Source organism: Saccoglossus kowalevskii, chromosome 10 (assembly GCF_978046115.1).
Source record: "Saccoglossus kowalevskii chromosome 10, keSacKowa6.1, whole genome shotgun sequence".
Taxonomy (NCBI): domain Eukaryota; kingdom Metazoa; phylum Hemichordata; class Enteropneusta; family Harrimaniidae; genus Saccoglossus; species Saccoglossus kowalevskii.
The window spans coordinates 3,645,857-3,711,627 of record NC_140650.1 but is presented as its reverse complement, the minus strand read 5'-3'; the positions used below and the strand labels follow the sequence as shown (position 1 = coordinate 3,711,627).

Genomic DNA, 65,771 nt, shown 5'->3' with positions numbered 1-65,771 from the left:
AAACTATATGAGAATACCTTAATGACATTCAGGTAAATTGTACACTTCAAACAATCAAAACATACAAACTATATGAGAATACCTTGATGACATTCAGGTAAATTGTACACTTCAAACAATCAAAACATACAAACTATATGAGAATACCTTGATGACATTCAGGTAAATTGTACACTTCAAACAATCAAAACATACAAACTATATGAGAATACCTTGATGGCATTCAGGTAAATTGTACACTTCAAACAATCAAAACATACAAACTATATGAGAATACCTTGATGACATTCAGGTAAATTGTACACTTCAAACAATCAAAACATACAAACTATATGAGAATACCTTGATGACATTCAGGTAAACTGTACACTTCAAGCAATCCAAACATACAAACTATATGAGAATACCTTGATGACATTCAGGTAAATTGTACACTTCAAACAATCAAAACATACAAACTATATGAGAATACCTTGATGACATTCAGGTAAATTGTACACTTCAAACAATCAAAACATACAAACTATATGAGAATACCTTGATGGCATTCAGGTAAATTGTACACTTCAAACAATCAAAACATACAAACTATATGAGAATACCTTGATGACATTCAGGTAAATTGTACACTTCAAACAATCAAAACATACAAACTATATGAGAATACCTTGATGACATTCAGGTAAACTGTACACTTCAAGCAATCCAAACATACAAACTATATGAGAATACCTTGATGACATTCAGGTAAATTGTACACTTCAAACAATCCAAACATACAAACTATATGAGAATGCCTTGATGACATTCAGGTAAATCGTACACTTCAAACAATCCAAACATACAAACTATATGAGAATGCCTTGATGACATTCAGGTAAATTGTACACTTCAAACAATCCAAACATACAAACTATATGAGAATACCTTGATGACATTCAGGTAAATTGTACACTTCAAACAATCCAAACATACAAACTATATGAGAATACCTTGATGACATTCAGGTAAATTGTACACTTCAAACAATCCAAACATACAAACTATATGAGAATACCTTGATGACATTCAGGTAAATTGTACACTTCAAACAATCCAAACATACAAACTATATGAGAATACCTTGATGACATTCAGGTAAATTGTACACTTCAAACAATCAAAACATACAAACTATATGAGAATACCTTGATGGCATTCAGGTAAATTGTACACTTCAAACAATCCAAACATACAAACTATATGAGAATACCTTGATGACATTCAGGTAAATTGTACACTTCAAACAATCCAAACATACAAACTATATGAGAATACCTTGATGACATTCAGGTAAATAGCAGTTTATTAGACGAGGAAGAAGCTTAACTTGATTTACCAATCTCGTTAGACGAGTGTAAACAGACTATTTTTAAAATGAAAAAAGACAAATTCTAGCCTTTGTTTTAGCACACAGAATGAAGAAATTATCCATAAAATTATTAACCTGGATCAAACTGCATATATTCCTGGTCGGTTCATTAGACAAAACATTAGACTGATTTATGACATTATATAGCATACTGACATCGAAGATTTTCTAGGAATCATCCTTTTCTTAGATTTTAAAAAGGCGTTCGATACTGTAAAACTACTATTCTATTCAAGGCTCTTGAAAAAATCACTTTCGGCCACAGTTTTATTAATTATGTCAAAACTATGTACACACCCGTAAACTCAGTCATAATTAACAATGGTCATATATCTAGGAATTTCAAGCCCACTAGAGGTATCAAACAAGGCTGTCCTCTGTCAGCCCTACTTTTACTTTTAGTGGTTGAAATCCTAGCTATTACAATTAGAAATAATCCAAAAATCGAAGGGATTAATATCACCAATACCATTGTGGCAAGTCAAATTAAAATTAGCCATGTAGCTGATGACACCATCCTGTTTTTAGCAAATGAAAATGAGAGTTTTACTATTTTTTCTAATATGATTATACAGTATGTGATGCTCATCTCAGTTACTCCGACGAATTGGGCATTGTCAATATATCCAACACGCTTATATTTACCTCTAAAAATTATAAAATTAGTTGTCCCATTATTACTTGTTAATTTGTTACTGCGCATACCATTTATTTTACGTGGGAATTTTAATTTTTTTGATATCCAGGGACCCCATTTGGGTTTAACGTTTATAATATTTCTGTCCATGGTACCTGATGTCAGTGCTTATTCCACCTATAGCTTTCATCGTTGGGGACTTCAGAAATGATTGGGCGGGGCTTGGGAATTAGTAAAGTGATGCTGATGTTTAAAACTATCTTTTTAATATGATTTATATTTAACAAAGAGAAACAAAAAGAAAATTTATCTGAAATTTAAACAATTCAATGTGCTTAGTAAATTACTTGTTTAATTGTCTGTGACAGCATAAATTTTGAATGATCCAAACTTATTATTAAGCGAACACATATTAATGTTGGATATTATTATTATATTAATATTGGTGTGAAGTGACAATATTGGTGTGCAGTTATTATTTACAGCAAGCGTGAAATTTCATAATTTCATGTATAAACTGCACGTGTGTATAAAACAAAACAAGCGAATACAACTTTCAACATGTAACTAAGATATTTTGTGTGCCCAAAATGTAGGTATTACTCGGTAATTTGGCCTAACCGAGTTGGTATATACACACAATTTTAGAATGCAATTGTATACGTTGTTTTATTGCATACTATCCATTCATATTGTGTGTATAAATTGCTCATTTAGCGTCAGTTGCATAGTTAAACTTTATATACAGATCTAAATTATGAGGTGTGAACGAGGGTGGTTACCTGTTATGAAAACGAGGCAGTTGATAGAATGAAAACGTTGATAGAAATGACCAGGTGCAAGCGTCGAACTGTTTTTTGTGCTCGCTGGTGTTATGCCTAATCACAGTCCCTCAACTGGCCTAATAGACAATGTAGACTAATTAAATAACTCAGACTCACGCACTAAGTGTTACTAGGAGAACGCCATATTTATAACAAGTGCTCGTAAAGCATTGTGGGATAGATCCATGGTTAGATCGAGGTATGTAAATGTGTCGAAATGGGCGTAGTGCGAGTGGTTAGTGCTAGTAGCACTAATCCGAAAAAGTACTAGTTCTAGTGCTAAAATGGCACTAGATCTAGCGCTAAAATGGCACTAGATCTAGCGCTAAAATGGCACTAGATCTAGTGCTAAAATGTACATAGTGCGAGTGGCATTGATATCGCGTTGTCAACGACGTCGAGACATCCCATAATTGTCCGAAAATGAATTAATATTTACGTAAATTGTTGTATCTTTCATTCATTGGAAATGTGCTGCAGTGGGAAAATTGAGAATGTACATGAATGTCATTGTCCACGTTTGTCGTAATAGACCTTTGAAACAACGCGATCGGCCGGGAAACTAGCTCCACGGACAGTGAAACTGCAGGTCAAACTTCGCAATTTTTACAAATTGTGAATAGATACACTGTATGAAATGGTATTGTGTGGAAATTTGTGTTTTCAGCTGTGGTGTATATAAACTTGTAACTTGTATGTAAATGGTGGAATTCAGCGTTGACGCTGACGTGCCGTTTTATTTCTAGTCGGCGCCACACTTAATGAAAATAGATCTTCAATGAAATTATGATGCCATATATGAACTAAATAAAAAAATTGTATACTCCTAGTCTAAGTCCCGGGTCCCTGTAAAGCTCGGTGGATTTTTTGTGTACGGCACCCTGCGAATGGGCATGTTGCTCAGTACCGCTGGGAACCAGACAGAAAATGAACCGTTGTCTGGTTGTCATGACATTGACCTTTGCGGACATAATCAACCTTTGATAAAAGTGGATTCACGCAATCCTGTTGTTACATTGTACCATGGAGGTACTAACGGAAGGAGCCACAACGCCTCTCAAGTGGCCATTTAAGCCTCTTAACTGGCTTATTTCCTTTTGTTTTAACCCAAGTTAATCCTGATAAGGACACTGTCTAGTTCATCTTTGATGTCAATGATAGTTTGCGATTGCTTACACAAATAACCAGTTAGCGGAATATGATATAACCTGGCTGATTTTTTAACATGACCATATAATATATGTCTAGACACTTTCTCTGCAGTAATATTTTTTAGGAGTCCTTAGGATTATTTGTTCTAGACTCTCGAAATTTTGTTCTTGTTACAGTTGCTAATAATTAAAACATGTGAAATCTGTTGAATTTCCGGTTGTGAAATGCGTATTTTAACCCTTCACAGCTAAACAAACCCAGTGCGCATATGTGATGACCGTAGTTCATAATGCGTCGATTTTTCGGCGAGTTTGTAAAGTTTTTTTTTTTTTTAAATATTTTGGCGTAATTTTCAGACATTCCAATCTTTCCTGACGCCTAAAATAGTCTATTTAAGTTTTTATTCAAGAGCGTGTTTATTGTTACTAGCGTGAATGGGTAAGCTTTGTTTGGACAAAGAGCTGTTATCACTGTAAACTGTAAACTGTAAACAATATTAAAATTATTCTTCTAATGCTCAGTTCATCTTTTGAAAACAACTATTTTTTGATTTGAAAAAAAAAAATCATGCCATTTTCCCATCAAAATCCAAGCCAAAAGATTGTACTACAACATCGGCAAATCTCTTCCGCTTTGTGTTCAACATATTTAAATGAGCTATGGTGATTTGAACACGTTGGCATCCTCCAGCATTTTGATTGGTTAATTAGCGATTTGACCTTTTAGCTGAACTCATGCAAGAGAAACATGGCGGATACCCTACAGCATCGAGCGTTTTATGCGATCGGAATCATTTGCTTACGATGAAACTAAGTTGAATTTTATTTGAATTTCATAACAATTCAACGAATTTATTTTTTGTGCGTTATTATAATCACTACTGACTAATATTCAACAATTGTGAAACGCAGCATGACCGGATTGCGCAACCATGATCATTTGGGGCTACTACGCCAGTTGTGTTCGTTTTTCTTTGAAACTTCGTTGAGAATATACTTTCGTTATCAATAAAATAAAAACAAATGTATTTGAAAAATGACACTGGGCGACATTGTAATGAAATTTCAGGCAGTCTACTTTTTAATTCAGCAAGAATTATTAATTATTGTTAATTCTGCAATAGTTTCTTTCGTCTTGGGTGGCCCAACTGACGGTGTTGAAAGTCTGCATAGTTAGATACTTCAATGATGAAAATGGAAGTCCCCAAAAAATATTTGATGATTATTTTTTGAAATTTTGAGCCCAAAATAAGTGCCCACCAGCCGTGAAATCCCTAGGGCGATTTTTCGGATGGCGAATTTACGGCAGAATATAAAGAAAGTATTATTATGGACATCTGGCCTATATTGCCGATGTTTTATACTGTTTGTAGTTTGCATATGAAAGTGGATGCCCTCCTATTATTCGACGTCGTTGACAATGCGATAACAATGCCACTCGCACTGTGCACATTTTAGCGCTAGATCTAGTGGCATTTTAGCACTAGATCTAGTGCCATTTTAGCACTAGATCTAGTACTTTTTCGGATTAGTGCTAGTAGCACTAACCACTCGCACTACGCCCATTTCGACACATTTACATACATGTTAGATCAAGTGAACTTTGACATTAAGAATCCTAACAGCTGGATAGAGATGAGCTATATTGAATGTGTAACTTTGATGCAGCGACCGAATATCTAGGAAGGACTTGTGCTGCTGTGTTGCATTTCACGGACGAGTTGTCGCACAAAGTATTGTACATTATACCAGCGCCGTGAAGAGATCACAGTGACACGGAACCAGCGGTGAACTGTATTGACTGTGACCGGATTGATGCAAATCAGTAACTGATCGGGTAAGCGGTGAGTGATTCCTTGCTAAGTGAGGCTCAATGAACTTGATATACAGTAGCTCCCTCGCTAAGTTGCGGATGTCGAGTTCCAAGTAAAAACCGCGACTTGTCTGGGGTCGCGACTCATCGAGGGGCCTCGTGAGGGGGGGGGGGGGGTGCATTGAAAATATACAAAATGGTAACAAGAGAAGTCGGCCAGCAGGAGAAGTCGGCCAGCAAAACAACGGAGAAGTCGGCCAGTGCGAGAAGTCGGCCAGTGAACATCGGAGAAGTCGGCCAGTGGGGAAGTCGGCCGGTGAAACATCGGAGAAGTCGGTCATTACGTACATACTACGTTCAAACATATTTACATTTTTTTTCTCGAAAAGTCGATCATTACTGGACATGGTACACAGAATTGGGGGCATTTCGCCCAATTACCACTTCGCCCGAACGGTTTCGCCCGATTACCTGTTCGCCCGATTACCAGTTCGCCCGATTCCTCGTATGTTTGGTATTTACGTGTAGTCAAAACAAGATAACGTAGAAGTCGAAATTTGTTTTTATAAAGTGATGAACGTGAAGTTTACAACGGGGTTGTAACGGGGTTGTATTCACCTTTCAAAATCAAAACATTAAGTTTGGCGTTTTTGTAAGTGTCGCATTTTTTTATAAAAACACTTTTTTATTTTCTGTTTTGACTAGCACAAAAATATGTTCGAATTCATAATTTAATATAAACATATCAGTGCTACACTCAGCGGGCGTTGCAATTTTGACCTTTGCACTGGCGTGTATGACAAGCCGTTTTCGTTCTAATGATGGCGTTGGCGTAGCATGACATGTTTATCGAGAGGTCTCTGAATATTGAGTGTTTGGCCGTCTTCTTGCTGAATTTAATCCGAAGCTTTTACCAAAGAGACCAGTACTGCTTACTAATCGCATTGTGGTGTTTTCAGGTCAAGTTGAGGGTTTCAGTGTATTTTATTCATCCTCATCAATGGGTTGTACACGGTGATGTGTGTACCTTGCATGGTACACGTTTATTTTCTTGAGTTGGAATTTCTTAATCTCGAATTCTTGTTGAGTATGTTGTAAACTTCAAAAAATATTTGCGTTAGCTCTGACTACTCGGCGCTTGTTTCTGGAGTGTCGAGTTTGAGACAGAAATTATATTTCTAATGTCCGGCTGATATAAAGTTATATACGTTACCAAAGCAGTCATTTTAATAAAAAGGATTTAAAAATATAATGAAATAACAATGTGTTCTGTCATACGGATACATTGAAAGTGTATGAAAAAATGGGGTTCTTTATCACAAAGCCCCATTTTAGTTCAGTCATTCTAGCAAAAAAAGGGGGCCAACCCGTCACAAATTGCAACAGAATTAGATTAGATTAACCACTTTATTAATTTATTTAATGGATGTCGTATGCCATGGCAACGAAATGTAGTATGGTTAAAAGGGTTGGTACTTGGGGGCAAGCTGGTCGTCGGCAATCTGCGTGGTTTGATCAGGACTTCATGAAAAAGCAAAAATATGATTTGTTAATGCTCTTTCGTCGGAAGGGAAATTAATTATTCTGTGGGAGTATAAGGATTTGGGAAATCGCTTTAGGTCCCTATGCAGGAGTAATAAAAAACAGTTTTTGGACGTAGAAAGAGCCAGTTTGTTAAGGAATCTTGCAGATCCCAATTCTTTTTAGTCAACACTTAGATACAGCCTGACCAGTTATACAATATACAGCCTGACCAGTGGTTTAATTATTTTAGTGATTTTACACTAGTGGCACTGCTTACGATTTTCACTTAGCTGCCTAGTCAGAAACTATGTTGACTGAGGTGGATGATATTTTGCCAGATGTTGATTTTGAGCTTGGATTGATTAATTACCCAATTAGCACGGATGCTAGCTGATTCGTAAAACCGTACACACCGCTCAGTGTTTTTGATTTATTCTACTAATACTAAGAAAGTAAAGGTAAGGCGTGGTGTAATATAAAAGTGCTACTAATACTCTTTCAATAATTTAAATTTAGCCTTTCTTTTGTCTGTTTTTTGCAGTTTAAACAAATGTGGGATCGCTCTTAATTGTATAATTAAATAAATTATTACCTTTCTGGCACAGGACAAGTGTGTAAAATGTTGGTACAGCCGTTCACCACTCGCGTTACACTTTACAGCGTCGTTGAAATGACAACTTGTCATAGATTGACTGAGCAGTTAAGATCACGTGTTAAAGGTCAAGGAACAAATGGCAAATTTCGTTAAACCTTACGTAAAATTAAATTGAAAAAATGAAGTCATTTTCAAAAAGAAATTACAAAACTATTTTTTATAGTGAAGTGAAATACTGTAACAAATGTATAAATTTGCATTTCAATTTGAAATTTTCATTGTAACTTGTTCTTTTAAGTTTGATGTTAATTTTAATTGTGAAATCGAAACAGAAAATAAAGATCTTTATTATAAATACGTAAATACGAAAAAAAATGAAATACAAAAAAGCATGACCATGACCCTGCCGTATCAGATAATACACACAGCAGTCGACTTTATGTTGTAGTATGACATCAACATGATATTATGTCACCAGTCTGAGATGCACTTAAAAGTATATGAAAGTATTCCCTTTCGCTATATTGTGAGCAATCACAGAGTTGATTGCTGCCCACATTGCAACTTTACGAGTTAGGATAGTTAGTGGTTGAGTCAGAAGAGAGTTAGGAGATAGAATGCAGGGTAGCTGGTCAATGAGAGAGTTGGGTCGAAGACCAAGTGAATGACAGATCCGTTCAATACGACTCACCACTCTGCGTTGATGTACATTAAGGCCTTGAAACGTGCAACTCTGGGTGTGTGTTATATTATAAAGTGACATAAAATGACATAAGGTGACTTGTGTAAATATTGTTGAGCAGTTCAAATATCACCTATGCGATTTCCAGAAGGTACCCTCAAAGCCAAACAACATACCTAAATTCAACCCACAGAGCGACACTTATTTTCCCCGGACGACGAATCACAATCAACCCAAAACCAGAGAGCAGGCAGCTGCCCACAAACCCGATGACATCACTTATTAGTTAATTTTAAACAAATACAATTTCATTTTTTGCGACTGTTTCAGTACTACATTATACACTGATAGAAAATAATATATAAGTTATAACGTTACAGTAAAACCGCTCTTTTCAACAAATGTTATTATAACGTCAGTTTTTTAGACACTTATTTATAATGTCCGCAATGAAGGCATTTGCAACTGGAAACTTAATCAAATCATTATTTCAGTTATTTACTGTAAACACAGAGTTTGACCTTTATCTGATATTAAGTATTCCACATCACTATTTGTTTGCATCTTTATATGCATAGTAGACAAGATAAGGGAAGAATACAAAATGGTGGATGCTGAAACTATCGCCAACTCTAGGATCGACATTCAAGTTGACAAAATTAGAAGGTTTCAAGTGAGATCAGATGATATTTTTGTTATAACATATCCAAAGTCCGGTGAGTTATTGTTAGATATCATTCACATGCATACTACTAATATAGTAAACATATGTAAAAGACGTACCGCTTGCAATATGCAAACATAACCAATTATAACATTTCCTCTCACGTAGTCCAAATCATGAATATTGGCTTCTTTCGCAAAAATTCACTCACGCTTGCAATTTGCATATAAAAAAGTAAGGAGCCAACAGTGACATTCAATGTCAGAAACTGTTGCCTGGCACAAAAACATAAAAAATATATATCAGTAATCTTGTAGCCATGTAATCAGAATAAATTTTTGACATCATGACTACAATCTCAAGATATTCCAATCTCTTTGCCGTTTAAGACTACATTTCCTGGAGGAATGTTAGACATTATATTATTGCGAATATTTGTCTTATAACAGCATATACGTGAGGCAATTCTCAATGAGAACAATGACAACAATTAATGTCAAACGGTATTTAGTTTTGTGGTCTGTCATTTAGGATATTGTAAATTTTATTTATTGAATAACTTCAAAACAACTTGAATATGGGCGCTTTCTTTCTTCCTTTCTTTCACCCATATACGTCACAGAATAACTGTCGTCAGAGGGCAAAAAGCTACTATTACTACTATTACCTACGGTCTTTTATGAAATAGGGACAACATGGATGAAAGAACTCGTTCCATTGGTGTTAAACGGTGGTGACATAGAAGCCATTAAAGACAAAGCACCCGATGCTAGAATGCCTTACATAGACTTTGCTCTAACCAGTGACCTGCTTGTAAAGAATATGCTGTCTGATTTTGGTGTAAATGAGGATTTTGATTTAAATAAAAGGATGTCGCCAAGAACTATGGTTTCGCATTTGGAGGCGAAATATTTACCACAGCAAATTGAAGAAAAGAAATGTAAGGTAAAGTTATCATCCTAACTCACTCACCCACACAAACACTACTGCCATTCTATCTGCCAACATGCACGCAGGACCGAAACAACCCAAATCCATCCAACCAACTCAATCGTTTGACGTGCAGGTTGTAAAATACCATGAGAACCAAATGAGTCTGAAATCAACTCCTGATCCAACCAGAAGCTTCTGATTGCCTTTGTGAGGTGGTAAGTACAATGTGATAGGTAATTCCACTCATATTACGGGAATTATCAACTGCCAGGAATGTTCATGTGCTTTCTCATACCTAATATTTCCTACGTAAGCATTCTATATTACAGTTCCCATACTAAACTAACTGTCAAGGACTGCCAGAACGTATGTACTGCACAATGGCATGTACACCTGGCATTCTCCCACCTCCACTAACTAGTGGCCTACACAGAGTTGTAGTTCAATCACGTGCCTGATACATACGCTCGTAGCTTTCATTCAATCAGTGCTTCAACAGCATATATACTCGTGTTCATTTAATTAGGTCTCGTGTCAGACATGTTGATGTTGTCCTCTAAGCAATGTTTCAAGGGGCGGCAGTCGTTGTGCTGTGTCTCGTTTGATAAGTTCGACAATCACCCTTTAATGAAAATACCCATACAACATCCATATATATATTAATATATATATATATATTACATGTTTTTCGAATCCTTTTAACTAGATGCCATAGGTAAAGTATATGTCTGGTTTAAACCACTTCTTACCACTGACAACATCGCAGTGGCAGAATTACAATTAGGTAAACAATCCTCGACTTTCCAGCCTTGCAGTTAAGGCATTCAGCTTAACCTTCAAGACAATTTTTTTTCAAACCCATATTGTCCATGATGTTAGTTAATGTTGAAGTGATGTAGGTTTAGTGTCTGTTTACGCATGCGTCATATCAGATTTCAGCACAACAATGTAAGCATATAGATAAGCAGTTCATCATAATGCATATTTACATTGACTGTATTTAACCCTTGACACCGGTCCCCGCACACTCTTAACACATTGGCTACACTCTCCACGAACTACCTGCATACTCATTTATATATAATAAAATTATAGATATGAATCTTATTTCTACATGTAAATGGAGAATTCTTCACTACTTACATAGATTATGTTGAAATATTCCAAGTAGAGTAGTGATAGAGACAAATGAAACAGAAAGTAAAGGTTTTGAACACAAAACGTTTTAACTTAAAACTGATACAATATAAATGTAACAAACGAATTGCACTTCTGAAAAGACAATCACCGGCATAAGTGCTAATGCATTGCACTCCTGAAAAGACAATCACCAGCATAAGTGCTAATGCATTGCACTCCTGAAAAGACAATCACCGGCATAAGTGCCAATGCATTGCACTCCTGAAAAGACAATCACCGGCATAAGTGCCAATGCATTGCACTCCTGAAAAGACAATCACCAGCATAAGTGTCAATGCATTGCACTTCTGAAAAGACAATCACCAGCATAAGTGCCAATGCATTGCATTCCTGAAAAGACAATCACCAGCATAAGTGCCAATGCATTGCACTCCTGAAAAGACAATCACCAGCATAAGTGCCAATGCATTGCACTCCTGAAAAAACAATCACCAGCATAAGTGCCAATGCATTGCACTCCTGAAAAGACAATCACCAGCATAAGTGCCAATGCATTGCATTCCTGAAAAGACAATCACCAGCATAAGTGCCAATGCATTGCACTCCTGAAAAGACAATCACCAGCATAAGTGCCAATGCATTGCATTCCTGAAAAGACAGTCACCAGCATAAGTGCCAATGCATTGCACTCCTGAAAAGACAATCACCAGCATAAGTGCCAATGCATTGCACTCCTGAAAAGACAATCACCAGCATAAGTGCCAATGCATTGCACTCCTGAAAAGACAATCACCAGCATAAGTGCCAATGCATTGCACTCGTGAAAAGACAATCACCAGCATAAGTGCCAATGCATTGCACTCGTGAAAAGACAATCACCAGCATAAGTGCCAATGCGTTGCACTCCTGAAAAGACAATCACCAGCATAAGTGCCAATGCATTGCATTCCTGAAAAGACAATCACCAGCATAAGTGCCAATGCATTGCACTCCTGAAAAGACAATCACCAGCCTAAGTGCCAATGCATTGCATTCCTGAAAAGACAATCACCAGCATAAGTGCCAATGCATTGCACTCCTGAAAAGACAATCACCAGCATAAGTGCCAATGCATTGCACTCCTGAAAAGACAATCACCAGCATAAGTGCCAATGCATTGCACTCCTGAAAAGACAATCACCAGCATAAGTGCCAATGCATTGCACTCCTGAAAAGACAATCACCAGCATAAGTGCCAATGCATTGCACTTCTGAAAAGACAATCACCAGCATAAGTGCCATTGCAATGCACTCCTGAAAAGACAATCACCAGCATAAGTGCCAATGCATTGCACTCCTGAAAAGACAATCACCAGCATAAGTGCCAATGCATTGCACTCCTGAAAAGACAATCACCAGCATAAGTGCCAATGCATTGCACTCCTGAAAAGACAATCACCAGCATAAGTGCCAATGCATTGCACTCCTGAAAAGACAATCACCAGCATAAGTGCCAATGCATTGCACTCCTGAAAAGACAATCACCAGCATAAGTGCCAATGTATTGCACTCCTGAAAAGACAATCACCAGCATAAGTGCCAATGCAAAAAATTAGTCAGTGCTGTATGTAGCACAATATTTTTCTTTAAAATGGTGTCTATCATAATTGTTGTTTGGAAATCAGTGCATGGTAATGCACTTAAAAAGACCAGTTTTTCAGTCATTACATTTCATAAAATAGTCTCATCACATGTTATGAGTAATATTTTACTAGTAAGAGTTCTTATTATTTTATGAATTATTGTTTTTTTGTATGCTGAATCAAACATTGATCAGAATAGAACATTTTGTATATTTTTTTATTTTGAATATGTGTGCTTTTTAATTGTGGCGAGTGATAATTTAACTATATTAGAGCCAATAAAATAGAATAGAACGCGTTATACATAAACTTTGTGTAACATTCAAAATTTCTATGTATGTGAGGATTGTCCTAACATTCAATGTGTCTAGTCATTCATACACTGTTTCTTTATTTTGAGTTTTCTGAAACATATACCTGCCATGGTGTGAAATGTCAAAGCTGCCATGTTATAACTTTGATTCAACTATAAATGATATAACCATAACAACTTATTATAGCCGTTATTGTGTAATGAATTTATCGAATACGGCAACGGTTATGCAAATCTATTCAGTGGTGGCGGAACGGCGGGGGATGGGGTGCAGAGGGAGCGGTCGCCCCTCCAAAAAATGTTGGAGGGCGTTGCCCCTACAAAATCAAGCAGAAACCTCTTGTGTCAGCAAAATTTGCCTTTCGAAATGCAAGAATTGGCGTTTCAAAGGGTCTAGATTTCAAAATTTTTAGGGGGGAGCATACCCGCAGACCCCCTAGTAAGGCTGATGAGCAGATCTCAACCTTCATGCAAAATTTCGTGCCGCCGCCTTTGCTATTGTATCATCTTTTAACGAGTCTTATAACTTAATTTTAACTTGGACAGGTCATCTATGTCGCTCGCAATCCAAAGGATGTGGCTGTTTCCTGCTTTCATTTTGTCCAAGCATTACTGAAAAGGATTGACAATTCACAATGTTACAAGAGTTTCAGTGCCTTTCTACCTGATTTTATCATATGTAAGAATGATGCACAACATGTGATCTGTAAGTATACACACCTCTGAGGAAAGGATGTATTTCGCAAGATGTCTCAATATCATAAACATTGTATAAGACTGAGCAGCACTTCCATTTAGATGGAACAGCACCTCCTACAAAGATGAATGTATTTAGAACCCTAAAAATAAAAATATGTATGCTACATTGATTATATAACGGTATAAACTATATATATAAATGAAGTATATTGTGTTCTTTGCTATTGAATTGTAAATACATTCTGCAGATTATTTCAATAATGAATTTTATTTGTTTATACGTTCTATAGACCAGTTGTTGATTTGTTAATATATCCCACAGAACATTTCAGTGATTTTGATTCGCTTATACGTTTCGCAAACTAGTTTCATATTATTGTTCTACATACTAATTGTGGAAATGATGATGAAGGGAGACTACACATGTGATACATATTTAAAGTTACATGTAGTATAAGCTTGTAAAACAACAACTAAAATTGACACACGGACAAAACAGTTGAAAAACTACATGTATCTATCCTAAAACACATCCTGGATCTAACACACTGTCTGAACTTAATATTATAAAGTTACATACATTGTCTAAAATATTCATATAAAGTAAGAAATTGATGACATTTCCAGCTTTTATTGGGGACCCAAACTCCATAAAACACTTTACAAAGCTAAGTTTATGGTTGGACCATAAAAATGTTTAATAGGGAGTCGAAACATGTTTTCTAGAAATGGTATAAATCAAGCATGGGCGTAAATATCTACATTTATCTGCTTGTATTACATCATATATGCTATGTTGAAATATCAGAATGCTAGAAGCATTGTTATATACTTAGATGGGTTTACTGCATACATACAATACATACACCAATTAAATTGTTTAACCTGTAACACATACTATATGCCATTGTTCTAGACGATGGTTCACTATGGAAGGACCATGTTCTCCACTGGTGGAGTCGAAGACACGATAGCAATGTCCTATTTATGTTTTATGAAGATATGAAACAAGTAAATTCAATATTTACACATTATACTTCACATCACATTAAACGAAAATCACGAGTTAATATGTGTTTAATATTCTAGTTCTACCATGCGAACAGTATATTATCTTATTCACTACAGACGTTTTTTATGAAATCACAATAATATTATAACTTCACCAAACCCAAGGTTAGATAACAATAAGAATAATCTGTGGAAAATACTCCATGGACATTATGATTTGTATTAGTAATTTTGCATTTTTTTTCATAATAGTGAGTATATACAATTTACACATATACATCAAAGGCGAATATGTAAAGGGAAATGAATTCATCTCTCATCCACTCACATAAAAATTAAAATCACGTTTTTGTAAGTTTGTATTTTTAATGTATAGGATCTAACAGGAAATACTAGGAAAATGGCCGAATTTCTTGAAGTGAAGCTTGATGATAATGTCGTCGAAAAGATTGCCGATCACTGTAGTTTTGATAGCATGAAGAAAAATCCTATGGCGCTTAAAAGCGATTACTGTTCACAACGTTTGAAAGTCAACCCCACACATGACTCGCCATTTGTGAGAAAAGGTACATTGTGTTTACCCACGAGACCACTTATCATGTGTAACACGAGTTGTTACCTTTCTCAAGACCTGAATATGTATTTTGTAAATCTTTGTAGTCATACTGACAAACACAAGAACTGAATACATATGTAAAAATGTGTTGATAACTGATAATTTGAATTCATACCAGAACGCAGAATATTTTATTTGGTGCAGCAAATTTTGCTTGAAATATTAGTCACATTATTACCTTGCCCGTACCATCAAAGATGGAAGGGAAAGGTATATTAAGGGAAAAATGTTGTCCGACGTTGTCGTCGTCGTTGTCGTCATCGTTAATAATTGTTATTGTGTGCATGATAACTTTACTAATTCTATTCCAAACTTCATCAAACTTGGTCACCTTGTTCATCAGTATAAAGTCTTCCCTGAGTTTGAACAACAGATGTCCTGTATGAAAATATCATGCAAAAATTGAAAAAAACTGATAAAATATTTTGACTGTTTCTACTTGACTGATCACTGGTGATACACATCAAAGGTCATGATCTCAGTGGAAATATGCATTGTTGTATGTGTTCGATGAAGCAAATGATTTATCTTGTAATAATATCCTTGGTAATGTATCCCTTACTGGGTTTCAAAACCAACTCATGGAGAGATTGCACAGTCTGATACACATTTGCAAACCTACCAATAAATCTTTACAGAAAACAAGATGTCAGAAAATCAATATAAGCACTCCTATGAACTGGGTGCCAAACTTTGATCAAGATCTGGAGCTAATAGAAAATCTGTTTAGTTCAAAGTTATCAAATCAAAAACAATACATACAAAATACATAAAAAGCAAAACATTTCATCCACATTTTAAAAAGAAAATTGTTCTAAAATATATGTATTCTGTATTTGACAAATGGTTCATTCGACAAATGAAAACTCACAGGAATATGTTTCAGCTATTAGAACAGAATGATAGAGTTTTTATAATACTAGTTTAAAAACGCACTTCAAAGATTGCAGTGTTTGAAGATGTAGATTCTCAGGAGGCAACAGTACTGTTGACTTCTCCCTCCACTGGACACCAACTAACTATTTAAGTTGATTTGCATACAAAGCAGAGCTTGCAACATGATAGCTATTCATAAAGGGTGTTTTTTTTACTTTTCATATAATACAGTAGTCACACAATGAGGCAGTTCATATTTGTCTCAGTGAATCATTAATTTTTGACAGACACCTGTACAAAATACTTGGACTAAAGCCAGCTAAAATTTTCTGTTATGTTGCATGTTTTATGAATCTATTCACATCTAAATGCAGCACTTTTTTTTCAATGAGACATTTGTTTTTATACTAAAATATCTGAATTACTTTAAAGAAAGCTGGAAATTATGTCCCTTAAAATAATTAAACAAATAAGGCACCAATGTTTTTGTAAGATATTTACATCTTTTAAGGACATTCGGTAGACTGATTCCCCACTGTTGGTTCAACCCCAAAACTTGTTTGTATTCATAATTAATTATGACAATGCATATTTATATTGAAACAAACTATGATAAAGGGAATTATATTATATAACAAAGGGCAAGGTCACCAGAGTTCAACTATGTTTCTACTAATAGTGAGGTATGTAATATGAGGCATATTATGTATGTTTTGGCACCATTTGCAACGACTCCCTGAGAATCACTTACTATTTAGAAACATATGTCAAACGACATTTCAGGGTTGTTATGCACACCGCTATATTAAAGCTGAACATCGTTATAAATAAAATTCTGGTTGTCACTAGTAACTAGTCACCGTCTTACAACCAAACCAGTCATCGTCTTACAACCAAACCAGTCATCGTCTTACAACCAAACCAGTCATCGTCTTACAACCAAACCAGTCATCGTCTTACAACCAAACCAGTCATTGTCTCACAACCAAACCAGTCATTGTCTCTCAACCAAACCAGTCACTGTCTTACAACCAAACCAGTCATTATCTCTCAACCAAACCAGTCACTGTCTTACAACCAAACTAGTCACTGTCTTACAATCAAACCAGTCATCGTCTTACAACCAAACCAGTCATCGTCTTACAACCAAACCAGTCATTGTCTCACAACCAAACTAGTCATTGTCTCTCAACCAAACCAGTCACTGTCTTACAACCAAACCAGTCATTGTCTCTCAACCAAACCAGTCACTGTCTTACAACCAAACTAGTCACTGTCTTACAACCAAACCAGTCACTGTCTTACAACCAAACCCGTCATCGTTTTACAACCAAACCAGTTATTGTCTTACAACCAAACCAGTCACTGTCTTACAACCAAACCAGTCACTGCTTTACAACAAAACCAGCCATTGTCTTACAACAAAACCAGTCATTGTCTTACAACCAAACCAGTCATTATCTTACAACCAAACCAGTCATTGTCTTACAACCAAACCAGTCACTGTCTTACAACCAAACCAGTCATTGTCTCAGAACCAAACCAGTCACTGTCTTACAACCAAATCAGTCACTGCTTTACAACGAAACCAGCCATTGTCTTACAACGAAACCAGTCATTGTCTTACAACCAAACCAGTCATTATCTTGCAACCAAACCAGTCATTGTCTTACAACCAAACCAGTCACTGCTTTACAACGAAACCAGTCACTGCTTTACAACGAAACCAGCCATTGTCTTACAACGAAACCAGTCATTGTCTACAACCAAACCAGTCACTGTCTTACAACCAAACCAGTCATTGTCTCACAACCAAACCAGTCATTGTCTCACAACCAAACCAGTCATTGTCTCTCAACCAAACCAGTCACTGTCTTACAACCAAACTAGTCACTGTCTTTCAACCAAACCAGTCACTGTCTTACAACCAAACCAGTCACTGTCTTACAACCAAACCAGTCACTGTCTTACAACCAAACAAGTCACTGTCTTACAACCAAACCAGTCACTGCTTTACAACAAAACCAGCCATTGTCTTACAACCAAACCAGTCATTGTCTCACAACCAAACTAGTCATTGTCTCTCAACCAAACCAGTCACTGTCTTACAACCAAACCAGTCATTGTCTTACAACCAAACCAGTCACTGTCTTACAACCAAACCAGTCATTGTCTCAGAACCAAACCAGTCACTGTCTTACAACCAAATCAGTCACTGCTTTACAACGAAACCAGTCATTGTCTTACAACCAAACCAGTCATTATCTTACAACCAAACCAGTCATTGTCTTACAACCAAACCAGTCACTGCTTTACAACGAAACCAGTCACTGCTTTACAACGAAACCAGCCATTGTCTTACAACGAAACCAGTCATTGTCTTACAACCAAATCAGTCATTATCTTACAACCAAACCAGTCATTGTCTTACAACCAAACCAGTCACTGTCTTACAACCAAACCCGTCATTGTCTTACAACCAAACCAGTCATTGTCTTACAACCAAACCAGTCATTATCTTACAACCAAACCAGTCATTGTCTTACAACCAAACCAGTCACTGTCTTACAACCAAACCAGTTATTGTCTCACAACCAAACCAGTCATTGTCTCACAACCAAACCAGTCATTGTCTCACAACCAAACCAGTCATCGTCTTACAACCAAACCAGCCATTATCTTACAACCAAACCAGCCATTGTCTCACAACCGAACCAGTCACTGTCTTACAACCATACCAGTCACTGTCTTACAACCAAACCAGTCATTGTCTCACAACCAAACCAGTCACTGTCTTACAACCAAACCAGTCATTGTCTCATAACCAAACCAGTTATTGTCTCACAACCAAACCAGTCACTGCCTTACAACCAAACCAGTCATTGTCTTACAACGAAACCAGTCATTGTCTTACAACCATACCAGTCACTGCCTTACAACGAAACCAGTCACTGCCTTACAACCAAACCAGTCATTGTCTTACAACCATACCAGTCACTGCCTTACAACGAAACCAGTCACTGCCTTACAACGAAACCAGTCACTGTCTTACAACGAAACCAGTCACTGCCTTACAACCAAACCTGTCACTGTCTTACAACAAAACCTGTCACTGTCTTACAACCAAACCAGTCACTGCCTTACAACCAAACCAGTCATTGTCTTACAACGAAACCAGTCATTGTCTTACAACGAAACCAGTCATTGTCTTACAACCAATCCAGTCATTGTCTTACAACCAAACCAGTCATTGTCTTACAACCAAACCAGTCACTGTCTTACAACCAATCCAGTCATTGTCTTACAACCAAACCAGTCATTGTCTTACAACCAAACCAGTCACTGTCTTACAACCAATCCAGTCATTGTCTTACAACCAAACCAGTCATTGTCTTACAACGAAACCAGTCACTGCCTTACAACCAAACCAGTCACTGTGTTACAACCAAACCAGTCATTGTCTCACAACCAAACCAGTCATTGTCTCACAACCAAACCAGTCACTGTCTCACAACCAAACCAGTCACTGCCTTACAACCAAACCAGTCACTGCCTTACAACCAATCCAGTCATTGTCTTACAACCAAACCAGTCACTGCCTTGCAACCAAACCAGTCATTGTCTTACAACGAAACCAGTCATTGTCTTACAACCAATCCAGTCATTGTCTTACAACCAAACCAGTCATTGTCTTACAACCAAACCTGTCACTGTCTTACAACCAATCCAGTCATTGTTGTCTTACAACCAAACCAGTCACTGTCTTACAATCAATCCAGTCACTGTCTTACAACCAAACCAGTCACTGCCTTACAACCAAACCAGTCACTGCCTTACAAGCAAACCAGTCACTGCATTACAACCAAACCAGTCATTGTCTTACAACCAAACCAGTCACTGTCTTAAAACCAAACCAGTCATTGTCTCACAACCAAACCAGTCATTGTCTCACAACCAAACCAGTCATTGTCTCACAACCAAACCAGTCATCGTCTTACAACCAAACCAGTCATCGTCTTACAACCAAACCAGCCATTTTCTTACAACCAAACCAGCCATTGTCTCACAACCGAACCAGTCACTGTCTTACAACCATACCAGTCACTGTCTTACAACCAAACCAGTCATTGTCTCACAACCAAACCAGTCACTGTCTTACAACCAAACCAGTCATTGTCTTACAACCAAACCAGTCATTGTCTCACAACCAAACCAGTCACTGCCTTACAACCAAACCAGTCATTGTCTGACAACGAAACCAGTCATTGTCTTACAACCAATCCAGTCATTGTCTTACATCCATACCAGTCACTGCCTTACAACCAAACCAGTCACTGCCTTACAACCAAACCAGTCACTGTCTTACAACCAAACCAGTCACTGTCTTACAACCAAACCAGTCACTGCCTTACAACCAAACCAGTCACTGCCTTACAACCAAACCAGTCATTGTCTTACAACGAAACCAGTCATTATCTTACAACCATACCAGTCACTGCCTTACAACCAAACCAGTCACTGCCTTACAACCAAACCAGTCACTGCCTTACAACCAAACCAGTCACTGTCTTACAACGAAACCAGTCACTGTCTTACAACGAAACCAGTCACTGTCTTACAACCAAACCAGTCACTGTCTTACAACCAAACCAGTCACTGTCTTACAACCAAACCAGTCATTGTCTTACAACCATACCAGTCACTGCCTTACAACGAAACCAGTCACTGTCTTACAACGAAACCAGTCACTGCCTTACAACCAAACCAGTCACTGTCTTACAACCAATCCAGTCATTGTCTTACAACGAAACCAGTCACTGCCTTACAACCAAACCAGTCATTGTCTTACAACGAAACCAGTCATTGTCTTACAACCAATCCAGTCATTGTCTTACAATCAAACCAGTCATCGTCTTACAACCAAACCAGTCATTGTCTCACAACCAAACCAGTCATTGTCTCACAACCAAACCAGTCATTGTCTCACAACCAAACCAGTCACTGCCTTACAACCAAACCAGTCACTGCCTTACAACCAAACCAGTCACTGTCTTACAACCAAACCAGTCACTGTCTTACAACCAAACCAGTCACTGTCTTACAACCAAACCAGTCACTGTCTTACAACCAAACCAGTCACTGTCTTACAACCAAACCAGTCACTGTCTTACAACCAAACCAGTCACTGTCTTACAACCAAACCAGTCACTGCCTTACAACCAAACCAGTCATTGTCTTACAACGAAACCAGTCATTGTCTTACAACCATACCAGTCACTGCCTTACAACCAAACCAGTCACTGCCTTACAACGAAACCAGTCATTGTCTTACAACCAATCCAGTCATTGTCTTACAACCAAACCAGTCATTGTCTTACAACCAAACCAGTCACTGTCTTACAACCAATCCAGTCATTGTCTTACAACCAAACTAGTCACTGTCTTACAACCAAACCAGTCACTGTCCTACAACCAATCCAGTCATTGTCTTACAACCAAACCAGTCACTGCCTTACAACCAAACCAGTCATTGTCTTACAACCAAACCAGTCATTGTCTTACAACCAAACCAGTCACTGTCTTACAACCAATCCAGACATTGTCTTACAACCAAACCAGTCATTATCTTACAACCAAACCAGTCACTGTCTTACAACCAATCCAGTCATTGTCTTACAACCAAACCAGTCATTGTTTTACGAAACCAGTCACTGCCTTACAACCAAACCAATCACTGTCTTACAACCAAACCAGTCACTGCCTTACAACGAAACCAGTCACTGCCTTACAACGAAACCAGTCACTGTCTTACAACGAAACCAGTCACTGCCTTACAACAAACCTGTCACTGTCTTACAACAAAACCTGTCACTGTCTTACAACCAAACCAGTCACTGTCTTACAACCAATCCAGTCATTGTCTTACAACCAAACCAGTCACTGCCTTACAACCAAACCAGTCATTGTCTTACAACGAAACCAGTCATTGTCTTACAACCAATCCAGTCATTGTCTTACAACCAAACCAGTCATTGTCTTACAACCAAACCAGTCACTGTCTTACAACCAATCCAGTCATTGTCTTACAACCAAACCAGTCATTGTCTTACAACCAAACCAGTCACTGTCTTACAACCAATCCAGTCATTGTCTTACAACCAAACCAGTCATTGTCTTACAACGCAACCAGTCACTGCCTTACAACCAAACCAGTCACTGTCTTACAACCAAACCAGTCATTGTCTTACAACCATACCAGTCACTGCCTTACAACGAAACCAGTCACTGCCTTACAACGAAACCAGTCACTGCCTTACAACGAAACCAGTCACTGTCTTACAACGAAACCAGTCACTGCCTTACAACCAAACCTGTCACTGTCTTACAACAAAACCTGTCACTGTCTTACAACAAAACCAGTCACTGTCTTACAACCAATCCAGTCATTGTCTTACAACCAAACCAGTCACTGCCTTACAACCAAACCAGTCATTGTCTTACAACCAATCCAGTCATTGTCTTACAACCAAACCAGTCATTGTCTTACAACCAAACCAGTCATTGTCTTACAACCAAACCAGTCACTGTCTTACAACCAATCCAGTCATTGTCTTACAACCAAACCAGTCATTGTCTTACAACCAAACCAGTCACTGTCTTACAACCAATCCAGTCATTGTCTTACAACCAAACCAGTCACTGCCTTACAACCAAAACAGTCACTGCCTTACAAGCAAACCAGTCACTGTATTACAACCAAACCAGTCACTGCCTTACAACGAAACCAGTCACTGCCTTACAACGAAACCAGTCACTGTCTTACAACAAAACCAGTCACTGCCTTACAACCAAACCTGTCACTGTCTTACAACAAAACCAGTCAGTCGTACAACCAATCCAGTCATTGTCTTACAACCAAACCAGTCATTGTCTTACAACGAAACCAGTCACTGCCTTACAACCAAACCAATCACTGTCTTACAACCAAACCAGTCATTGTCTTACAACCATACCAGTCACTGCCTTACATAGAAACCAGTCACTGCCTTACAACGAAACCAGTCACTGCCTTACAACGAAACCAGTCACTGCCTTACAACCAAACCAGTCACTGTCTTACAACCAAACCAGTCACTGTCTTACAACCAAACCAGTCACTGTCTTACAACCAAACCAGTCACTGCCTTACAACCAAACCAGTCATTGTCTTACAACGAAACCAGTCATTATCTTACAACCATACCAGTCACTGCCTTACAACGAAACCAGTCACTGCCTTACAACGAAACCAGTCACTGTCTTACAACGAAACCAGTCACTGCCTTACAACCAAACCAGTCACTGTCTTACAACCAAACCAGTCACTGTCTTACAACCAAACCAGTAACTGTCTTACAACCAAACCAGTCACTGCCTTACAACCAAACCAGTCAGTCTTACAACCAATCCAGTCATTGTCTTACAACCAAAACAGTCATTGTCTTACAACCAAACCAGTCACTGTCTTACAACCAATCCAGTCGTTGTCTTACAACCAAACCAGTCACTGCCTTACAACCAAACCAGTCACTGCCTTACAAGCAAACCAGTCACTGCCTTACAAGCAAACCAGTCACTGCCTTACAAGCAAACCAGTCACTGTATTACAACCAATCCAGTCATTGTCTTACAACCAAACCAGTCACTGCTTTACAACCAAACCAGTCATTGTCTTACAACGAAACCAGTCATTGTATTACAACCAATCCAGTCATTGTCTTACAACCAAACCAGTCACTGCCTTACAAGCAAACCAGTCACTGTATTACAACCAAACCAGTCATTGTCTTACAACCAAACCAGTCACTGCCTTACAACCAAACCAGTCATTGTCTTACAACGAAACCAGTCATTGTCTTACAACCAATCCAGTCATTGTCTTACAACCAAACCAGTCATTGTCTTACAACCAAACCAGTCACTGTCTTACAACCAATCCAGACATTGTCTTACAACCAAACCAGTCATTATCTTACAACGAAACCAGTCACTGTCTTACAACCAATCCAGTCATTGTCTTACAACCAAACCAGTCATTGTCTTACAACGAAACCAGTCACTGCCTTACAACCAAACCAATCACTGTCTTACAACCAAACCAGTCATTGTCTTACAACCATACCAGTCACTGCCTTACAACGAAACCAGTCACTGCCTTACAACGAAACCAGTCACTGCCTTACAACGAAACCAGTCACTGTCTTACAACGAAACCAGTCACTGCCTTACAACAAACCTGTCACTGTCTTACAACAAAACGTGTCACTGTCTTACAACCAAACCAGTCACTGTCTTACAACCAATCCAGTCATTGTCTTACAACCAAACCAGTCACTGCCTTACAACGAAACCAGTCATTGTCTTACAACGAAACCAGTCATTGTCTTACAACCAATCCAGTCATTGTCTTACAACCAAACCAGTCATTGTCTTACAACCAAACCAGTCATTGTCTTACAACCAAACCAGTCACTGTCTTACAACCAATCCAGTCATTGTCTTACAACCAAACCAGTCACTGTCTTACAACCAAACCAGTCACTGTCTTACAACCAAACCAGTCACTGTCTTACAACCATACCAGTCACTGCCTTACAACGAAACCAGTCACTGCCTTACAACGAAACCAGTCACTGTCTTACAACAAAACCAGTCACTGCCTTACAACCAAACCTGTCACTGTCTTACAACAAAACCTGTCACTGTCTTACAACCAAACCCGTCACTGTCTTACAACCAATCCAGTCATTGTCTTACAACCAAACCAGTCACTGCCTTACAACCAAACCAGTCACTGTCTTACAACCAATCCAGTCATTGTCTTACAACCAAACCAGTCACTGCCTTACAACCAAACCAGTCACTGCCTTACAAGCAAACCAGTCACTGTATTACAACCAAACCAGTCATTGTCTTACAACCAAACCAGTCACTGTCTTAAAACCAAACCAGTCATTGTCTCACAACCAAACCAGTCATTGTCTCACAACCAAACCAGTCATCGTCTTACAACCAAACCAGTCATCGTCTTACAACCAAACCAGCCATTTTCTTGCAACCAAACCAGCCATTGTCTCACAACCGAACCAGTCACTGTCTTACAACCATACCAGTCACTGTCTTACAACCAAACCAGTCATTGTCTTGCAACCAAACCAGCCATTGTCTCACAACCGAACCAGTCACTGTCTTACAACCAAACCAGTCATTGTCTTACAACCAAACCAGTCATTGTCTCACAACCAAACCAGTCACTGCCTTACAACCAAACCAGTCATTGTCTGACAACGAAACCAGTCATTGTCTTACAACCAATCCAGTCATTGTCTTACAACCATACCAGTCACTGCCTTACAACCAATCCAGTCATTGTCTTACAACCAAACCAGTCATTGTCTTACAACCAAACCAGTCATTGTCTTACAACCAAACCAGTCACTGTCTTACAACCAATCCAGTCATTGTCTTACAACCAAACCAGTCACTGTCTTACAACCAAACCAGTCACTGTCTTACAACCAAACCAGTCACTGTCTTACAACCATACCAGTCACTGCCTTACAACGAAACCAGTCACTGCCTTACAACGAAACCAGTCACTGTCTTACAACAAAACCAGTCACTGCCTTACAACCAAACCTGTCACTGTCTTACAACAAAACCTGTCACTGTCTTACAACCAAACCCGTCACTGTCTTACAACCAATCCAGTCATTGTCTTACAACCAAACCAGTCACTGCCTTACAACCAAACCAGTCACTGTCTTACAACCAATCCAGTCATTGTCTTACAACCAAACCAGTCACTGCCTTACAACCAAACCAGTCACTGCCTTACAAGCAAACCAGTCACTGTATTACAACCAAACCAGTCATTGTCTTACAACCAAACCAGTCACTGTCTTAAAACCAAACCAGTCATTGTCTCACAACCAAACCAGTCATTGTCTCACAACCAAACCAGTCATTGTCTCACAACCAAACCAGTCATCGTCTTACAACCAAACCAGCCATTTTCTTGCAACCAAACCAGCCATTGTCTCACAACCGAACCAGTCACTGTCTTACAACCATACCAGTCACTGTCTTACAACCAAACCAGTCATTGTCTCACAACCAAACCAGTCACTGTCTTACAACCAAACCAGTCACTGTCTTACAACCAAACCAGTCATTGTCTTACAACCAAACCAGTCATTGTCTCACAACCAAACCAGTCACTGCCTTACAACCAAACCAGTCATTGTCTGACAACGAAACCAGTCATTGTCTTACAACCAATCCAGTCATTGTCTTACAACCATACCAGTCACTGCCTTACAACCAAACCAGTCACTGCCTTACAACCAAACCAGTCACTGTCTTACAACCAAACCAGTCACTGCCTTACAACCAAACCAGTCATTGTCTTACAACGAAACCAGTCATTATCTTACAACCATACCAGTCACTGCCTTACAACCAAACCAGTCACTGCCTTACAACCAAACCAGTCACTGCCTTACAACCAAACCAGTCACTGCCTTACAACCAAACCAGTCACTGCCTTACAACCAAACCAGTCACTGCCTTACAACCAAACCAGTCACTGTTTTACAACCAAACCAGTCACTGTCTTACAACCAAACAAGTCACTGCCTTACAACCAAACCAGTCACTGTTTTACAACGAAACCAGTCACTGTCTTACAACGAAACCAGTCACTGCCTTACAACCAAACCAGTCACTGTCTTACAAAACCAGTCACTGTCTTACAACCAAACCAGTCACTGTCTTACAACCAATCCAGTCATTGTCTTACAACCAAACCAGTCACTGCCTTACAACCAAACCAGTCATTGTCTTACAACCAATCCAGTCATTGTCTTACAATCAAACCAGTCATCGTCTTACAATCAAACCAGTCATCGTCTTACAACCAAACCAGTCACTGTCTTACAACCAAACCAGTCATTGTCTTACAACCAAACCAGTCATTGTCTCACAACCAAACCAGTCACTGCCTTACAACCAAACCAGTCATTGTCTGACAACGAAACCAGTCATTGTCTTACAACCAATCCAGTCATTGTCTTACAACCATACCAGTCACTGCCTTACAACCAAACCAGTCACTGCCTTACAACCAAACCAGTCACTGTCTTACAACCAAACCAGTCACTGCCTTACAACCAAACCAGTCATTGTCTTACAACGAAACCAGTCATTATCTTACAACCATACCAGTCACTGCCTTACAACCAAACCAGTCACTGCCTTACAACCAAACCAGTCACTGCCTTACAACCAAACCAGTCACTGCCTTACAACCAAACAAGTCACTGCCTTACAACCAAACCAGTCACTGTTTTACAACCAAACCAGTCACTGTCTTACAACCAAACAAGTCACTGCCTTACAACCAAACCAGTCACTGTTTTACAACGAAACCAGTCACTGTCTTACAACGAAACCAGTCACTGCCTTACAACCAAACCAGTCACTGTCTTACAAAACCAGTCACTGTCTTACAACCAAACCAGTCACTGTCTTACAACCAATCCAGTCATTGTCTTACAACCAAACCAGTCACTGCCTTACAACCAAACCAGTCATTGTCTTACAACCAATCCAGTCATTGTCTTACAATCAAACCAGTCATCGTCTTACAATCAAACCAGTCATCGTCTTACAACCAAACCAGTCACTGCCTTACAACCAAACCAGTCACTGTCTTACAACCAAACCAGTCACTGCCTTACAACCAAACCAGTCACTGTCTTACAACCAAACCAGTCACTGTCTTACAACCAAACCAGTCACTGTCTTACAACCAAACCAGTCACTGTCTTACAACCAAACCAGTCATTGTCTTACAACCATACCAGTCACTGCCTTACAACGAAACCAGTCACTGTCTTACAACGAAACCAGTCACTGCCTTACAACCAAACCAGTCACTGTCTTAAAAAACCAGTCACTGTCTTACAACCAAACCAGTCACTGTCTTACAACCAATCCAGTCATTGTCTTACAACCAAACCAGTCACTGTCTTGCAACCAAACCAGTCACTGCCTTACAACCAAACCAGTCACTGTCTTACAACCAAACCAGTCACTGTCTTACAACCAAACCAGTCACTGTCTTACAACCAAACCAGTCATTGTCTTACAACCATACCAGTCACTGCCTTACAACGAAACCAGTCACTGTCTTACAACGAAACCAGTCACTGCCTTACAACCAAACCAGTCACTGTCTTACAACCAAACCAGTCACTGTCTTACAACCAAACCAGTCACTGTCTTACAACCAATCCAGTCATTGTCTTACAACCAAACCAGTCACTGCCTTACAACCAAACCAGTCATTGTCTTACAACCAATCCTGTCATTGTCTTACAATCAAACCAGTCATCGTCTTACAACCAAACCAGTCATTGTCTCACAACCAAACCAGTCATTGTCTCACAACCAAACCATACACTGCCTTACAACCAAACCAGTCACTGCCTTACAACCAAACCAGTCACTGTCTTACAACCAAACCAGTCACTGCCTTACAACCAAACCAGTCACTGTCTTACAATGAAACCAGTCACTGTCTTACAACCTAACCAGTCACTGTCTTACAACCAAACCAGTCACTGCCTTACAACCAAACTAGTCACTGCCTTACAACCAAACCAGTCATTGTTTTACAACCATACCAGTCACTGCCTTACAACCATACCAGTCACTGCCTTACAACCAAACCAGTCACTGCCTTACAACCAAACCAGTCACTGTCTTACAACCAAACCAGTCACTGCCTTACAACCAAACCAGTCACTGCCTTACAACCAAACCAGTCACTGTCTTACAACCAAACCAGTCACTGTCTTACAACCAAACCAGTCACTGTCTTACAACCAAACCAGTCACTGTCTTACAACCAAACCAGTCATTGTCTTACAACCATACCAGTCACTGCCTTACAACGAAACCAGTCACTGTCTTACAACGAAACCAGTCACTGCCTTACAACCAAACCAGTCACTGTCTTACAAAACCAGTCACTGTCTTACAACCAAACCAGTCACTGTCTTACAACCAATCCAGTCATTGTCTTACAACCAAACCAGTCACTGCCTTACAACGAAACCAGTCATTGTCTTACAACCAATCCAGTCATTGTCTTACAATCAAACCAGTCATCGTCTTACAACCAAACCAGTCATTGTCTCACAACCAAACCAGTCATTGTCTCACAACCAAACCAGTCACTGCCTTACAACCAAACCAGTCACTGCCTTACAACCAAACCAGTCACTGTCTTACAACCAAACCAGTCACTGCCTTACAACCAAACCAGTCACTGTCTTACAATGAAACCAGTCACTGTCTTACAACCTAACCAGTCACTGTCTTACAACCAAACCAGTCACTGTCTTACAACCATACCAGTCACTGCCTTACAACCAAACCAGTCATTGTCTTACAACCAAACCAGTCACTGTCTTACAACCAATCCAGTCATTGTCTTACAACCAAACCAGTCACTGTCTTACAACCAAACCAGTCACTGTCTTACAACCAAACCAGTCACTGTCTTACAACCATACCAGTCACTGCCTTACAACGAAACCAGTCACTGCCTTACAACGAAACCAGTCACTGTCTTACAACAAAACCAGTCACTGCCTTACAACCAAACCTGTCACTGTCTTACAACAAAACCTGTCACTGTCTTACAACCAAACCCGTCACTGTCTTACAACCAATCCAGTCATTGTCTTACAACCAAACCAGTCACTGCCTTACAACCAAACCAGTCACTGTCTTACAACCAATCCAGTCATTGTCTTACAACCAAACCAGTCACTGCCTTACAACCAAACCAGTCACTGCCTTACAAGCAAACCAGTCACTGTATTACAACCAAACCAGTCATTGTCTTACAACCAAACCAGTCACTGTCTTAAAACCAAACCAGTCATTGTCTCACAACCAAACCAGTCATTGTCTCACAACCAAACCAGTCATTGTCTCACAACCAAACCAGTCATCGTCTTACAACCAAACCAGCCATTTTCTTGCAACCAAACCAGCCATTGTCTCACAACCGAACCAGTCACTGTCTTACAACCATACCAGTCACTGTCTTACAACCAAACCAGTCATTGTCTTGCAACCAAACCAGCCATTGTCTCACAACCGAACCAGTCACTGTCTTACAACCAAACCAGTCATTGTCTTACAACCAAACCAGTCATTGTCTCACAACCAAACCAGTCACTGCCTTACAACCAAACCAGTCATTGTCTGACAACGAAACCAGTCATTGTCTTACAACCAATCCAGTCATTGTCTTACAACCATACCAGTCACTGCCTTACAACCAATCCAGTCATTGTCTTACAACCAAACCAGTCATTGTCTTACAACCAAACCAGTCATTGTCTTACAACCAAACCAGTCACTGTCTTACAACCAATCCAGTCATTGTCTTACAACCAAACCAGTCATTGTCTTACAACCAAACCAGTCATTGTCTTACAACCAAACCAGTCACTGTCTTACAACCAATCCAGTCATTGTCTTACAACCAAACCAGTCACTGTCTTACAACCAAACCAGTCACTGTCTTACAACCAAACCAGTCACTGTCTTACAACCATACCAGTCACTGCCTTACAACGAAACCAGTCACTGCCTTACAACGAAACCAGTCACTGTCTTACAACAAAACCAGTCACTGCCTTACAACCAAACCAGTCATTGTCTTACAACCAAACCAGTCACTGTCTTAAAACAAAACCAGTCATTGTCTCACAACCAAACCAGTCATTGTCTCACAACCAAACCAGTCATTGTCTCACAACCAAACCAGTCATCGTCTTACAACCAAACCAGCCATTTTCTTGCAACCAAACCAGCCATTTTCTTGCAACCAAACCAGCCATTGTCTCACAACCGAACCAGTCACTGTCTTACAACCATACCAGTCACTGTCTTACAACCAAACCAGTCATTGTCTTGCAACCAAACCAGCCATTGTCTCACAACCGAACCAGTCACTGTCTTACAACCAAACCAGTCATTGTCTTACAACCAAACCAGTCATTGTCTCACAACCAAACCAGTCACTGCCTTACAACCAAACCAGTCATTGTCTGACAACGAAACCAGTCATTGTCTTACAACCAATCCAGTCATTGTCTTACAACCATACCAGTCACTGCCTTACAACCAATCCAGTCATTGTCTTACAACCAAACCAGTCATTGTCTTACAACCAAACCAGTCATTGTCTTACAACCAAACCAGTCACTGTCTTACAACCAATCCAGTCATTGTCTTACAACCAAACCAGTCATTGTCTTACAACCAAACCAGTCATTGTCTTACAACCAAACCAGTCACTGTCTTACAACCAATCCAGTCATTGTCTTACAACCAAACCAGTCACTGTCTTACAACCAAACCAGTCACTGTCTTACAACCAAACCAGTCACTGTCTTACAACCATACCAGTCACTGCCTTACAACGAAACCAGTCACTGCCTTACAACGAAACCAGTCACTGTCTTACAACAAAACCAGTCACTGCCTTACAACCAAACCTGTCACTGTCTTACAACAAAACCTGTCACTGTCTTACAACCAAACCCGTCACTGTCTTACAACCAATCCAGTCATTGTCTTACAACCAAACCAGTCACTGCCTGACAACCAAACCAGTCACTGTCTTACAACCAATCCAGTCATTGTCTTACAACCAAACCAGTCACTGCCTTACAACCAAACCAGTCACTGCCTTACAAGCAAACCAGTCACTGTATTACAACCAAACCAGTCATTGTCTTACAACCAAACCAGTCACTGTCTTAAAACCAAACCAGTCATTGTCTCACAACCAAACCAGTCGTTGTCTCACAACCAAACCAGTCATTGTCTCACAACCAAACCAGTCATCGTCTTACAACCAAACCAGCCATTTTCTTGCAACCAAACCAGCCATTGTCTCACAACCGAACCAGTCACTGTCTTACAACCATACCAGTCACTGTCTTACAACCAAACCAGTCATTGTCTCACAACCAAACCAGTCACTGTCTTACAACCAAACCAGTCACTGTCTTACAACCAAACCAGTCATTGTCTTACAACCAAACCAGTCATTGTCTCACAACCAAACCAGTCACTGCCTTACAACCAAACCAGTCATTGTCTGACAACGAAACCAGTCATTGTCTTACAACCAATCCAGTCATTGTCTTACAACCATACCAGTCACTGCCTTACAACCAAACCAGTCACTGCCTTACAACCAAACCAGTCACTGTCTTACAACCAAACCAGTCACTGCCTTACAACCAAACCAGTCATTGTCTTACAACGAAACCAGTCATTATCTTACAACCATACCAGTCACTGCCTTACAACCAAACCAGTCACTGCCTTACAACCAAACCAGTCACTGCCTTACAACCAAACCAGTCACTGCCTTACAACCAAACCAGTCACTGCCTTACAACCAAACCAGTCACTGCCTTACAACCAAACCAGTCACTGTTTTACAACCAAACCAGTCACTGTCTTACAACCAAACAAGTCACTGCCTTACAACCAAACCAGTCACTGTTTTACAACGAAACCAGTCACTGTCTTACAACGAAACCAGTCACTGCCTTACAACCAAACCAGTCACTGTCTTACAAAACCAGTCACTGTCTTACAACCAAACCAGTCACTGTCTTACAACCAATCCAGTCATTGTCTTACAACCAAACCAGTCACTGCCTTACAACCAAACCAGTCATTGTCTTACAACCAATCCAGTCATTGTCTTACAATCAAACCAGTCATCGTCTTACAATCAAACCAGTCATCGTCTTACAACCAAACCAGTCACTGTCTTACAACCAAACCAGTCATTGTCTTACAACCAAACCAGTCATTGTCTCACAACCAAACCAGTCACTGCCTTACAACCAAACCAGTCATTGTCTGACAACGAAACCAGTCATTGTCTTACAACCAATCCAGTCATTGTCTTACAACCATACCAGTCACTGCCTTACAACCAAACCAGTCACTGCCTTACAACCAAACCAGTCACTGTCTTACAACCAAACCAGTCACTGCCTTACAACCAAACCAGTCATTGTCTTACAACGAAACCAGTCATTATCTTACAACCATACCAGTCACTGCCTTACAACCAAACCAGTCACTGCCTTACAACCAAACCAGTCACTGCCTTACAACCAAACCAGTCACTGCCTTACAACCAAACAAGTCACTGCCTTACAACCAAACCAGTCACTGTTTTACAACCAAACCAGTCACTGTCTTACAACCAAACAAGTCACTGCCTTACAACCAAACCAGTCACTGTTTTACAACGAAACCAGTCACTGTCTTACAACGAAACCAGTCACTGCCTTACAACCAAACCAGTCACTGTCTCACAAAACCAGTCACTGTCTTACAACCAAACCAGTCACTGTCTTACAACCAATCCAGTCATTGTCTTACAACCAAACCAGTCACTGCCTTACAACCAAACCAGTCATTGTCTTACAACCAATCCAGTCATTGTCTTACAATCAAACCAGTCATCGTCTTACAATCAAACCAGTCATCGTCTTACAACCAAACCAGTCACTGCCTTACAACCAAACCAGTCACTGTCTTACAACCAAACCAGTCACTGCCTTACAACCAAACCAGTCACTGTCTTACAACCAAACCAGTCACTGTCTTACAACCAAACCAGTCACTGTCTTACAACCAAACCAGTCACTGTCTTACAACCAAACCAGTCATTGTCTTACAACCATACCAGTCACTGCCTTACAACGAAACCAGTCACTGTCTTACAACGAAACCAGTCACTGCCTTACAACCAAACCAGTCACTGTCTTACAAAACCAGTCACTGTCTTACAACCAAACCAGTCACTGTCTTACAACCAATCCAGTCATTGTCTTACAACCAAACCAGTCACTGTCTTGCAACCAAACCAGTCACTGCCTTACAACCAAACCAGTCACTGTCTTACAACCAAACCAGTCACTGTCTTACAACCAAACCAGTCACTGTCTTACAACCAAACCAGTCATTGTCTTACAACCATACCAGTCACTGCCTTACAACGAAACCAGTCACTGTCTTACAACGAAACCAGTCACTGCCTTACAACCAAACCAGTCACTGTCTTACAACCAAACCAGTCACTGTCTTACAACCAAACCAGTCACTGTCTTACAACCAATCCAGTCATTGTCTTACAACCAAACCAGTCACTGCCTTACAACCAAACCAGTCATTGTCTTACAACCAATCCTGTCATTGTCTTACAATCAAACCAGTCATCGTCTTACAACCAAACCAGTCATTGTCTCACAACCAAACCAGTCATTGTCTCACAACCAAACCATACACTGCCTTACAACCAAACCAGTCACTGCCTTACAACCAAACCAGTCACTGTCTTACAACCAAACCAGTCACTGCCTTACAACCAAACCAGTCACTGTCTTACAATGAAACCAGTCACTGTCTTACAACCTAACCAGTCACTGTCTTACAACCAAACCAGTCACTGCCTTACAACCAAACTAGTCACTGCCTTACAACCAAACCAGTCATTGTTTTACAACCATACCAGTCACTGCCTTACAACCATACCAGTCACTGCCTTACAACCAAACCAGTCACTGCCTTACAACCAAACCAGTCACTGTCTTACAACCAAACCAGTCACTGCCTTACAACCAAACCAGTCACTGCCTTACAACCAAACCAGTCACTGTCTTACAACCAAACCAGTCACTGTCTTACAACCAAACCAGTCACTGTCTTACAACCAAACCAGTCACTGTCTTACAACCAAACCAGTCATTGTCTTACAACCATACCAGTCACTGCCTTACAACGGAACCAGTCACTGTCTTACAACGAAACCAGTCACTGCCTTACAACCAAACCAGTCACTGTCTTACAAAACCAGTCACTGTCTTACAACCAAACCAGTCACTGTCTTACAACCAATCCAGTCATTGTCTTACAACCAAACCAGTCACTGCCTTACAACGAAACCAGTCATTGTCTTACAACCAATCCAGTCATTGTCTTACAATCAAACCAGTCATCGTCTTACAACCAAACCAGTCATTGTCTCACAACCAAACCAGTCATTGTCTCACAACCAAACCAGTCACTGCCTTACAACCAAACCAGTCACTGCCTTACAACCAAACCAGTCACTGTCTTACAACCAAACCAGTCACTGCCTTACAACCAAACCAGTCACTGTCTTACAATGAAACCAGTCACTGTCTTACAACCTAACCAGTCACTGTCTTACAACCAAACCAGTCACTGTCTTACAACCATACCAGTCACTGCCTTACAACCAAACCAGTCACTGCCTTACAACCAAACCAATCATTGTCTGACAACGAAACCAGTCATTGTCTTACAACCAATCCAGTCATTGTCTTACAACCATACCAGTCACTGCCTTACAACCAAACCAGTCACTGCCTTACAACCAAACCAGTCACTGTCTTACAACCAAACCAGTCACTGTCTTACAACCAAACCAGTCACTGTCTTACAACCAAACCAGTCACTGCCTTACAACCAAACCAGTCATTGTCTTACAACGAAACCAGTCATTATCTTACAACCATACCAGTCACTGCCTTACAACCAAACCAGTCACTGTCTTACAACCAAACCAGTCACTGCCTTACAACCAAACCAGTCACTGCCTTACAAGCAAACCAGTCACTGTATTACAACCAAACCAGTCATTGACTTACAACCAAACCAGTCACTGCCTTACAACCAAACCAGTCATTGTCTTACAACGAAACCAATCATTGCCTTACAACCAATCCAGTCATTGTCTTACAACCAAACCAGTCACTATCTTACAACCAATCCAGTCATTGTCTTACAACCAAACCAGTCATTGTCTTACAACCAAACCAGTCACTGTCTTACAACCAATCCAGTCATTGTCTTACAACCAAACCAGTCATTGTCTTACAACGAAACCAGTCACTGCCTTACAACCAAACCAATCACTGTCTTACAACCAAACCAGTCATTGTCTTACAACCAAACCAGTCACTGCCTTACAACGAAACCAGTCATTGTCTTACAACCAATCCAGTCATTGTCTTACAATCAAACCAGTCATCGTCTTACAACCAAACCAGTCATTGTCTCACAACCAAACCAGTCATTGTCTCACAACCAAACCAGTCACTGCCTTACAACCAAACCAGTCACTGCCTTACAACCAAACCAGTCACTGTCTTACAACCAAACCAGTCACTGCCTTACAACCAAACCAGTCACTGTCTTACAATGAAACCAGTCACTGTCTTACAACCTAACCAGTCACTGTCTTACAACCAAACCAGTCACTGTCTTACAACCATACCAGTCACTGCCTTACAACCAAACCAGTCACTGCCTTACAACCAAACCAATCATTGTCTGACAACGAAACCAGTCATTGTCTTACAACCAATCCAGTCATTGTCTTACAACCATACCAGTCACTGCCTTACAACCAAACCAGTCACTGCCTTACAACCAAACCAGTCACTGTCTTACAACCAAACCAGTCACTGTCTTACAACCAAACCAGTCACTGTCTTACAACCAAACCAGTCACTGCCTTACAACCAAACCAGTCATTGTCTTACAACGAAACCAGTCATTATCTTACAACCATACCAGTCACTGCCTTACAACCAAACCAGTCACTGTCTTACAACCAAACCAGTCACTGCCTTACAACCAAACCAGTCACTGCCTTACAAGCAAACCAGTCACTGTATTACAACCAAACCAGTCATTGACTTACAACCAAACCAGTCACTGCCTTACAACCAAACCAGTCATTGTCTTACAACGAAACCAATCATTGCCTTACAACCAATCCAGTCATTGTCTTACAACCAAACCAGTCACTATCTTACAACCAATCCAGTCATTGTCTTACAACCAAACCAGTCATTGTCTTACAACCAAACCAGTCACTGTCTTACAACCAATCCAGTCATTGTCTTACAACCAAACCAGTCATTGTCTTACAACGAAACCAGTCACTGCCTTACAACCAAACCAATCACTGTCTTACAACCAAACCAGTCATTGTCTTACAACCATACCAGTCACTGCCTTACAACGAAACCAGTCACTGCCTTACAACGAAACCAGTCACTGCCTTACAACGAAACCAGTCACTGCCTTACAACCAAACCAGTCACTGTCTTACAACCAAACCAGTCACTGTCTTACAACCAAACCAGTCACTGTCTTACAACCAAACCAGTCACTGTCTTACAACTAAACCAGTCACTGCCTTACAACCAAACCAGTCATTGTCTTACAACGAAACCAGTCATTATCTTACAACCATACCAGTCACTGCCTTACAACGAAACCAGTCACTGCCTTACAACCAAACCAGTCACTGTCTTACAACCAAACCAGTCACTGTCTTACAACCAAACCAGTCACTGTCTTACAACCAAACCAGTCACTGTCTTACAACCAAACCAGTCATTGTCTTACATCCATACCAGTCACTGCCTTACAACTAAACCAGTCACTGTCTTACAACGAAACCAGTCACTGCCTTACAACCAAACCAGTCACTGTCTTACAACAAAACCAGTCACTGTCTTACAACCAAACCAGTCACTGTCTTACAACCAATCCAGTCATTGTCTTACAACCAAACCGGTCACTGCCTTACAACCAAACCAGTCATTGTCTTACAACGAAACCAGTCATTGTCTTACAACCAATCCAGTCATTGTCTTACAATGAAACCAGTCATCGTCTTACAACCAAACCAGTCATCGTCTCACAACCAAACCAGTCATTGTCTCACAACCAAACCAGTCACTGCCTTACAACCAAACCAGTCACTGCCTTACAACCAAACCAGTCACTGTCTTACAACCAAACCAGTCACTGCCTTACAACCAAACCAGTCACTGTCTTACAACGAAACCAGTCACTGTCTTACAACCTAACCAGTCACTGTCTTACAACCAAACCAGTCACTGTCTTACAACCAAACCAGTCACTTCCTTACAACCAAACCAGTCACTGCCTTACAACCAAACCAGTCATTGTCTTACAACGAAACCAGTCATTGTCTTACAACCATACCAGTCATTGTCTTACAACCAAACCAGTCACTGTCTTACAACCAATCCAGTCATTGTCTTACAACCAAACCAGTCATTGTCTTACAACGAAACCAGTCACTGCCTTACAACCAAACCAATCACTGTCTTACAACCAAACCAGTCCTTGTCTTACAACCATACCAGTCACTGCCTTACAACGAAACCAGTCACTGCCTTACAACGAAACCAGTCACTGCCTTACAACGAAACCAGTCACTGTCTTACAACGAAACCAGTCACTGTCTTACAACGAAACCAGTCACTACCTTACAACCAAACCTGTCACTGTCTTACAACGAAACCAGTCACTGTCTTACAACGAAACCAGTCACTACCTTACAACCAAACCTGTCACTGTCTTACAACAAAACCTGTCACTGTCTTACAACCAAACCAGTCACTGTCTTACAACCAATCCAGTCATTGTCTTACAACCAAATCAGTCACTGCCTTACAACCAAACCAGTCATTGTCTTACAACGAAACCAGTCATTGTCTTACAACCAATCCAGTCATTGTCTTACAACCAAACCAGTCATTGTCTTACAACCAAACCAGTCACTGTCTTACAACCAATCCAGTCATTGTCTTACAACCAAACCAGTCATTGTCTTACAACCAAACCAGTCACTGTCTTACAACCAATCCAGTCATTGTCTTACAACCAAACCAGTCACTGCCTTACAACCAAACCAGTCATTGTCTTACAACGAAACCAGTCATTGTCTTACAACGAAACCAGTCATTGTCTTACAACGAAACCAGTCATTGTCTTACAACCAATCCAGTCATTGTCTTACAACCAAACCAGTCACTGCCTTACAAGCAAACCAGTCACTGTATTACAACCAAACCAGTCATTGTTTTACAACCAAACCAGCCATTGTCTCACAACCGAACCAGTCACTGTCTTACAACCATACCAGTCACTGTCGTACAACCAAACCAGTCATTGTCTCACAACCAAACCAGTCACTGTCTTACAACCAAACCAGTCATTGTCTCACAACCAAACCAGTCACTGTCTCACAACCAAACCAGTCACTGCCTTACAACCAAACCAGTCACTGCCTTACAACCAAACCAGTCATTGTCTGACAACGAAACCAGTCATTGTCTTACAACCATACCAGTCATTGTCTTACAACCATACCAGTCACTGCCTTACAACCAAACCAGTCACTGCCTTACAACCAAACCAGTCACTGTCTTACAACCAAACCAGTCACTGCCTTACAACCAAACCAGTCACTGTCTTACAAAGAAACCAGTCACTGTCTTACAACCAAACCAATCACTGTCTTACAACCAAACCAGTCACTGTCTTACAACCAAACCAGTCTCTGCCTTACAACCAAACCATTCACTGCCTTACAACCAAACCAGTCACTACCTTACAACCAAACCAGTCACTGTCTTACAACCAAACCAGTCACTGCCTTTCAACCAAACCAGTCATTGTCTTACAACGAAACCAGTCATTGTCTTACAACCAATCCACTCATTGTCTTACAACCAAACCAGTCATTGTCTTACAACCAAACCAGTCACTGTCTTACAACCAATCCAGTCATTGTCTTACAACCAAACCAGTCATTGTCTTACAACCAAACCAGTCACTGTCTTACAACCAATCCAGTCATTGTCTTACAACCAAACCAGTCACTGCCTTACAACCAAACCAGTCATTGTCTTACAACGAAACCAGTCATTGTCTTACAACCAAACCAGTCATTGTCTTACAACCAAACCAGTCACTGCCTTACAAGCAAACCAGTCACTGTATTACAACCAAACCAGTCACTGTCTTACAACCAAACCAGTCACTGTCTTAAAACCAAACCAGTCATTGTCTCACAACGAAACCAGTCATTGTCTCACAACCAAACCAGTCACTGTCTTACAACCATACCAGTCACTGTCTTACAACCAAACCAGTCATTGTCTCACAACCAAACCAGTCACTGTCTTACAACCAAACCAGTCATTGTCTTACAACCAAACCAGTCATTGTCTCATAACCAAACCAGTCACTGCCTTACAACCAAACCAGTCATTGTGTGACAACGAAACCAGTCATTGTCTTACAACCAATCCAGTCATTGTCTTACAACCATACCAGTCACTGCCTTACAACCAAACCAGTCACTGCCTTACAACCAAACCAGTCACTTCCTTACAACCAAACCAGTCACTGCCTTACAACCAAACCAGTCACTGCCTTACAACCAAACCAGTCACTGTCTTACAATGAAACCAGTCACTGTCTTACAACCAAACCAGTCACTGTCTTACAACCAAACCAGTCACTGTCTTACAACCAAACCAGTCACTGTCTTACAACCAAACCAGTCACTGTCTTACAACCAAACCAGTCACTGTCTTACAACCAAACCAGTCACTGCCTTACAACCAAACCAGTCACTGCCTTACAACGAAACCAGTCGCTGTCTTACAACGAAACCAGTCACTGCCTTACAACCAAACCTGTCACTGTCTTACAACAAAACCTGTCACTGTCTTACAACCAAACCAGTCATTGTCTTACAACCAATCCAGTCATTGTCTTACAACCAAACCAGTCACTGCCTTACAACCAAACCAGTCATTGTCTTACAGCGAAACCAGTCATTGTCTTACAACGAAACCAGTCATTGTCTTACAACCAAACCAGTCATTGTCTTACAACCAAACCAGTCACTGCCTTACAAGCAAACCAGTCACTGTATTACAACCAAACCAGTCATTGTCTTACAACCAAAGCAGTCACTGTCTTACAACCAAAGCAGTCACTGTCTTACAACCAAACCAGTCACTGCCTTACAACCAAACCTGTCATTGTCTTACAACCAATCCAGTCATTGTCTTACAACGAAACCAGTCACTGCCTTACAAGCAAACCAGTCACTGTATTACAACCAAACCAGTCATTGTCTTACAACCAAACCAGTCACTGTCTTACAACCAAACCAGTCATTGTCTCGCAACCAAACCAGTCATTGTCTCACAACCAAACCAGCCATTGTCTCACAACCGAACCAGTCACTGTCTTACAACCATACCAGTCACTGTCTTACAACCAAACCAGTCATTGTCTCACAAGCAAACCAGTCACTGTCTTACAACCAAACCAGTCATTGTCTCACAACCAAACCAGTCATTGTCTCACAACCAAACCAGTCACTGCCTTACAACCAAACCAGTCACTGCCTTACAACCAAACCAGTCACTGCCTTACAACCAAACCAGTCATTGTCTGACAACCAAACCAGTCATTGCCTTACAACCATACCAGTCATTGTCTTACAACCAAACCAGTCACTGTCTTACAACCAAACCAGTCACTGTCTTACAACCAAACCAGTCACTGCCTTACAACCAAACCAGTCACTGCCTTACAACCAAACCAGTCACTGTCTTACAACCAATCCAGTCATTGTCTTACAATCAAACCAGTCATCGTCTTACAACCAAACCAGTCATTGTCTCACAACCAAACCAGTCATTGTCTCACAACCAAACCAGTCACTGCCTTACAACCAAACCAGTCATTGTCTGAGAACGAAACCAGTCATTGTCTTACAACCATACCAGTCACTGCCTTACAACCAAACCAGTCACTGCCTTACAACCAAACCAGTCACTGTCTTACAACCAAACCAGTCACTGCCTTACAACTAAACCAGTCACTGTCTTACAATGAAACCAGTCACTGTCATACAACCAAACCAGTCACTGTCTTACAACCAAACCAGTCACTGTCTTACAACCAAACCAGTCACTGCCTTACAACCAAACCAGTCATTGTCTTACAACGAAACCAGTCATTGTCTTACAACCATACCAGTCACTGCCTTACAACCAAACCAGTCACTGCCTTACAACCAAACCAGTCAGTCTTACAACCAAACCAGTCACTGCCTTACAACCAAACCAGTCACTGCCTTACAACCAAACCAGTCACTGTCTTACAACCAAACCAGTCACTGTCTTACAACCAAACCAGTCACTGCCTTACAACCAAACCAGTCACTGCCTTACAACCAAACCAGTCACTGCCTTACAAACAAACCAGTCACTGTCTTACAACGAAACCAGTCACTGCCTTACAACAAAACCAGTCACTGCCTTACAACAAAACCAGTCACTGCCTTACAACCAAACCAGTCACTGTCTTACAACCAAACCAGTCATTGTCTTACAACCATACCAGTCACTGCCTTACAACGAAACCAGCACTGTCTTACAACGAAACCAGTCACTGCCTTACAACCAAACCAGTCACTGTCTTACAACCAATCCAGTCATTGTCTTACAATCAAACCAGTCACTGCCTTACAACCAAACCAGTCACTGCCTTACAACCAAACCAGTCACTGTCTTACAACCAAACCAGTCACTGCCTTACAACTAAACCAGTCACTGTCTTACAATGAAACCAGTCACTGTCATACAACCAAACCAGTCATTATCTTACAACCATACCAGTCACTGTCTTACAACCAATCCAGTCATTGTCTTACAACCAAACCAGTCACTGCCTTACAACCAAACCAGTCATTGTCTTACAACGAAACCAGTCATTGTCTTACAACCAATCCAGTCATTGTCTTACAATCAAACCAGTCATCGTCTTACAACCAAACCCGTCATTGTTTTACAACCAAACCAGTCATTGTCTCACAACCAAACCAACCAGTCATTGTCTTACAACCAAATCTGTCATTGTCTCACAACCAATCTAGTCATTGTCTTTCAAACAAACCAGTCATTGTCTTACAACCAAACCAGTCATTGTATCACAACCAAACCAGTCATTGTCTTACAATCAAACCAGTCATTTTCTTACAACCAAACCAGTCACTGTCTCACAAACAAACCTGTCATTGTCTTACACCCAAACCAGTCATTGTCTTACAACCAAACCAGTCATCGTCTTACAACCGAATCAATCACGATCTTACAACCAAACCCGTCATCGTCTCACAACGAAACCAGTCATTGTCTTACAACCAAACCAGTCATTGTCTTACAACCAAACCAGTCATTATCTGACAACCAAACCAGTCATTGTCTCACAACCAATCCATTCATCGTCTTACTACCAAACCAGTCATTGTCTTACAACCAATCCAGTCATCATCTTACAACCAAACCAGTCATTGTCTCGCAGCCAAACCAGTCACAGCCTTACAACCAAACCAGTTATTATCTTACAAGCAAACCAGTCATTATCTTACAACCAAACCAGTCATTGTCTCACAACCAAACCAGTCACTGGCTTACAACCAAACCAGTCACTGGCTTACAACCAAACCAGTCATTATCTTACAACCAAACCAGTCATTGTCTCACAACCAAACCAGTCACTGGCTTACAACCAAACCAGTCATTGTCTTACAACCAAATCAGTCTTTATCTTACAACCAAACCAGTCATTGCCTTACAACCAAAGCAGCCATTGTCTTACAACCATACCATTCACAGTCTTACAACCAAACCATTCTCTGTCTTTCAACCAAACCAGGCACTGCCTTACAACCAAACCAGCCATTGTCTTACAACCAAACCTGTCACTGTCTTACAACCAAATCAGTCGTCGTCTTACACCCAAGTAAGTCATAGTCTTACAACCTAACCAGTCATTGTCTCACAACCAAACCAGTCATTGTCTTACAACCAAACCAGTCACTGTCTTACAACCAAACCAGTCACTGTCTTACAACCAAACCAGTCACTGTCTTACAACCAAACCAGTCATTGTCTCACAACCAAACCAGTCATTGTCTCACAACCAATCCAGTCATTGTCTTTCAACCAAACCAGTCACTGCCTTACAACCAAACCAGTCATTGTCTTACAACCAAACCAGTCATTGTCTCACAACCAATCTAGTCATTGTCTTTCAACCAAACCAGTCATTGTCCCACAACCAAACCAGTCATTGTCTCACAACCAATCCAGTCATCGTCTTACAACCAAACAGTCATTGTCTTACAACCAAACCAGTCATTGTCTTACAACCAAACCAGTTATTGTCTCACAACCAATCCAGTCATCGTCTTACAATCAAACCAGTCATTGTCTTACAACCAAACCAGTCATTGTCCCACAGCCAAACCAGTCACAGCCTTACAACCAAACCAGTCATTATCTTACAAGCAAACCAGTCATTATCTTACAACCAAACCAGTCATTGTCTCACAGCCAAACCAGTCACTGGCTTACAACCAAACCAGTCATTATCTTACAACCAAACCAGTCATTGTCTCACAACCAAACCAGTCATTGTCTTACAACCAAACCAGTCATTGTCTCACAACCAAACCAGTCACTGGCTTACAACCAAACCAGTCATTGTCTTACAACCAAACCAGTCATTGTCTTACAACCAAACCAGTCATTGTCTCACAACCAAACCTGTCATTGTCTTACAACCAAACCAGTCATTGTCTCACAACCAAACCAGTCATTGTCTTACAACCAATCCAGTCATCGTCTTACAACCAAACCAGTCACTGTCTTACAACCAAAGCAGTAATTCTCTTACAAAAAATCCAGTTCATTATTTGCTTGTGGGAAAACCAGACATTTTATTCTCATAAACAATGTTGTTTATTCACAGGTAAAGTTGGTGGTTGGAAGAACTATTTCACTGTAGCTGATAATGAACTATTTGATTCGCATTACAAAGTTTGGATCAAGGACAGCGATTTGAAGATGCAATTTGACCTTCCATAGTGACCTGCAAGATATCTTCTACAGTGGAATATGTGATATCGCCCATGTAGCATAGGATACATTCTTCAGATTAATTTCGATCGTCTTGTGGCTGGACAATTTTGACAAATTTCCTATCTTGAGCCAAACTGGCTCTTTGAACAAAACTCTTGTGATGTACGTGCAGTTTTCTATCGTAACATGCGTTCTATTGTTCTGTTTTCTACGATCTATAACTTGTTTTCACAGGGGGAAATAAGGCGATGTCGCACCGGCGCATGTCATACAGCAGAGTTTAAGAACGTGTGGGGTTGACCAGGTTATCACACTACTTTGAATGTTGTGATTCACAATGTGAACACAAATGCAGACGTTAAATGCTCTCTATCACTGACTTAATCTTTCCAATTGTTTATACATTATAACAACAGCTTATTAATAATGCTAATGATATTAATGTTTTGTCTTTAACAACAAACAACTGTGCTTTTTCTGTACCAGTGAGTTACACTTGTGAAATTTAGGCGAGAAGCTGGATGAATTAGGTTTCCCGCAAATTTGGAAAGAAGACATTTTCGGCAATTTGTTAGTAATGGACCCGATTGACGAAAACAAGTGAACTGTGTATTGCTGGATGTGAGCGCAAGGGTGTTTTGGTGTCTCTAGAACAAGAATAGAATAACACAGCAAACGACTGTGAGAACACAACTAATATATTAACAAATATTCCATTAAAAAAGGGCCATCGCTCGAAACGTCTGGTTAGTAAATAATAAGAACTCTGATAACCTACAGGCGAATGACACCCCATCAACGTAAATATGATTTGTTGAATAGACACAGCTCAAAAGTCTTCGCAAGTTCGCAGAAATCATTATTAAAAATAGAGAATAGGTCGCCATTATTAATTACATATTACAATGTCTAATAATTTACCAAAACCTGTTTTACCCCCGTTAAGCAGTAATTCTCTTACAAAAAATCCAGTTCATTATTTGATTGTGGGAAAACCAGACATTTTATTCTCATAAACAATGTTGTTTATTCACAGGTAAAGTTAGTGGTTGTGGTTTCCCGCAAATTTGGAAAGAATACATTTTCGGCAATTTGTTAGTAATGGACCTGATTGACGAAAACAAGTGAACTGCGTATTGCTGCATGTGAGCGCAAGGGTGTTTTGGTGTCTCTAGAACAAGAATAGAATAACACAGCAAACGACTGTGAGAACACAACTAATATATTAACAAATATTCCATTAAAAAAGGGCCATCGCTCGAAACGTCTGGTTAGTGAATAATAAGAACTCTGATAACCTACAGGCGAATGACACCCCATCAACGTAAATATGATTTGTTGAATACACAGCTCAAAAGTCTACGCAAGTTCGCAGAAATCATTATTAAAAATAGAGAATAGGTCGCCATTATTAATTACATATTACAATGTCTAATAATTTACCAAAACCTGTTTTACCCCCGTTAACCACTATTATAATTCACATCAAGGCAAAGGATTATGTAGGCACCAACGATATTTTTCTCTTTAAAGGGGGGGGGGGGTTCATTTTGTACTTTACAAAAAAACTGCTTTGTAAACTGCTTTTATTAATATGACAGTCTAATAAGCAAGCTTTAGATTGGGGATTGGAATCTTTAGCAAAAACTAGCTCCATTAAAAATGGAATGACACTGTCAGCTTGATCAATGCTTTCAATCCCAATACCTATGCAGTTGAATTGATTTAATTGTTAGGAATTGGACGAGAGACTTAACTTACATATCACATATGTGCACAACTGAAATATTTAGACTACTATTGCAGATAGAGATATGCAATCAGTACCCAAGTGAAGACGTATAACAGGAAATATGCCTAACATCTGAGATGACCATATTTGGTTGTGTTACACACGAATGCAATATCAATATATATGAGCTCATTATTATGTCTGAATTAAATTTGTTGTAAATGTTCATTTTAAAAATTGGTGTGTAATCTATATAGCATCAGTTATGTGTGTAAATATCCATTATTACACAGTGAAAGGCATAAAGATGTAGCAAAATTAGTCCCCGTTCAGGCGCAGCCTGAAAAGGGGACTTATAATTCATATTCCTTTTTCCGTCTCCAACATTTTCTCAGAAATTCTACAGCAGATATCAGTGAAACTTGGCAGGTTGATGAACAAGTCTCCTCCGAGTATGCACATAATTTTTTTTCCAGATCTGAAAATCCCAAGTGGGTCTTTTTCACGATTTTTATCTATCCGCTTCACACAACTCAAGCATGATATCGGTAGAAACAATCGATCGACTGTTATTATATGAGTGGTAGGCAAATGTACCGGCGACTGACTAAATATGCCGAGCCTACTTTAGGTCATTTTTTATTATCCAAGAAACGTTCCAAGCGCCCGTGAGACCAGTATGAGTACTTTGTTCTGCCCCATTGTACCAGACGTCCACGCATTGTCTTCAGCAACCAACCACACGAATAAATCACCAGGTCTCTGAGGTATACACAGTGTCGGTAAATTTATAGGGCAAAATGAATAAAATGTTCGTGCTGGACAAGTTCCTTTTTACGTATCTTATTGACGTTATAGAAATCCACAAACGAAAATGGCTACCACTTGAGACGACGCCTCCACAGGCGTGAATAGGTTAATGCACGCGATTTTTTTGCACACACATACGGAAAAAAATCTATTCAAAACAGCGCCCTCACAGACGTAAATAAGTTAATCCACGCGTTTTTTTTCTTTTCACACATACGAAATTTTCATTCGACCTCACACACTCCATTTTTAAAAACACACACGTCATTTTTTAACACACGTCGTTTTTAACACACACGTCATTTTTAAAAACACACACGTCATTTTTAAACACACACGCCATTTTTAAAAACACACACGTCATTTTTTAACACGCACGTCGTTTTTAAACACACGCCATCTTTAAAAACACACACGTCGTTTTAAACACGCGCCATTTTTAAAAACACACACGTCGTTTTTAAACACACACGTCATTTTTAAACACACGCCATTTTTAAAAACACACACGTTATTTTTAAAACACACGTTTTTTAAAACACCCACGCCATTTAATACACACACATGATTTTTTAAAGCACATACCATTAAAACGCACAGTCACGCCGTTTTTTTAAAAAATGCACACATTTTAAAACACACACGCCACGGCCTCCAATACGTACGTAATTTTGAATTATTAGTACGTTTTCTTCTAGTATACACAAAATAATAAATTTACATTCCGCGCCTCGTATATGGTAATATTACATTATAGATTTTTGTTGCATTTGCAGCAAATAGTTACTAAACAATGAGAAATCTATAGGATTGGATATATCTCTCAGCTGGCTTCACATGCATAGTTAAAGACTGTCTAACCGGTGTTTATACCAGGATAGACGGTCTGTGGTTACAGCTTCATGTTCCGAGTAATCGTAAGAAATTGACATTATAATAGAAAATCATGAAAGACTGTCAGTCCCATGCAATTAATAGCAAGTGAAATTCCTGGGATTGAAACATATATTTTGAAGTCACTGATGTAGGCAATGAATAACTTCAAGTTGGCATAAAGACTAGGTATTTTATTAATCAGTGCTGAACTGGAGGCTAAATTATAATTAAGTTTGTTGTCATATAATTTATTTCAATTTTTCTTGAAGTCAAATAGAATACACTGGTGAAACACGGTAGTAACCGTGAGTGAAAGGATGTTTTGGGAGTGTAGTTACTTTGTTTATGGAGTGGTAGGATCGGGTGTCGTATAATTTATTCATTCTAACTCTCATGAAGTCGCATAGAATTTCACTTAATTTATTTTCGCTGAAACGTTTTCAAGCATTACATGTGAATCCAATTTTCACTGTGCTGTGTCTCAATATAATATGAGGGAAATGGCATTTTCACTGGAATTTATTTCAGTGGAAAAATGTTTTCAGTGGAAATGAAGTATACCACATTATTACATATGTACTGCAGTTTATTTTGATTCGTCTCTAAAATCAAAATCGGTATTTCCACACCCCATATGCAAACAAAGTAGTCCTTTCAGCAGCGTTTTCGAAACATAGCAGAAATAAACAATAATTAGAAGTGCGATATTTTACCCTTGGGGTACATGAATATACTTGGCCGAGTGAAATGAAATTTGAACAACAGTAATGGTACTTCTGGGCAGTCACTTATTTGGACTAAAACTAATTTGCATATTCGTATAAGGTGCCCGGTTTTAGTTATGAACCGACGTTCATGTCCTACCATGGTAACAGCCAAAACATGTTGTTTGTTTTTTAGCGGAGCGGCGCGCCAACCAGCCTACCGGCTTGTTTTCATTGACCGAAGTATTTTTTATTTTGTACACTAGTACCTTCGCGGTGAGTGGCTTTCGCGGTAATTGGGTTTCGTATCTACAGGGTTTCGCGGGGAGTAGGGCTTTGTCTCAGTAACTGGTCCTTTCATCCTTGTTGGGAATTAAAGTTTTATGTTTCTTCAACAACTGGCACTATTCTGGGAATACCATCCTGGCAGGAGTTCCAAAATAAGACCCATGCTCTGATAATGCCTCTAGTTTCAAAAACCAATAAACATTATCATTATGATCTTATTGGCGTTGCAAAGGAAAGTTGAATATTGTTCATTGAAATTAATAATCCTCAGAACCGTTTTCCAATATAGATAAATTGTAGTACGTAACAAGCTGTATAACTCAGTCTCAACAATGAAATAAAGGAATATATATATTTACATTATTTATATTTATTATACTTTTATTGCTACTGTACTGATAGAAATACTGTATTTCTAAATATGCAATAAATATTATTATTTACTAATGCATTGTAATACAACTAATTCAAATTGAAAGAAATTGCAATATAAAGTATTCATCAGTAATACTTCTCAAAGGCGTATTTCGCATGTGTACATATTTTAATAAAAAGAGATATACTAACACAAATGAAATATTAATTATTTCATATTTTATTATATAAGCTGCACAACAGTAATCAATATTTTTCCTTGCTAGAATGATGTGTATACGGGAATCCTGATAAAGTTCACAACTGGCGATTTAGCAGTATTAGGAATTGACAACATTCCGTGAATTTGATTACCTAACATGTTTAGGTTCATGCCTGCAAGCTGCAGAGCACGTACCTAAGCGGCTGTCCCTCCAGCAAATAGTTAAGCCAAGGCGGTTTTGATATCGAAATCAAGAAACCCTCCGATTTGACACAATCTGGGAAGTTCGAATTACTAAATGAAGTACAGGACGACAAAGCTGAAATATCCAAGAACCAATGCATACCAAAAATCTCAAAAGTGAATATTCGTGGTGTTTTCTAATTCTAATCGGACCGGAAGTGGGAATTTGTTAGTACTTTAAATAACATATTGGCGATACGCTCCGCTAGGATTGCCCTTAAAATCACTTAAGGTTTGTATGTGTGTGATTTCCAGTGTTTTCAGGTATTATTTCCTCTGTCATTTTTTTTGCCTTGGCCGATTTCGCTCAAAAATAGCGGGTAGGTCACACCTTCACCCTAGTTATTAGAAAAAATCTGGGAAAAAAAATTGGCCCACCGTTGCCATAGCAACAGCCAAAAAAATAGCTGGATTGGATAGCTTCGCGCCAAATGTATCTCCTCCTACAAATATGGGATAAAACACCCCTAACATAGCTCATTCTACTCAGCTTGAGTGTAGACACAAAGTTACTATTTGAATTTGTTTTCATTAAAGTTGGGGTCACTGTTCACCAAGAATTGCTTTTTAACACTTCTGTGATTTTTTTGGCTTGGCTGATTTTGTTCATACTTGACAGGCAGGTCGTACCGTCACTAATTGGAATACTTTCGCCCCAAATTTATTACCTCTTACCAGTCTTGTAATATCAGTGTTTAAATGATCATGCTTTTTATTTTGGCTATGTTGCCTGCACACCAGTAAGAGATCACCGGCACCGACATTGTATCAACATAATCCCAATGCAACTTTGAACTTTGAATGAACTGTAAATGCTGCCTTCAATCTAGAAAATACTATTGCAAAACGGTTGTAAATATTAAATTTAACAGCAGAATACGTCCTAGCAATAAAATAAAGTGACTTCTAAAGACTGAGTGTTTTATTGGTGAACTTCGTATACGGTGCCCGGTGCCTACCGTGGCAACAGCTGAAAACATGTTGCTTTTTTTTGAGCGAAGCCGATCGCCAACCAGTCTACCGGATTGTTTTAGTATAAGCTAGTAACAATTTGTTAATAATTATGGGATGATTTGTAGGCATAAGATTGTTATGTGAACTTCGTTCATTAATGGAATACTGTGCGATGACGCTATTTTCAGGGCCTAACTGATTCAGGCTCCTATATTGACTATGTCCCAGGCCGTTTACTAGTACCAACCTACTTACTTGTCAGTGTCTGTTATATACAGCCTAGAACACGTCAGAATAGTAAAAAAAAGTCGGTTGCCCGTGCCATGAGAGCCGGCCACAGAACCAAAACAATCTGTCAGCCTTCGCCGCCCACAGCATGGATATGATGTTATATTGCATAGAAATGAACAGTAAATGCAGTTGTCCCGGTCAGCAATCGAATCGTCAATCATAGTGGTCGTAAGTGAATGTTGTCAAGTTCGAGAGTGTGTTTTAACGTACAGCGACGTGAACATGTTCTATATTCACCCAAAACAACGACGAACCTGAAACAAAAGTAACCGTCTGATCTAAACGACCTGCGTCTATGAAAATCGGGTCTTATCTCACTTGCGTTTCCGATCGACAGAAAGTCGAGCCAATCTACCATGATTGTTTGCTTATCACCAATTCACAAAGGTCAACAACGATTTTAAACGTGAATTTAACGACGAACGTTTGAAACAAATGTTCTGGTTATCTCAAGTGCGACTACATTCTTTGTAACAAACTTGAGGGACTGTAAAACGCAATTTATGGTATGCGACTTAAAAATGCAATTTACACGTGAATTTCCCAACAAAGGTTTAAATGTTTTAATTGTACGTGGTGTGGCACAAGTGTGGAAAGCTGTGGAATATAATGGCAACAACCTTCGAAAGCATTGTTATGCTAATTTGATTTCCAGCATGTTAGTTGACAAAGAAATGTAAGATTTCTTGAATTTGCGGCGATAGCTACATGGATTTGAACCAAAATGTTAATGTAATAGAAGGCAAATGAACTCATCAAGCAAAAAAGAGTTTTTCCAGTCCGAGCCAAAATGGAGGCACATACCATTTTGACTCTTGAGGGGAATGGAAATCAGTTGATTTGAGGGTGTCACAATAAGCGAGGGAGTAAATCGTTTTTATGCTACGAAAAAAATGAAGACCTTGAACGTACTTTTTGGACTTCAGTACAACGTCATTTTTGTTTGATTACCTAACGTTTTTAGGTTCATGTGCTGTAATATACAGAGCACATACCTAAGCGGCCGCCCCCAGCAAATAATGAAGCAAAGGCATTTTCGATGTCAAAATCGCGAAACTCTCCCCTTTACGCAAACTGGGAAGTTCGAATTACTAAACGAAGTACAGGACGACGAAGCTTAGATATCCAAGAACCAGCACATATCAAAAATTATATCTCAAAAGTGAATATTCGTGGTGTATTTTAAGTCTAACCGGACCATAAGTTGGAATTTGTTAGTACTCTAAATATCCAAATATATTTTAGTATAAGGTAGTAACACATTTTCGTCTGCTATTTTTTATCCAGTTCAAATCGTTCAGCACCATGTTTGGCGTATTAGGTGTACATTACATGGAATACTACGATTGGGAGAACTTGATGTATGTTGACTGAGTTTTATCATAGACCATCAACATCAAAGTACCAGGAGGTTTCTGCTGGCGACGTTACCCAGTTCCAAATAAAGATTACCAACGCCAAATGAATAATCAAGATTCACTCAATCCACGGCTAACAAGCAACATCACAAGCGAAGTTGTAGCGTGCAGCTCAGCGACGATCGCTGTCGACGAAAGTCATTCCGTCAGTAGAGTACTACAGTTGCACGGTATGTTTGCTAATCCATAATTCTGTGGAGGAACTTTTAACTTAATTTAAACTACGTATGACTGATTTGAAACATTCTATCGAGATCGGACGGTGCCCTATCGTACCAACCCTTCACCATTGTATTCAAACGAACCATGTGGTGTGCTGTTACATTCTCCTTCAAACCCGAGATTCAACCATTAGGGGCGTTTTAATAAAAAAAAACATTGCAAATCATGCAAATTAAAAAAATTTAAACCAGTATACAAAAACAGAAATACTCAGCGATGCAAACGAAGGATAGATATTACTTTTCAGTATACACATCTCTGTTGATACAATCATTCACATATTCTACTCCCAATTATTCTTGCGTGAAATGGAATAGCCTCTTTCCATGTTGACATTCTGAGTAAAATCACGTGATAGACTGTTACAATTGGCCGTTACATATTCTTTCATCTGTCTGGAATATGTGTTTAATTAGTTCTCATTCAAGCGACAATGCATATTCCCAGTGGGAGTGAACCTAGTTCAAATCAGTCTCCCATTAAAAAATAGGGGTGTTTTCAGCAAAAAACGAATAACCCCGGAGTGCACACAATACACTGAATTTCAGAACAAATCTTGCATTAGTTACAGCAGCAGAATACCACAGAAATATCAGACAAAACATGAAAACACTATATATTGTATTTTGGCCTGAACCCTCTCTATTGCAATTCCAGGAATTACCCCCATATGTGAAACCATTTCCACCCTGTTATCACCCAACCCAGAAAACAAATTCTTAATACCACGCTGAAGCGTTTGGTAACAAGGTTTATATGCAAATGTTGGGTTGTTTCGCCCCATGGTGCATTGCGCTCTCTGAATCCTTTTTCACTTGTTGGTCGGTCACCATGTGGAGTGGTTGCCTGTCGCTTTTTGTGAGCCACATAATTGTCTTGCCAGCAGTCGGTCGTTAAAGCTTGCACTAAAACTGTAATTTAAATTCAGGTATTTAGTAAACCATTACTTTTACTAAAGGTTGTATATATTTGTAATTAGTACATTTATTTTAGTATTTATCGCTACCGGCACGTCGGAGCTTGCAAATACGACGCGTACCGTATTTCTATGCCATACTTTGTAAACTAGTTCTTTCTTTATGTCTTATCTGACAACATTTAATGATATCGTTACTCGGTTTTGTAGTGAAATGTATATAATTTATATTTATTGAACTGTATATTTATGTTGCTATTTCCACAATGTGTCATTCCAAATTTGACACGTGGGAAAAAGTTGGCTTGCACTAAGACTGTAATTTAAATTCAGTTGCAGAGTTGTCGGGCTATATTTTTGCGCCGTAATGGGACGTGCCACGTAGGAGAAATTGGTAAACTCGGAACACGTATAACCAGGATCTTGGCGTTGGCTACAAACAACCGTGTTGTCAAGCTGGATAACTACCTTGCTGTCGCAATTATTTCCTATATATGAAGAGATTATAGTGAACTGTAGTGATTTGTTAATTGTATTTTATATAGTTAAATGTATCTGCGAACATGTGCTGCCCATTACTATGATCAGCACTATGATCAGCACTTAATCTATTTCTACCGGGGTATATGATTTGTGCATATTACCGCAATTCAGGTGCCACTGTTTTGAATATTGTTATATAATAGTCTATTGCCATTATTGGTTGTTCCACTATCGTGTATACTATCAGGGGTAATTCCTCTCCTCTGGGGTTCTCCACGCGTGTCAGGGGGAATCTCGTCTCGTCTCTCTATCGCGTCCCCTTGAGGTACGGGATCGGGAAAGTCACTTAAGCTTTACAGTCAAATAGACGCACACAACCAAATACGTTTCAACTCTCGTCTTAGTCGGTCAGTCGAGCACTCTATAAGACACAGCGCCCTGGGGAAAAGTCCCCAAGACTTTCGCAAGGCTGTCCCAAGACTCTCTCTAGACTGCGTCAAGACTCGCCAAGACTCTCTAGACTCTCTCTCGACTGCCTCTGTCCTGGTGTACTCGCCAAGACCAACTAAAACAACAGATACGCAAAAACAAATTCATCACAATACGTTACACAGGTGAGAGTGTACCTGAAGTATTCGGTGAAAAATTGAGTTGATTGGATTTGGCTTATCTATCTTGCTGGTTACAAACAAAGTGGACCTCGTTTTGTTACAATTAGTCTGTACATTCTCCCTAGGTGACGTGCACTCGGCACAGACGTGACTGACTTTATAATTTATAATTTTGTGTATTAGAAATCATAAGACTGATTAATTATTAAATAAGTTGTTGTGAATGATAAGTGTGGTGACCATCATTTGGCATAGCGTACCTGGGTCCGGTGTTAAAGGCCGGTTGCATTTGGAATGTGCTGAGACCAGCCTTGTTAACAATGAAAATAAATATGACATCATTGACCGGAGTCTCCTACTTTAAAGTGGTAGAGCTTGGATAAAAAGTGGTCTATCCCATTACCAAAATGGGCATTCTTGATACACTGATTGGTCCGTTATTTCGAGATAGCCAATCATTTCGTTAGATACATTTTATTTCCATGGCCATAAATTAGCTAGAGTATTTGAGTTGAGACGTGAAAATCTTTAGTCAGGAAGGTCGCCTGACTTGATCCTGTAACATCTTGTGATGCTGATTCCGGACTCCAGCGAGCTGTACCCTATACAGTGGTACATATGCAGACGTGCTGTGCAGTAATCCCTGCTGATCAACAACCACTGAAGCTCACTGCCTGAACTACTCCCATTGTACAAGATTTGCATGAATTTAAAGACTGATATTATGATTACAACCACATATTTTCATTGTCAAATATATTCCAGTCAAAGGAACTGAGAACGCCACTGCAATACCAAATTGAAAAAGAGTCTGCTGTTAAAGAATCACTGACATACCCATCCACTAATCAAATTAGTCGTAGATATTTCCACAATGGACATATAACAATATACATAGAACAAAGTACATTTACACACGTACATAAAAAAAGAGTGCACAGAGGTACAGAAATTAGTCCTGCATAAGATGAAATGTACAAAGGTTAAGACCAAGAAATGTTATCAGGTATTTGCAAAAGAGTATTCAATTCATGAATGAAAATTCGATATAGTAAAAACTGTTAAAACATTAGAGCTAAATTGTGTCACCAATTCATGATATCTCCATTGAAATGTTGACCTTGAATTGAGAATTTCAAGACCATGAATTCAGACATTGTATCGTGTACAATTTTTGAGAGAAATCTAACTGTAAGCAGTTCATGCACTCGTATTGAGCTGTATGGAAAATTGGTCTTGAGAGGTTCGTGGTTTGTCATACCATGGTAACTACGGTAACATTAACACTAGCTCTTGAATGACACTCGACTAGATTTGGTGGCCAGGTAATGTAAACCAGACCTCTCATCCCCCGAACCAATACAAAGTACCCCATGACCACAAGAACTGTCATGAATTTGTTTTTGCGTATCTGTTAACCGACTTAATTAGCTGATTATTAGCGAATTGCTGTGTTATGTCTGTCGGGCCTATTTGAAGTTTTGGACGGAACTTGGCTCAGTGATTTGGAACTAATTACCAGATAACCGCCGCCATTCTGACTAAGATTCTGACAGTTGATTTCCATAGTTATTAATGTAGTGAACGATTAATCAAAAGATATGACGTATTCAGTACTTAGTGTGATTGGCTTTATGATTGAAGGTTACGCCCTAGTCTTTTTACTGCATTGTAATTGGTTAGAGTTTTGAAAATGAATAAAGAGTTTGAGTTGGTCTTGGCGAAGACTCCACGAGAGACTCAGTCAAAAGCAGTCCTGGAGAGCCTTGGGGCGAGTGTTGACGCAGTCTAAGAGTCTTGGGCCAGCCTTGCGATAGTCTTGGGGATTTTTCCCCAGGGCGCCGTGTCTTAGAGTGCTCGATTGACCGACTAAGACGAGAGCTGAAACGTATTTCGTTGTGTGCGTCTTATTTGACTGTAAAGTATAAGTGACTTTCCTGATCCCATACCTCAAGGGGACGTGACATAGAGCCGAGACGAGATTCCCCCTTGACACGTGTGGAGAACCCAGAGGGAGAAGATTTTCCCCCTGATAGAACCATGGCAATATTTTGCAATCGATGTCTTGTTCTCTGTGCTATCTGAGATGCTGTTATGGCAGTGATAGATTACCACATACAAAATTGCAATAATAAAATCAACAGCAGTGACAGTTGTCAGTCACTAGTGATTGTCATCTTTAGTTTGTGTCAGACATATTCATATTTATCAAACAACGGAATTGAGCATTGAAAAGCCCCTCCATGACCGCATGCAAATGGAGGTTGAACGACAGAACCGTTCTGTACTGAGGCGAATGAAAATTGCTCAGTCAAAAGGGAACTGTGAAACATGCGCACAAGTATCTAATTGCTTATCGATCAATTCCAACTAAGGTTAGCAGAATATAGTCACTGTCACGGACAACAATGAATAAAACAATTATCGTATATTTATTAGGTCAGCAGTCTGACCTAGTTACGTGTTGTTGTGATTTCCAGGTTTGGCTTAGTCCAGCGGACGCTACCAATGTACAACAATATCTTAAAGGTGCATGGCATGGTCAAGAAGCGAATTAATGTTTTGGTCGTGACTCCCGGTGGATGGTGAGAGATAGTGTCATTCATGAAAATATGAAGTCGCGACCTATCTATATTTTAATTGATTTTGTAATTAAAGCTCCACTTAATTGAAACGTGACAGTCAAAAGTGATTTTGTTTAATTTTAAATTATATTGTGGTTCAACTTGAGGTTCACTGATATCACAATTATTGATATTACCATTAGCTATTATTTGACTAACGCAGATTGAATTTGCTTTGTAACTTTTTAAGTGTTGTGTTCACTGTAAGGTTTACACTTATAATTAATAATATACAAGTTACAACGTTACTGCGAAGCTCAATAATGTTATCAAATGTTATAATAACACCAGTGTTTTTCCTACACCCAATTAGAGTGCCCGCAATGAACAAATTACTGTCCGTTTTTTTATTTTCAAAGTATCATAATTCAGCAAACACGAATGATTATTAATTATTTACTTAATTTACAGTTGACTTTTATCAGATATTCAGTATTCCATATTAACTCATTATTTGTATTGATATGTGCATAGTAGTCAAGGGAAGAATACAAAATGGTGGATGCTAAAACTATCGCCAACTCTGGGCTCGACTTGCAAGTTGACAAAATCAGAAGGTTTCAAGTGAGGTCAGATGATATGTTTGTTATAACATATCCAAAGTCCGGTGAGTTATTGCTAGATATCATTCACATGCACACCACTAATATAGTAAACATATGTAAAAGACGTACCGCTTGCAATATGCAAACATAACCAATTTAAACATTACCTCTCACGTAGTCCAAAACATGAATATATAACATGAATGTAAAAGACATTCCGCGTGCACTATGCAAACATAACCACATATACATTTCAACTTTATGTCAATGACATAAATGACAATGTTTTATGACAGTTTAAAATGTTGATATCATGGCTGACAAGCTGTCAACATTCCAGCGGGAACGGATTGTTGGTAGCAAGCCTATAGTTATTGGCCGTTGCTAGAAAACCATCACAAGCACACTACTATTATGAAGTGACAGCATTCTATAACATCACAATATCAGTGGATAATTGAAAATACAAACCATCTTTATTAAATGAAATGACACGTAATACCTGAGCATCACTATAATACAGAATTACTTGTGCACACAATAAAATACGGATGTGTTCAAACACACTCTGATATTAGAGTTATTTCTTTAGTTTCAATGAAATCATGTTTTGAACGTGTCTTTAATATTTACGTCTCGACTTGCTTTAGCATATCTCAGCATTTTCAAAATAATGATTGTGTGTGTTCTTCGGGGCTGTTGTAGCAGAAATAACAAACCATAACTTTATATGTGTTTGCGAACATAGCATCATTGAAGACAATTTAATTTTCTTTTGTAATGCGAATGATATTCCAATATATTACTATACATATTCTAATTTAAATGAATTTGTTTTGATTTGTTTTAATAGCGAGCATGGATATTTATATAATTTTAATTGTGTATGTTCTTCAACATCCAAATGTTTTTGTTTCGAGTATATGCTTTTGAGATCAACGGCGTAGATGGGTGAGAGCAACAGTATTTAGTTGAGAAGTTATTTGTCATTTAGGATATGGTAAATCTTATTTATTGAATTTCAAAACAATATCAACGCTGTGATTGGTCTTTCTTTCATCTAGGTCACAGACAAACTTTTTCGCTAGAGGGCGGAATTTGTACGGTCATATAACATTAATTACAGCTTCTATGAAATAGGGACAACATGGATGAAAGAACTCGTTCCATTGGTGTTAAACGGTGGTGACATAGAAGCCATTAAAGACATAGCCTCCGATGTCAGAATGCCTTACATAAACTTTGCTCTGACCAGTGACCCGCTTCTGAAACAAGACCTCGCTGAATTAGGTGTAAATGAAGATTTTGACTTAAAATAAAATGGTGTCACCAAGAATTATAGTTTCACATTTAGAGGCAAAATATTTACCTCATCAACTTGATGAAAAGAAATGCAAGGTAAAATTATCAATCCATCCACGTTCTCTCACACACACACAACAAGCAGTGCGCTTTTAAAGTCTGTAGTAACTTACTAATACAATTACTTACCCACTCATGGTCCAGGTCTACATTGGCCTAGTAGCAATAGAACACGACAGCAGAATTACACTTGCTTAAATATTATTGGGTTACAAATAACTTCTAGAAACTTTTAATTGAACGAACTGTTTAATTTAGCCACCGTTTGTATTGATACAGCAATAAAATCGAATTAATTAGGAATTACATCGGCATTAAATCACAGGGACATGTACGCACCAACGAATGCAAATATCTTTTTTATTTAATAGGAAGCACTAATATGCAAGTTTAGGTTGGTGAAATTTATCGAAAACTAGCGGCTTTCTAAAAAGTAGACTGAAACTGTCATAGTAAAATGGACCAGATTTGTTAGTGCCAATACCAGGGCAGTTGAATCGACTTAACTGTTAGGACTTTCATCACAGTGATGATGACACGGACAAATCATTTTTTTAAATGTTGTGCTTGGCTAACTGGTTTTGTATAATCGTCCAGCGTCCGGCTGTAATTGTATATTATTATATGACATTTCACCCCAGCAATTAAAGGCATATAGATAAGCAGCAGTTCATTATAATGCATATTTACATTAAATGTATTTAACCTTTGACACCTGTCCTCACACACTCATTGGCTGCACTCTCCACGTACTACCTGCATTAATATAATCATAAAATTCAAGATGTGAATCTCATTTCCACATGTAAATGCAGAATTCTTCACTACCGAAATATTCCAATTATACTTGCATACATTAATGTAGAATAGTGACGACTGAAACAAATACTTAAGTTTTAATTTTAAACTGGTACCACATAAATGTAACAAATTGGACTCCTAAGACGATAATTGACGATAATTGACATCAATGCAGAACATTTGCCAGAACCATATGCTATACAATATTTTATTGAATTGTTTTAAATTGTTTGTAATTCACCTAATTAGAATTCTTGTTAATGTATTAACTATTTGAGAAAAATATATTTTATTTGTATTATATTTTATTTTTATTATATTTTATTTATATTATATTTTAATAAGATGAATTTATCGTCTCGTAAAAAATAAACATTTGTCAGATATGTAAATTAGACATGTAGACACTATATGTGTTGTTATAATAGTACATTACATGCTGTGTAAGAACGCCCATTACACGGTGAATTGCGTAAATTACAAAAATTACATGTTACGTAAATAATATTTTGGAAATTTCTAGGTAGTCGCCTAATTAGCTTGTTTGAGGGGACTGCGACCTTTTGCTCGTTATGGCACTCGTTATGCCATATTCTGAAGATTCTCAGCTATATGTAACTTATAATAAGCCATCTGATTCGATTAATCGCACCGAGATGTGTATTGAAGATATTCGTGCCTGGCTGAAATCAAACATGTTGATTCTCAACCCTGGCAAGACGGAAATTATTCATTTGTCATCATGTTTTAAAAAGAACTCATTGAGAATCGGTGAGTCTGGCATGAATCTTTCTAACTCAGTCGGTAATCCTAGAGTCCATTTCAAAGCTGATGGTGATTTGGGACACCATATTAATCAGATTTGTAAGTCAGCTTACTTTGCATTTTACCGCATTAGTAAAATTCGGACTTTATTGGAAGAAGCGGCTACGATGATGTTAGTCCATTCAATTGTGACGTCGAGATTGGACTACTGTAATATCATATTGTATGAATGTCCTTAATTTTAGTAAGACAAACTCCTATCTGTTCAAAATGCAGCAGCCAGACTCGTCAATTGTAACAAAAATTTGACCACATTACATCTACACTTTATGATTTGTATTGTCTACGCATTCGTGAAAAATAAAATTCAAAGTACTATTGACAGTCTATAACATTTTAAACATTCCAATTTATTTATTTAACTTGGTTGACCGTTTTGAACCGGGTCCTGGTGGCCTCAGGTCATCTAACACTGGTCTTTTGTTATTGAAAAGACAAGATTCAAAATGTACCACAAAAACATATGGTTGGCATTCTTTTAGCAATTATGACCCCTTTTATGGAATGAACTTCCACTCTACATTTGCCAGTCAATCAATATCAATGTTTTTAAGTGAAGTCTGAAAACTCATTTGTCCAACATATTTTAATGGTAATGTTATTTTTAAAGTGTTTTGAAAGCTTGTTATTTTTTTTATAATACTGTTAATTGTTCTCATAATGTGATTTGTATTGTATTGTGATTTGTGTTTAACGCAGTGCACATCGGTTAAGAAAATTTGTATTATTATTATTTATTGTACATAATAAATTATTCAAACGTTTCATTAATGCTTTAATATTTAAAACTAGAAGCATGCAAGGGTTTCTAAATTGACAATCGACGATATTAACCATTCATACATACACGAATGCCTGTAATTGCCTACTTTGTGAATGGAAAGCATTCAATATTCAATCGACAAATATAAATTCATTCAAATGACATATTTTACTGTACTGCACGCTGTAGCTACTCACTTTATCATTAAAGGTATAGTTTCCGTACCTACACTCGTGTTGAACAGTGAGTTCAATAATGTGAATTATCGCATCTGCCCCACACTATATGCCATGTTAGTCATGTCGATATTCTACCCTCACCTTCAATCTGTGTTTCATTTAGCTATGATTGATATAAAACATAATCCCCTATTATCGACGCCATTCAGTTGTTTAGTGAATTTGATAACACATTATTGTTGGATCAGCTTTTAATGAATCATATTATCATTCTGCAGGTCATCTATGTCAGTCGTAATCCAAAGGATGTGGCTGTTTCCTGTTTTCATTTTGTCCAAGCAGTGACCTCCTCACGCAGTTCACCAGGTTACGAGAATTTTAGCGCCTTTTTACCTGATTTTATCAGTGCTAAAAATGATGCACAATGTGTGATTTGTAAGTATACTTAGATGTAGCGTATTCATCAATATATCTGTCCATGTTTTACAGGACTAGTTATATGCCATGATGATTTAATCATGTTTTGTAATAAAGTTTTTTGAAAACAGCACCCCTCAAATAAGGCATTTATGATACAATGGGAAAATAAGATTGTCACAAGAAATTAATATATTGAAAATATACAGATGATACGTTGAGACGTTCTACGGACTACTTTGATTAATAAATAGCAAAATAAAATATAAAGAAACAATTTAGCGAAGTGATCTGTCCTTACACATATAGTATAAATAGTTAGACTTGGTATAATCATTACTGACTGTGGGGAAAAACAAACCGTTATGGTATCACATGTGAATCTTAAAGGATTTACCGCACATTTAGGACTTGTTTAGACATTGTTAATAACACATATAATTATACATTTGCCAACGTAATTCCGTAAGTTACAACATGCCGTAATTTTGCGTATTGCACATTCTACCATATTGGGAAACGCAAATTCCAAATACGGAGCGATTGCGTAATCGTCCTCTAATAATACAAACAAACACGGCTGCCCCCGGGTTTGACCGGACCCCACACAAAGAATTTCGCTAAATCTGTTCTAAACGTTTTGGCTTTCGGCATTTCCATGATGTATCCCTGGGAAGGAAAGATGTATAATAATAAGGATACTGAAAAGTATGCACTTAGACAGTACGCGGTAGCATTTACCTCCGCTGCGCGCCGATCGAAACTTCCGCCGTACTGTCTTCGTGCATACTTTCCATTATTCTCGTAATAATCTCATAGTATATTGTTCTAGACGATGGTTCACTGTGGAAAGACCATTTTCTACACTGGTGGAGTCGAAGACACGATATGAATGTCCTTTTCATGTTTTATGAAGATATGAAACAGGTAAATTCAAAATTTACACGTTTTATTTTGGTTTTACACTACATCGCATCACATTAGACGGATAGCACGAGTTAATACGATATTGGTGTTGTTGGTTGAGCAAAATACATTCTTTGTATTTTCAAGTTGTGCTGATCAAACTGTTTATGACAAAACTCTTCCAAACGTAACTGTATAAAGGCAGATGCATTTATTTCTCATCCACCCACATCGTTGAACGTCAACCCGGCACAGGACTCGCCATTTGTGAGAAAAGGTACAACCACACCACGAGACCCTTATCTCATATTACAAGAAATCATATATATATATATATATATTATATTTCATGTTCATTTCAAATCTTTAAGGTGACATTTCGTATCAACTGAATACAACTCAATAAGGTTATGAAATGAAGCTACCGAATCTAATTCGATTTACATACATGTGTTGAATATTTTGAAATCATTCACAACAGTACGCTTATTTTGACAAAGCACATTGGACTTAAATCGAGGTGTGCATTTTGTATATGAGGGTGTACATACTAATTAAAATTAGCTTGATGGAACTCATGAATACGATTTATATCAGGCCGTAGAAACAATGTTTGTATAGAAACAAAATACATTTTCTTCCCATAAGCAATGTTGTTTATTCACAGGTAAAGTTGGTGGTTGGGAGAACTATCACTGTAGCTGAGAGTGAATTATTTGATACACATTACAAAGTTTGGATTAACGACAATGATTTGAAGATGCAATTTGACCTCACACAACGGGATATATAATTTATTTCACAGTGGAATGTATCTTCAATAGGATGATATATAATCTATCTCAGTTGGATATATAATATCTTCCACAGTGGGATACATGATACATTCCCCAGTGGGATACATGATATATTCCACAGTGGGATAGATGATATATTCCACAGTGGGATACATGATATATTCCACAGTGGAATACATGATATCTTCCACAGTGGAATACATGATATCTTCCACAGTGGCATCTTCCACAGTGTGGTACATGGTATCTTCCACAGTGGGATACATGATACCTTCCAAAGTGGGATACATGATATCTTCCACAGTGGGATGCATAATCTTCCTCAGTGGGATACACGATATCTTCACCGTGGGATACATGATATCTTCCTCAGTGGAATCCATGGTATCTTCCACAGTGGAATACATGATATCTTCCACAGTGGAATCCATGGTATTTTCCACAGTGGGATACATGCTATCTTCCACAGTGGGATAATGATCTCTTCCACAGTGGGATACACGATATCTTCCACAGTGGGATCCATGGTATATTCCACAATGGAATCCATGGTATATTCCACAGTGGGATACATGGTGTCTTCCGCAGTGGGATACATGATATCTTCCACAGTGGGATACATGATATCTTCCACAGCGGGATACATGATATCTTCCACAGTGGAATACATGATATCTTCCACAGTGGAATACATGATATCTTCCACAGTGGCATCTTCCACAGTGTGGTACATGGTATCTTCCACAGTGGGATACATGATATCATACACAGTGGGATACATGATATATTTCACAGTGGCATACGTGATATCTTCCACAATGGGATACAAAATATATTCCACAGTGGAATCCATGGTACTTTTCACAGTCGAATCCATGGTATCTTCCACAGTGGAATCTATGGTATCTTCCACAGTGGAATACATGGTGTCTTCCGAAGTGAGATACAT

General features: G+C 39.0%; 1 protein-coding gene and 1 pseudogene across 4 annotated transcripts; both read left to right on the top strand.

The window, feature by feature from the left end:
* The first annotated feature begins 5,637 nt into the window (after window positions 1–5,637).
* Window positions 5,638–47,447, top strand: LOC100367971 (sulfotransferase 1E1-like). Of its 4 annotated transcripts, XM_006814730.3 has the most exons (7): window positions 5,638–5,867; window positions 9,219–9,353; window positions 9,990–10,246; window positions 13,856–14,015; window positions 14,925–15,019; window positions 15,396–15,585; window positions 45,369–47,447. In XM_006814730.3, exons 2-7 carry the CDS (start codon window positions 9,242–9,244, stop codon window positions 45,482–45,484), a joined length of 930 nt encoding a protein of 309 aa, XP_006814793.2. In that variant the 5' UTR covers window positions 5,638–5,867; window positions 9,219–9,241; the 3' UTR covers window positions 45,485–47,447. The 4 variants fall into 4 exon arrangements, with proteins under 4 accessions (XP_006814793.2, XP_085360283.1, XP_085360282.1 ...); XM_085504157.1 differs by lacking the exon at window positions 45,369–47,447 and having other exon boundaries at window positions 5,638–5,860; window positions 9,216–9,353; window positions 15,396–15,730; XM_085504156.1 differs by lacking the exon at window positions 45,369–47,447 and having other exon boundaries at window positions 15,396–15,730.
* An 11,275-nt stretch (window positions 47,448–58,722) lies between these two features.
* Window positions 58,723–64,818, top strand: LOC102802264 (sulfotransferase 1E1-like; annotated as a pseudogene).
* Window positions 64,819–65,771: the final 953 nt, after the last annotated feature.

Excerpts from the sequence above, each read along its gene's own strand:
- LOC100367971 (XM_085504157.1), top strand. The coding sequence starts at position 9,242 with ATGGTGGATGCTGAAACTATCGCCAACTCTAGGATCGACATTCAAGTT. Across the intron at positions 9,354-9,989 it reads TATAACATATCCAAAGTCCG|GGACAACATGGATGAAAGAA; the intron begins GTGAGTTATTGT and ends TTTATGAAATAG. Across the intron at positions 14,016-14,924 it reads TGATGCACAACATGTGATCT|ACGATGGTTCACTATGGAAG; the intron begins GTAAGTATACAC and ends CCATTGTTCTAG.